The following is a 72,089-nucleotide window of genomic DNA, read 5'->3' as shown; positions in this document are numbered from 1 at the left end:
ATCAGATTCATCACAGCAGATGGTGGAACAGGGATATTGGTGGTTACACATCTGATTATGACAGTGGTAACGTCTTCGGTCTTGTTCCAATAATGGCAGCAGAAACAGGCAATACTGGGAATAAGTGGGGGTTGCTGCACAGTGTGTTCTTCCATTAGGCCCTATAACATGGTGGAGTCCTATACTGACACTCTGGATCCCTTCTTCCATTGTACAGGGTTGTGATACCCCATTGGCCTTCATATCATCATGTAGTGTAGCATGGTTCCCATCTTCACTATGGGAGACTTTCTTCTGAGATTCCTCTGCATCCACGGCACTTGTGTGCAATGGGGAGACAAGGGCAATTTTCCTTCTTCAGGAGCAGACGTCCACTACAGCTAGGTGCAGCTGGGGATTTGGTTGTGAATCCTCCTTTTCTTTAAAACTTTTCTCCATGCTGAGCTATACGTCCTTGGAGAGTTCTGCTGCGTCGGCCTACTGAAACGGGTAGAGCTGCTCTCCTACATCCTGCGTTGTCTGCCTCTCTGCTGCTACTCCCTGCAACACCAGCGGCACTCTGCTCAGCAGCCAATGGCTGGAGCTTTTGTAACTTTTACTCCACCTGGGGCTCGACTAATTCATTACTTGGAGCTGTGAACTCTATGGTGTGTGCTGAATACTACACAATAAAAGCCGCATTAATCGAAGGATTAAGGCTTATTTGAAGGACATATAATAAAAACATTAATGTAATCCAAAACTCTGGGGTATTACATTTATGTTCCTCTCTATGAAGTGATGGGGGGTGGGGAGAGATCTGGGCTGCGCGCACCATTTTTCTAGTGAGTGCTAGTAACACCCCTGCACAAGTGACGCGCCCCCTGGGCCAGTGCTGTTTGGGGATTACCCGGAGCCGGATCAGATGGGGGTTGTAGTCTCCGAGTGGCGGCGACCCGGTCCGTGCCCAGGGTGTCAAACTCAGTGTGTGGCAGTCTTGATAGATGTTATTGGTGTTCTTAATGTCGACTACGCCACCCGTTGATTTGCGGTCAAAAGGCCGCCGCTGCAGAAGGGTCCGCTGAGGCTGGTGGTATGTGTGCAGCTGTGGTAGTATAACCCCCAACGGGAGGGGTATAGCCTCAGGGGGTCAGATGTAGAGGATGGTGGTTGTGAAGGTGCAGGATGATCCAGCAAGAAGACTCAGAGTCGGGCTGTGCAGTTCAGGGGTTTTTACTTACGGGTGTTCTTATGGTCACTCTGGCCTGAAGCGACCACCCGAGCTGTGCTGCGTCCACCAGGTCCTGGACTCGGCCAACCCCCAAGCAATTCTGGAGCGTGGTCCTGAGCTCCTGTCTGACTTTCCCTCTCTTCTGGCCGTTCTCACTAGGGATCCACTTATGTCCGGCTCCCTCGGGTCTCTTGGTGGGTACACCTCTTCTGGGTTCCCTGACCCTATACTTGGTATGCCTTCCTAGTGGATTTAGTGAGGGTCGTGGCAGATCCTGCCCACGACCTCCGGTTCCTGGCTAAGGTGTGCTTTTCTCTCTGCCAGCTTGGGATCCGGTACCCTGGGTGCCAACTCTTCACCCTGCTGTTTGTATTCTGGGGTCTTGGGGTTCCTTCTTCTTCTCTCTGGGTCCTTCTGACTCCTCTCTCTCTCTCAGACTTGGCCTTGGAGCTGGGCCCAGCCGGAACCACAACTCCCTGTCAGCCCTTCTGGCTGAGCTTCTCTGCTCTGCTCCTCAGGCTAAACTCTGACAGACTGACTCACTCTACAAAAGACCCTGTCCTAAGATGGTGCCCACCTTATATACTCCCTCTATGTGTGAGCTCAGGTGACCAGCACCCAATGAGCTCCTAGCATTACCCAGACTGCTCCCCCTATCTGCCCCTACACTACTGGGATGTTCCACCCCCCTCCCACTCCAGCCAGGGACAGACACTATCGTACCTGCACATATATTGGTGGGAGTACCGTCGATCTGTCCCCCGGAAATGGGATGTATGTAGTGTATGCAGCTATCTGAGCTCAGTTCCACACTCCATCCTTACCCGGGAGTGGAATACCACACCTCTGGCTTGAGGCGTAATACCCCTGTAGCAGCCGAGTCCTCAGGGTGCTACACAAGCACTTACTGCCCATCAGTAGCATTAGACCTCATGGACAGTGTTATCCTAATGTCAAGCATAGGAGCATGGCTTCATTATGAATTGTGTATCAGGGCCATAGAAAGAAGAGCTGACAATCATTTGTTCGAAGACCTCCTGTGATGTGGTAAGTACGAATATGAAACAGGCTTGTGTAATGACCCTTTTCTGCCCCTGTGTTAGATTATTCCTGTTACGGATCCGGGTGGTGGAACCTCTGTGCTGCGGTGCAAGGAGGGACCAGAGGGGCGTAACTAGGTATCAACTCGGACCGACCAAGGTCGTACAGCGGCTCAATCGACTCCGTGACCAGGGAGGGACCGAGCAGAGGGACCAGGTGCTACTCTGGGACCGACTTTGTAAGAGAGCAGGTGACTCCCACGGGTCAGAAGGCATGAACTGACCGGTACAGCAGATGAGCACAGCAGGCAGGCTGACGGGAGATCCGTGCAGACGGACTGGCAGACACGGCAGGTAACAAGCAGGAGCCTCCAGGTAGGCTGGCTGGTAGGCACGGCGGGTAACAGGCAGGTGCTTTTAGGTAAGCGGGCTGGCAGGCACGGCAAGTAACGGACAGGAGCCTCAAGGTAGGCTGGCTGGTAGGCATGGCAAGTAACAGGCAGGTGCTTCTGGATAAGCGGGCTGACAGGCATGGCGGGTAACGGGCAGCTGCTTCCAGGTAAGCAGGCGTGCAGAGCCCACAGACAGACTGGCGGACTGGACTGTAGACAGACTGTCGGGCTGGAGAGTAGACAAGCTGGTGGACAGGACTGGTAGTCAGGCTGGCGGATTGGACTAGTAGTCAGGCTGGCGGACTGAACTGGTAGTCAGGCTGGCGGACTGGACTTGTAGTCAGGCTGGCGGGCTGGACTTGTAGTCAGGCTGGCGGGCTGGACTGGTAGTCAGGCTGGTGGGCTGGACTAGTAGTCAGGCTGGCGGACTGAACTGGTAGTCAGGCTGGCGGACTGGACTTGTAGTCAGGCTGGCGGGCTGGACTTGTAGTCAGGCTGGCGGGCTGGACTGGTAGTCAGGCTGGCGGGCTGGACTGGTAGTCAGGCTAGCAGCGGGACCTGAGGGCTGAAGCAGAGTTATAACACACAAAGCTACAACCTTGCACGGGCACCTATATTTTGGAGGAGGTGCCTTTTAAATGAGAAGTCCTCCGGCCATTGGCCGGGGACTCCTTAGGACGGTGCATGCGGCCCCTTTAAGAGGGAGGGAGCGCGCGCGCACCCTAAGCACTGTGCCCAGGGATCTGCACGTGCCGGCAGCAACAGAGGCAGGAGCGCCGGAGGACGCCGGGCAGGGAGCGCAGCGGTGAGTGGGATGGCGTCTCTGCCTGTCAGGGAGCAGAGATGCTGATACTACAATTCCTGACTTCAAAGAGCCTCATGGTCAATGTTCCAGGCTTTGCAGAGCCTCATTACTAGATAGAATATTGGCTTTTTAGTGACAGGTGTAGGCTCTATAGACATGAGATATATTTTTAGCATTGTGGCGCAGTGCCGATCCCAATGCATTCACTTGCATTGCTGTGAGGCCTGCCTATTAAGCCAGAATTAATATCGGGCAGATGGATAAAGTTGTATATGCCATGTCTCATATATATATAGAAAGCTATAATTGTGATAGGAAATATAGTGTTAATATCTTCCACCTGGGACCTCCAGGGGGCAGATATCCTAAAGGTCAGGGATCTCATATTTTTTGGTACATGAGCCTGCACTTCATTTACCGGCCCCCATCTGAGGTCACCAGGGGAGGAAGGTGGGAGCGGCTGGTACCTGATAAAAGAAGGTTCTGACATAGAACCCTTGTCCACTGCTGGGAGATACAGCTTGCTGTAAGGACTGCATCATTTTGCTAAACAGAGCACTCCCCTTCGTAAGATCTGCACCATTCCTATGACAACAGGTTTAGTAACTTTCTTTTGTTCAACACTTTGTTATGTAACTGTATATAATGTATTGTCTTGTCCCCATTGTAACATCTCTTGTATATTTTTAAAATCACGGCTTAATTGTTGGATTAAATATATAAAATGTAATAGCTTCATTCCTCTTGTTCTATAAACTGCAACCCTGAAGCCTCGTGAGGCTCAACGTTACCAGTAATGGGCATCCAGTTAGCCTTTAATAATTGATTGATGGCAGCTAGTTTTTCTCTGGTTAGAGAGCTTGGTGGTGACCAGTACCGGACTATATATATTATTATTATTTATTTATATAGCGACATTGATTCCATGGTGCTGTACATAGGAAGGGGTTACATATCAAATACAGATATCACTTACAGTAAGCAAACTAACAATGATAGGCAGGTAGTGATGGGCGAGCACTAAAATACTCGGGCGCTCGATGCTCGGGTCGAGCAAATTGGAATACTCGGGAGCTCGACCCGAGCAATAAGCCCAATGTAAGTCTATGGGAAACTTGAGCATTTTTCGGGCGGCTCCCCCCGGCGGTCTGCAGAGGCCTAAAAATTGCCCAAATCGATGGGAACAGTGCTCAAATGACATGGGAACAGCATGGGGAAGACCCCTGGAAGCATTTCTGACTCCCAGGTCACTGCTGTCAACAACGTTGTCAGAGTATTACGCCACTTTTACGGACTCACAATAAAACATACAAAAACGAGACCAAAATTGATTTTCCTGGGAAATATGTTAAGGAACATCCTTTCCAGGGTAATGACTTGTATATAAGGCAAAATAAATACCCAAAAACAAAAATACTCCTCCACATCTTGGGCTATGTTCACACGTAGCGTTTTTGATGCGTTTTTGCATTGCTTTCAACCGTGACAAATGCATTCACTGGTAAATGTCATTTTAACATTTTACTGTTAGAACCCTCCTGTTTGTTTTTTCCATCTTGTGTTTTGCGGTCACATGACCATCTGCCTTTATATTCCAGCTCCGCCCTTTTGGCAGTGCTGGACTTCAGTGTTTGACTGTTTCTCTAGCCAGGTGCTTCTGTGCCTTTCTCTGTTAGTTCGTTTGGTCCTTCTGGGACCTCTAGTACTTTTTTGTCTGTTTGTCTTTTTGTGTTCTGCAACAACTTCTCTGTTTAGGAGGTGTCCCATTTTTGTCCCAGTCCTTAGTTCTTTTAGGGACCCCTCCCCTTATGCTATAGGTCTTCGTTCAGACTAGCCGAGGACTAAGGCGGGTCTGTTCGCTAGGAACAGGCAGCCCGCTACATCGTAGGGATTCAGCTTAGTTTTACTGTAGGGACAGTTTTCCCTCATATTTCCTTAGTACTTGTTGCAGATCATAACAGTAAGTCCAGCCTAAAAAACTAAAAGGAAAGAAATTCGGGGATCAGTATGGTTTCCGTCCAGGATTTGGCTCAACGCCTGCAGGGATTGTCTCTGGAGGTGGCCGAGCTCCAGCAACACGTGAGTAGCTGTTCTGGAGCGCATTTTGTGGAACCCAAGGTAAGATTGCCTGATGTTCTTTATGGTAAACAGCAAGATTTTTTTTCCTTTAAAAATGCTTGTTTGTTATATTTTCGTTTGAGACCAAGATCCTCTGGGATTGAATCACAGCGCATTGGTTTTATTATGTCAAGCTTTTGATACGGTTCCACACAAAAGGTTGATACATAAAATGAGAACAATGGGGATAGGGGAAAATATATGTAAGTGGGTTAAGAACTGGCTCAGTGATAGGAAACAAAGGGTGGTTATTAATGGAACACACTCAGACTGGGTCACAGTTAACAGTGGGGTATCACAGGGCTCAGTATTGGGCCCCCTTATTTTTAACAAATTTATTAATGACCTTGTAGGGGGCATACAGAGTAATATTTCAATATTTGCAGATAACACTAAACTCTGCAGGGTAATCAATACAGAGGAGGACAATTTTATATTACAGGAGGATCTATGTAAAACTAGAAGCTTGGGCTGATAAATGGCAAATGAGCTTTAATGGGGATAAATGTAAGGTAATGCACTTGGGCAGAGGAAATAAAATGTATAATTATATGCTTAATTGTAAAACACTGGGCAAAACTGTCACTGAAAAAGACCTGGGTGTATTGGTGGACGACAAGCTCACGTTTAGTGGCCAGTGTCAGGCAGCTGCTGCAAAGGCAAATAAAATAATGGGATGCATTAAAAGAGGCATAGATGCTCATGGGAGAACATAATTTTACCTCTATACAAGTCACTAGTGCGACCACACTTAGAATACTGTGTACAGTTCTGGTCTCCAGTGTATAAGAAAGACATAGCTGAACTAGAGCGGGTGTAGAGAAGAGAGACCAAGGTTATTAGAGGACTGGGGGGGTCTGCAATACCAAGACAGGTTATTACACTTGGGGTTATTTACTGGGGAAAAAAGAAGGCTTAGGGGTGATCTTATTACTATGTACAAGTATATGAGGGGACAGTACAAAGACCTGTCTACTGATCTTTTTACTCTGAGGCCAGAGACAGGGACAAGGGGGCATCTTCTACGTCTGGAGGAAAGAAGGTTTAATCATAATCACAGACGCGGATTCTTTACTGTAAGAGCAGTGAGACTATGGAGCTCTCTGCCGCATGATGTTGTAATGAGGGATTCACTACTAACATTTAAGAAGGGCCTGGATGCCTTTCTGGAAAGTATAATATTACAGGTTATAAATAATAGATTCCTTGATAGGGCGTTGATCCAGGGAACTAGTCTGATTGTCGTATGGAGTCGGGAAGGAATTTTTTTCCCCAATGTGGAGCTTAGTGTTTGCCACGTGTTTTTTTTTTGCCTTCCTCTGGATCAACAAGTTAGGCTATGGGTTGAACTAGATGGACTTAGTCTTCCTTCAACCTTAAAAACTATGTTACTATGTTACTTTTGCGCAAAGAACCACAGGGATGGGCCTTTTCTCTTCAACCTAATGATCCATGTTTAAGGTCTGTAGAAGAATTTTTTTCTGCTATGGGGCTATTATATGACGATCCTGATCGAATCTCATCTGCTGAGGCAGAACCCAGACGTTTGAATCAGGGGTCAGGTGATGTTGAAATTTATTGCACAGACTTCAGGAGATGGGCTTCAGAAGTCTTATGGAATGATCCTGCGCTGAAATGTTTATTTCTTGCTGGTCTGAGTGAAAGGGTTAAGGATTTGCTAATTGCATTCCCCGCACATGAGACTCTGCAGGATGCCATGCAATTAGCTGTTCATGTGGATAGGAGACTGAGATTTAGACAGAATGAGGTAAAGACTCCTGTAATGTCAGGTTCCTAGTCCCCATAAAATCTTCTCTGACGGCGGAGAACCGATGGAGGTTGGGGCGATGTCGCTCCCCTCTCAGGAAAGAGACCGGAGGTTCGCCGAGGGATTGTGTCTTTATTGTGGTAAAGCTGACCATTTGATTAAGTATTGTGAGCTTCATTTAAGTAAAGAAAAAAAAACAGGTCAGTTACGCCCGTATAGCTTGTTTACGCTCTGCAGGAGTATTTCTTTCTGGGAGTACTACTTTGCAGGAAAATTTGATTTAATTTCATGTATTTGTGGATTGTGGTTCAACGCTTAATGTAATTGATAAAGGGTTTTTGGAAAACCTTAAATTGAAATTCAAACCTTTGTCATCACCTATTTCTGTGATTGCAATTGATAACACTCCCTTGAAATGTATTACTCACAAGACTGCTGCATTTCCCCTCACTATCATTGGAGTTCACCAAGAAATTTTGGACTTGGTTGTATTAGATAATTTACCTTCTCCAGTAGTTTTAGGTTTGCCTTGGTTAAAACTACACAATCCTTTACTGGACTGGTCTACTAATGTGATTAAGTCTTGGAGTCCGAAGTGCTATGATAAATGTTGTAATGGTCGCATTGCAGCTGTGGAAAAAAGGTAATTACCTGTACCTATTCAGGATTTTTGGAGGGTTTTTTCAGAGGAGGAGTCGCAAGTTTTACCTCCTCATAGGGATTATGATTGCGCCATTGAGTTTGTCCCTGGAGCGACTCTTCCCAAAAGTCGCTTGTTTAATCTGACTATCCCTGAAACAAAGGCCTTGGAGGAGTACATACAGACTAGCTTGGCCGCCGGTCACATTAGACCTTCTAAGTCGCCTGTGGCCGTTGGATTTTTCTTTGTTAAAAAAAAAGGACGGGGGTTTACGTCCATGTCTGGATTTTCGTGAAATTAATAAGATTACCGTACGCAATTCCTACTCATTGCCGTTAATTCCTGACTTGTTTAACCAGTTAGTGGGGGCCAAGTGGTTCTCTAAAATTGATCTCCGGGGGGCATACAATTTGTTACGTGTGAAGGAGGGTGATGAATGGAAAACTGCTTTTAACACTCCGGTAGGTCATTTTGAGAATCTGGTGATGCCTTTTGGTCTTACCAATGCACCTGCATTTTCTCAGAACCTTATTAATGACATTCTGAGACCTCTGGTTGGTAAGAATGTGGCTGTGTATTTGGATGACACTCTGATTTATTCACCAGATCTGGAGTCTCATTGGCAGAGTGTATGTGAAGTTTTGCAGTTATTGAGTGATAATTCACTCTTTGCTAAGCTGGAGAAATGTGAGTTCGCTGTGCAGAGAATTAGTTTTTTGGGCTACATTATCTCCAGCGAGGGCTTTGAGATGGACCCGGTGAAGGTTCAGGCTGTGCAGGAATGGCCTAGGCCTATTGGTTTGAAATCTATACAGAGATCTTTGGGTTTTTGCCAATTATTACAGGAAATTCATTACGAATTTTTCTATAATTGTTAAGCCTCTAACCAATCTCACCAGGAAAGGTGCGAATACGGAACAGTGGACTACTGAGGCCATTGAAGCATTTGAGTATCTCAAGGAGAGGTTCAGTTCTGCCCCCATCCTTATGCAGCCTGATGAGACCAAGCCTTTTTTGGTCGAGGTTGATGCTTCATCGGTGGGGGTCGGAGCAGTTTTGTCTCAGGAGAACAAGGGTGGAGTACATCCTTGTGCCTTCTTTTCTAAAAAAATTTCGGAAACTGAACTGAATTATGATGTTGGAAATCGGGAGTTGCTGGCTATTAAACTCGCGTCATTGGTGCATAGACGTCATTTTTTGGAAGGCGCTAGATTTCCTATTCAGGTTTTCACAGATCATAAGAATTTGATCTATCTGGATGCTGCCAAGTGCTTGAATGCCCGTCAAGCTAGGTGGGCACTTTTTTTTTCTCGGTTTCATTTTTCTGTTACCTATATCCCTGGTACTAAGAATGTTAAAGCTGATGCTTTATCTCGCAGCTTTTCTCCCATGGTTGGTACCAAAGAGGAGGAGAGCATTTTACAGAAAGGAGTTGTGGTGGCGGCTTTGGACTCCGTTTTGGAAGATGGGATTCTGAAAACCCAGGAGGATGCCTCATCTAACACTCCCCATGGGAGGTTGTTCGTGCCTAGAGCCTTTAGGAGAGATTTGTTTGTGGAGTGTCATGAGTCTCGGTTGGCAGGTCATCCAGGAGTTTCAGAGACTAAGACTTATCAGTCGCAGTTTTTGGTGGCCTGGATGGCAGAAGGAAGTCATCAACTGGGTGCATCAGTGTACTGTGTGAGCTAGGTCAAAGGCTTCACATACTCCTGCTGCGGGGTTGCTTTGCCCTCTGGAGGTTCCTAGTGCACCTTGGACGCATCTCACAATGGATTTTATTACTGATCTTCCTGTGTCCGAGGGTTTACTGCCATCTGGGTGGTCGTGGACCGTTTTAGTAAGATGTGTCATTTGGTTCCATTCATTAAGTTGCCCTGCGCCAAGACACTCGCTATGGCGTTTGTAAAGGAGATTGTCAAGCTCCATGGCGTTCCCACGGATATTGTTTCTGATAGGGGACCTCAGTTTGTGGCTCACTTTTGGCGTGCTTTTTGTGACAGGTTGGGAGTTCATTTGTCATTTTCGTCTGGTTATCATCCTGAGTCTAATGGACAGACTGAAAGAAAGAACCAGGATGTTGAGCAGTTTTTGCGTTGTTTTGTGGCGGACAATCAAGAGGGGTGGTCTGAGTTTCTGCCTCTCGCAGAATTTGCTCTTAACAATCATACATCCTCCTCTGCTTGGTGTTCTCCTTTTTTTTTGTTGTACTGGGAGACATCCGTCTTTTGGTTTGTTCTCGAAATTGGGGTCAGCGGTGCCAGAGGCGGAGAATTTTTCCGGTGATTTGGAGAGAGTTTGGACTAATGTACGTTGTAACCTTCAAGAGGCCAACAAGAAGTCCAAGAAGTATTTTGACAGGAAACGTAAGGAGGTTTTGTTTACTGTGGGTGACATGGTTTGATTGTCCTCGAAGAACCTGCGGTTGAGGATTCCCTCTAAAAAACTGGGTCCTAAGTTTGTGGGTCCATTTAAAGTGCTTCAGGTTGTTAACCCATCTGCTGTTAGGTTGGAGGTCCCCTCCTCCTGGAAGATTAATCCTGTGTTTCATGTTTCCTTGTTGAAAAAGGCTGATGTATCGGATAGGGACGCCACTGTCACAGTTCCTCCTGTGGTGGAAGACGGCGAATATGAAATTTCGCGTATCTTGAATTCAAGATGGCATAGAGGGAGATTACAGTATCTTGTCTCCTGGAAGGGTTTCGGTCCCGAAAACAACTCCTGGGTAAGGACAGATGATGTCTCTGCTCCTAGGCTTGTTAAAGCTTTCCACAGGAGGTTTCCGGATAGGCCTGGGCCTGGAGGATCCGGAGGATCCTCATAAAAGAGGGGGTACTGTTGGAACCCTCCTGTTTGTTTTTTCCATCTTGTGTTTTGCAGTCACGTGACCATCTCTGCCTTTATATTCCACCTCCGCCCTTCTGGCTGTTCTGGACTTCAGTGTTTGACTGTTTCTCTAGCCAGGTGCTTCAGTGCCTTTCTCTGTCAGTTCGCTTGGTCCTTCTGGGACCTCTTGTACCTTTTAGTCTGTTTGTGTTCTGCAACTACATCTCTGTTTAGGTGGTGTCCCATTTTTGTCCCAGTCCTTAGTTCTTTTAGGGACCCCTCCCTTAATGCTATAGGTCTTCGTTCAGACTAGCCGAGGACTAAGGCGGGTCTGTTAGCTAGGAACAGGCAGCCCGCTACATCGTAGGGATTCAGCTTAGTCTTACTGTAGGGACAGCTTTCCCCTATCTTTCCTTAGTTCATGTTGCAGATCATAACAAGCGGTGGGATATTGTATGGTCAGCGTGGTGGCTCTGTGGTTTACACTGCAGCCTTGCAGCACTGCGGTCCTCGGTTCAAATCCCACCAAGGACAACACCTGCAAGGAGTTTGCATGTTCTGCCTGTGTTTGCGTGGGTTTCCTCCGGGTTCTCCGGTTTCCTCCCACACTCCAAAGACTGATAGGGAAAGTAGATTGTGAGCCCCAGTGGGGACAGGACCAATAATGTCTGTAAATTGTCTAAATTATAAAGCGCTGTGGAATATGTTGGTGCCATATAAATAAAAGATTATTATTATGGTCCTGCCGGTGTCGTTCTTGATAATCCCCATACATTTGTATTTCATGTAAAAACAAAAACAAAGTACACATATTTGGTATTGCTGCGTCCAGAACGACCCGACCTATAAAACTGTCCCACCAGTTAACCACTTCAGTGAACACCGTAAAAAAAAAAACTTGTGGCAAAAAACAACGCTTTTTCATCATACCACCAAACAAAAAGTGGAATAAAACACAAAGTGTCAAATAAATAAAAGTGGTACAGCTGAAAAACATCATCTTGTCCCGCAAAAAACGAGCTGCCATACAATTCCATCAGCTGAGAAATAAAAAAAGCTCTCAGAATCAAGTAATGCAAAAATAATTATTTTTTTTATAACAGTTTTTACTGTGTAAAAGCGACAAAACATAAAAAAAATATAAATGAAGTATCGCTGTAATCGATACATGGAGTAATTATAGCTCTCAAATATGGCGATGAAAAAAGTTTATTTTTGTATGAAAAGCATCTTTTAGTGTGTGACAAACATCAAAACCCGATATAAATCTGGTATCACTGTAATCGCACAGACCAGGAGAATAAAGTCGCCTAATCCCTTATACCGGCGTAAAAAATAAATAAAACCAATTCTTCACCTGCTGTTGATTTGTTCATTCTGCCTCCCAAAGATCGCAGTAAGGCTCGGCTCACATTTACCCTGCGTTCTGTGCTTACACCGGGGTTTCCGTGTAAATCTCTGAAATACGTAATTCAGACTGAAGCCCAAGTGGAAGATTGCCTATAATGAGGCAGATGGACGCCGTCTGACCTGCGATCCGGCAGGGTCCGTCTTTTTTAGGCGTGGATAAAAGCACAGTCAGCCACAGGTTTGTGCATCTCTGAAAAGAAGGACACCGCTGAACAGAAGCCAGACGGAGTCCAGAATATTTCAAATTGGAGACTTTAGAAGTATACTGGCACCAATCCCACAACCTCAAGTGATAGTCTCAATCCCAGCAGCTACTTGTGATCATTTACGGTGGTGCATAAACTATAGTTCAAGAGACAAACATCGATAAAGCAGCACTCACCAGATCTTTCTTGGCTTATAAGTCCTTTATTCCATATATAGACAATCTAGGAAAACAGGAGGCGAGCAGGTAAAAACAGGGAGTAGATGCCGGGGAGGGAGAGAGGACGGCTTCTTCACGTCCGGCTGACGCTTCTATGGGTCCTATACTAAATGGTGATCAGCTCCACGATAATCATGCAAATGTTTCATTGATTTGAGTGAGCCTTTGTCAGTTAACATTGAGTGGGAATGTTCTCTGAATCTTATAAACAGGGGTCTCTTTGTTTTACCTATGTAAAAGAATTGGCAAGGGCAGATAATGAGGTTTCGTTCGGCATGTCATTAATCCCTTTACTGTGGGCAGAGCTGAGAATATGCGAATGTCTTTTCCTCCCGGATGTTGGTCGCAGAATGAGCCGCTGTTACATTTATACTTCTCTATTGGTTTCTTCTTATCTAACCCTGTAGATTTTTCCCCCGCTGAGAACCTATTCTGTACTAAAATGTCTCCTAAATAGTTTCTTCTATATGCAAAAAAAATGGTTTATTGATTGCCATTTTTTGCAAATCTTTGTCACTTTCGATCTAGTGACAATTTTTCCTTATTGAGGTTTGAATAAGATGCGTCATAGAAGTGGAGAATAAATCTCTGCGGTCGCTCATCTGTCCGGTTCTTAGGTTTTACTTTATATTTTTTAACCAATTCCGTCTGTGATTTAGTTTCGGCTTTTGATTGAGCTTCTTTTAATAGCGGTATAGGAGAACCTCTTTTTATTAATCTTTTCGTTAATTCCTCGGCTTGTGTTTTTCATCTTTATTGGTTATTTTCCTCCGTCTATGATGCTGGCTGGAGGGGAAGCTTTTTTTGGGGTGTTGCGGGTGAGCACTATTATAGTGTAGAAGCAGATTAGTTGCCTTCCTCAATTATTAATTTTAACATTAAGAAATTCCAAGGTTTCCATATACTGAGGTCAATTTCATATTCATTTAACTTAAAGAGGCAACAAACCCATGGAGGTCTTTTCCAGCGCCTGCCCATAGAACGACTAGATCATTGGCATACCGGGGGTGTGCGTGGATAGATTTGATGTATGGGTTCTGCGTGCTGTATACAAATCCATTTTCCAATATTGCAAAAAATATATTGGCTAAAGTTGATGTGACGGGAGAAGCCATTGCAGCGCCGGTTATTAGGATAAACCTCCTGATCAAACAAAAGCATTGTGCGTTAAGATGAATTGTACGATCACCATACAGCCAATCAAAAAATGAAAAAACGTGATCAAAAAGACAAATGTAAATAAAAATGCTACCGTTGAAAACGCCATCTTGTCCCACAAAAAACAAGCCGCCATACAGCTCCATCATCCGAAAAATAAAAAAGTTATAGCTCTCAGAATAAAGCAAAAAATTGTGTAAAAGCGACAAAACATAAAAAAGGATATCAAATGTGGTACCACTGTAAACGTACTGACCCGAAGAATAAAGAAGCCTTATCAATTTTTCCACATGCGGAACAGCATTTAAAAAAACAAACAAAAATTCCTGAATTGTTGGTTTTTGTTTATTCTGCCTCCCAAAAATCGGAATAGAAAGCGATCAAAAAGTGTCACGTCCCCGTCCCACAAAAAACAAGCCCTTACATGACTGTCAGCCAAAATATGGAAAAATGATTGCAAAAACTAGTCTCTGCAAAAAAAAAAAAGTATCTTTTAGTGTGACAGCTGCCAAACATAAAAACCCAATATGGATCTGGTATCGCACCGACCCGAAGAATAAAGTCGTCTAATCACTTATACCGCACGAGGAACGGCGTAAAAAATAACCTCTAGGGTTAGGGTTGTGTTTGGGATTTTTCAAAAGTAAAGATAATATAAAAAAAAAAAAAAAAAAAAAAAAAGATGACGATATGGCGACCAGTGTTTAGCCCAAGTGCTCGATACTTGAGTTTGCATTGGGTGCTCGGGTATTCACTGAGTATCGTGGGTGCTCGAGTCTCTTCCCCATATGTTTCGCAATTGTTATACAGCCAAAGAAACCTCGCGGGGATTGCCTGCCATACATGAACAAACCAACCGCCAATCCCCCCCCCCCCCGTTTTTTTTTTTGTGTGTCCATCTCTCGGCATCACAGACTTGGCCCTGTTTTGGATCTCCTTATACCTAACAAACCGGACATTCAGTGTCTCCCACTCACACACCACCTCCTCATCTTGCCCCCTATCTGCCGGTGTCCCCCAAGGTTCAGTTCTAGGACCCCTGCTCTTCTCCATCTACACCTTCGGCCTGGGACAGCTCATAGAGTCTCATGGCTTTCAGTATCACCTCTATGCTGATGACACAGATCTACCTCTCTGGACCCGACATCTCCTCCATACTAACCAGAATCCCATAATGTCAGTCCGCTATTTCATCCTTCTTCTCTGCCAGATTTCTAAATCTTAACATGGATAAAACTGAACTTATCTTTCCACCGTCTCACTCAGCCCCCCATCTGACCTATCTATCAATGTCAATGGCTGCCCACTCTCCCCAGTCCCGCAAGCTCGCTGCCTTGGGGTAACCCTGGACTCTAATCTCGCCGTCAAACCACATATCCAAGCCCTTTCCACTTCCTGCCGACTCCAACTCAAAAATATCTCCCGGATCTGCACATTCCTCAACCACGAATATGCAAAAACAATAGTGCACGCCCTCATCATCTCCCGCCTTGACTACTGCAACCTCCTGCTCTGTGACCTCCCTTCTAACACTCTCGCACCCCTCCAATCCATCCTAAACTCTGCTGCCCGACTAATCCACCTGTCCCCCCGCTATTCCCCGGCCTCTCCTCTCTGTCAATCTCTTCACTGGCTCCCCATTACCCAGAGACTCCAGTTCAAAACCCTAACCATGACATACAAAGCCATCCACAACCTGTCCCCTCCATATATCTGTGACCTAGTCTCCCGTTACATACCCGCAAGCAACCTCCGATCCTCACAAGATCTCCTGCTCTACTCCCCTCTTATCTCCTCCTCCCACAATCGCATACAAGATTTCTCCCGTGCTTCCCCCCTACTCTGGAACTCTCTACCCCAACACATCAGACTGTCGCCTACCATGGAAACCTTCAGAAGGAACCTGAAGACCCACCTCTTCCGACAAGCCTACAACCTGCAGTAACCACCGCTCCACCATACCGCTGCACGACCAGCTCTACCCTAATCTACTGTATCCTCACCCATCCCCTGTAGATTGTGAGCCCTCACGGGCAGGGTCCTCACTCCACCATACCGCTGAACGACCAGCTCTACCCTCACCTACTGTATCCTCACCCATCCCCTGTAGACTGTGAGCCCTCGTGGGCAGGGTCCTCGCTCCACCATACCGCTCCACGACCAGCTCTACCCTCACCTACTGTATCCTCACCCATCCCCTGTAGACTGAGCCCTCGTGGGCAGGGTCCTCGCTCCACCATACCGCTCCACGACCAGCTCTACCCTCACCTACTGTATCCTCACCCATCCCCTGTAGACTGTGAGCCCTCGTGGGCAGGGTCCTCGCTCCACCATACCGCTGAACGACCAGCTCTACCCTCACCTACTGTATCCTCACCCATCCCCTGTAGACTGTGAGCCCTCGTGGGCAGGGTCCTCGCTCCACCATACCGCTCCACGACCAGCTCTACCCTCACCTACTGTATCCTCACCCATCCCCTGTAGACTGAGCCCTCGTGGGCAGGGTCCTCGCTCCACCATACCGCTCCACGACCAGCTCTACCCTCACCTACTGTATCCTCACCCATCTCCTGTAGATTGTGAGCCCTCGTGGGCAGGGTCCTCGCTCCACCATACCGCTGAACGACCAGTTCTACCCTCACCTACTGTATCCTCACCCATCCCCTGTAGACTGTGAGCCCTCGTGGGCAGGGTCCTCGCTCCACCATACCGCTCCACGACCAGCTCTACCCTCACCTACTGTATCCTCACCCATCCCTTGTAGACTGTGAGCCCTCGCGGGCAGGGTCCTCGCTCCTCCTGTACCAGTCGCTGACTCGTTTTGATCATATTGTAATTGTTCTTGCATGTATACCCCTTTACATTGTAAAGCGCCATGGAACAAATGGCGCTATAATAATAATCAGGGGCTCTCCAAACGCAACATGGCGTCCGCTAATTATTCAATCAAATTTTACATTCAAAAAGTCAAATGATGCTTCTTCCCTTTTGAGCCCTGCCGTACGCCCAAACAGTGTTTTCCCCCACATATGGAGTATCTGCGTGTTCGGGAGAAATTGCACTACAAATTTTGGGGTCCATTTTTTCCTGTGACCCTTGTGAAAATAAAAAAAATTTGGGTCTAAAGTAAAATTTGTGTGAAAAAAAGTTAAATGTTCATTGTTTTCTTCCACATTCCAAAAATTCCTGTGACTCACCTGAAGGGTTAATAAAGTTCTTGAATGTGGTTTTGAGCACCTTGAGGGGTGCAGTTTTTAGAATGGTGTCACTTTTGGTTATATTCGGTCATATAGACCCCTTAAAGTCACTTCAAAAGTGATGTGGTCCCTAAAAAGAACGGGTTTGTAAGATTTGTTGCAAAAATTAGAAAATCGCCGGTCAACGTTTAACCCTTATAATTTCCTAACAAAAAAAAATATTTGATTCTAAAATTGTGCAGATGTAAAGTAGACGTGTGGGAAATGTGATTTATTAACTATTTTGTGTGACATAAAGGGTCTTAAATTGTTGTTGAGGTAAATAAACTGTGAATCCCCCAATACTTTACCTCCTGCTGTGGATCTACAGCAGGAGGAGAAATGAGAAGAGAATCAGAAGGACTTCAGGATAGCGGACATTTCATTCTTTATTACATGGACGTAGAAATGTTTCTTTATAAAAACATTATAAATATAAATCTCTATATACACCCCCATCCACTCCAAAAATACACAAGGCTTAAAAATGTAATAAAATGCTGATGATAGAAACACAGATTGCCTCCCGGTCTATCCCGCTGGTACAGAGACGTCGTCCATCTCTAGATCTCGCTGCGGGGTTTCTCCATACTCTGGGGTCTTCCTTATTCTCCCACATATTTTCTGGATCGTGATGAGAAGACTTTTCTTCTCTCCAGGACAATCTGTAAGGAAATATTCAGTTATAAGAGGCCTCTGTGTAATAAAGCTCCACAGGCAGGAAGGGTTAATGTCGAAGGGATGACAAGACCCCCAGGAAGAACTGGACAGGACGGAGACAACCAGGAGGGAGGACATATAAGAGCTTCTCACTAAATTAGAATATCATCAAAAAGTGAATTTATTTCAGTTCAATACAAAAAGTGAAACTTATATTATATAGAGTCATTACAGAGCGATCTATTTCATGTGTTTATTTATGTCACCCCCCTGGGCAATATCAGACCACTACTATGGCCATACAGGTGATAGAAAAGTAAATCTATACTTACCCATATGGCCAATAGCAGTGGTCTGATACCAGAGAAATTTTCTTTTATAAAGTCTCTTCTCCAGGGAAAGCCAAGCAAACCCCTCCTATTTGCTTATTATGCAGCTAAATACCTGCCTCTGGGCTAAAATATCACCCCTCCACCCCCCCCCCCCCGGGCCCTGTGACTACCCTGCGATGTGCCCAGCTGTCTCCCCTGACGCGCGTGCGGACAGCGCTGCTCCCAATACAAAGGCTGTGGTGCAGTGCGGGCTGGGGAGAAACAAAGCACACTCCATAGTAGCGGCGCTTTGCGCATGCGCGTTAGGGGAGACAGCAGGGCACGTCACAGGGCCCGGGGGTTATTAGGTTCCTCAGGTGGCACCATACAGCTGACAGTCTCCCATGTCGCGCTGTGTTTACCAGGCAGGGGCTCACCACTCTCCCAAGTATTTCAAGAGCACTTAACGGGACCCCTCTCTGTATGTTCCTTTCTTAGCCGACTTCCCGCGCTGGGTCTCTCCCTCCTGCCCTGAGCCTCGCCACACAAAGTCCCGATCGGGTACCTTGAGATCCCTCTGGGCAACTTGGAGTTCGCGGACCTTACTTGGTGACCTTTTCGGCGGCTTAGGTGCGAATGTGGCATCTGCACCCTGAAAGTGTAGAAGCCTTCGGTTTTCCAGCCGAGACTTGAAGTAACTCGGCTAGTCCAGGGACCGGTTCCCTTCTTGCGGCCTGATCCCTCTACCGCCTGGCAGATTCGGGCGTACGGGTGCCGTCCTGCACTCACATTACCCCCTGGGATCCCTTCGGTTACTGGAGCCTTCCTCCCTAACTCCCACTCCTCTCTCCATCTTGGGCATGACAGGCTGTGCCTGGTCCTGAAGAGCCCCTTCTCCTCTCACTTACTACTCAACTCAACTCCCTGACCAAGATGGTTCCCCCTTTTTATACACCTCCTATTCAAGTGCTCTGCTGGTCTGCGTCCTCCACCCACACCCACTACTGGTTCCCCCCACTCCAGCCAGGGACGGGGCAGCAAAAGAAGTGCATAATGCCATTCCAGCCGGCCTGGAGTAGTTAGTCTTGAGTACTGGTGTTGGGGTCCCGGGCAACACTCCCTCCTTACCTGAGAGAAGGAGATGCCACACCTCTAGGTGAGATGCAGTACCTCTGTGGCGACTGAACCCGCAGGGGCGCCACATAAGATGTTATAAAGTATTCCAATTTACTGAGATAATGACTTTTGTGTTTCCATTGGCTGTAAGCCACAATCATCAACATTAACAGAAATAACAACGTGAAATAGATCCCTCTGCGTGTAATGACTCCATATAATAGATCCCTCTGCGTGTAATGACTCCATATAATAGATCCCTCTGCGTGTAATGACTCCATAATAGATCCCTCTGCGTGTAATGACTCCATAATAGATCCCTCTGCGTGTAATGACTCTATATAATAGATCCCTCTGTGTGTAATCACTTTATATAATAGATCCCTCTGCGTGTAATGACTATATAATAGATCCCTCTGCGTGTAATGACTCTATATAATAGATCACTCTGCGTGTAATGACTCTATATAATAGATCACTCTGCGTGTAATGACTCTATATAATAGATCCCTCTGCGTGTAATGACTCTATATAATAGATCCCTCTGCGTGTAATGACTCTATATAATAGATCCCTCTGCGTGTAATGACTCTATATAATAGATCACTCTGCGTGTAATGACTCTATATAATAGATCCCTCTGCGTGTAATGACTCTATATAATAGATCACTCTGCGTGTAATGACTATATAATAGATCACTCTGTGTAATGACTATATAATAGATCACTCTGTGTGTAATGACTATATAATAGATCACTCTGTGTGTAATGACTCTATATAATAGATCACTCTGTGTGTAATGACTCTATATAATAGAACCCTCTGTGTGTAATGACTCTATATAATAGATCCCTCTGTGTGTAATGACTATATAATAGATCACTCTGTGTGTAATGACTCTATATAATAGATCACTCTGCGTGTAATGACTCTATATAATAGATCCCTCTGCGTGTAATGACTCTATATAATAGATCCCTCTGCGTGTAATGACTCTATAATATAGGACTTTCACTTTTTGATGATATTCTAATTTAGTGAGATGACGTCTGTAGGTGGGAGAGGGTTGTTTTATGGCTCAGAAGATCAGGGACGGTGCCTGATGCAGCCGCACAGACTACAGACATCACATTCAGCGGGAGAATAGTGTATGAGAATATATCACTAGGGGGCGCTCTGTATGGTCACGTTCTGATGGGCTCATTCTCACACAACAAAGCTCCCTCTATCAGGAGAGACCACCGGACGTAATCACATTCGTCCTCCCTACAATCACTATACACAGATGTGATCAGTGCTCGTCTGTGAGGAGCTGATCCGTCCTCTCTACAATCACTATACACAGATGTGATCAGTGCTCGTCTGTGAGGAGCTGATCCGTCCTCTCTACAATCACTATACACAGATGTGATCAGTGCTCGTCTGTGAGGAGCTGATCCGTCCTCTCTACAATCACTATACACAGATGTGATCAGTGCTCGTCTGTGAGGAGCTGATCCGTCCTCTCTACAATCACTATACACAGATGTGATCAGTGCTCGTCTGTGAGGAGCTGATCCGTCCTCTCTACAATCACTATACACAGATGTGATCAGTGCTCGTCTGTGAGGAGCTGATCCGTCCTCCCTACAATCACTATACACAGATGTGATCAGAGCTCGCTCGTCTGTGAGGAGCTGATCCGTCCTCCCTACAATCACTATACACAGATGTGATCAGCGCTCGTCTGTGAGGAGCTGATCCGTCCTCTCTACAATCACTATACACAGATGTGATCAGTGCTCGTCTGTGAGGAGCTGATCCGTCCTCCCTACAATCACTATACACAGATGTGATCAGTGCTCGTCTGTGAGGAGCTGATCCGTCCTCCCTACAATCACTATACACAGATGTGATCAGAGCTCGCTCGTCTGTGAGGAGCTGATCCGTCCTCTCTACAATCACTATACACAGATGTGATCAGTGCTCGTCTGTGAGGAGCTGATCCGTCCTCTCTACAATCACTATACACAGATGTGATCAGTGCTCGTCTGTGAGGAGCTGATCCGTCCTCCCTACAATCACTATACACAGATGTGATCAGAGCTCGTCTGTGAGGAGCTGATCCGTCCTCTCTACAATCACTATACACAGATGTGATCAGTGCTCGTCTGTGAGGAGCTGATCCGTCCTCTCTACAATCACTATACACAGGTGTGATCAGTGCTCGTCTGTGAGGAGCTGATCCGTCCTCTCTACAATCACTATACACAGATGTGATCAGAGCTCGTCTGTGAGGAGCTGATCCGTCCTCTCTACAATCACTATACACAGATGTGATCAGAGCTCGTCTGTGAGGAGCTGATCCGTCCTCTCTACAATCACTATACACAGATGTGATCAGAGCTCGTCTGTGAGGAGCTGATCCGTCCTCTCTACAATCACTATACACAGATGTGATCAGAGCTCGTCTGTGAGGAGCTGATCCGTCCTCTCTACAATCACTATACACAGATGTGATCAGAGCTCGTCTGTGAGGAGCTGATCCATCCTCTCTACAATCACTATACACAGATGTGATCAGTGCTCGTCTGTGAGGAGCTGATCCGTCCTCTCTACAATCACTATACACAGGTGTGATCAGTGCTCGTCTGTGAGGAGCTGATCCGTCCTCTCTACAATCACTATACACAGATGTGATCAGAGCTCGTCTGTGAGGAGCTGATCCGTCCTCTCTACAATCACTATACACAGATGTGATCAGTGCTCGTCTGTGAGGAGCTGATCCGTCCTCTCTACAATCACTATACACAGATGTGATCAGAGCTCGTCTGTGAGGAGCTGATCCGTCCTCTCTACAATCACTATACACAGATGTGATCAGTGCTCGTCTGTGAGGAGCTGATCCGTCCTCCCTACAATCACTATACACAGATGTGATCAGTGCTCGTCTGTGAGGAGCTGATCCGTCCTCCCTACAATCACTATACACAGATGTGATCAGCGCTCGTCTGTGAGGAGCTGATCCGTCCTCTCTACAATCACTATACACAGATGTGATCAGTGCTCGTCTGTGAGGAGCTGATCCGTCCTCCCTACAATCACTATACACAGATGTGATCAGTGCTCGTCTGTGAGGAGCTGATCCGTCCTCTCTACAATCACTATACACAGATGTGATCAGAGCTCGTCTGTGAGGAGCTGATCCGTCCTCTCTACAATCACTATACACAGATGTGATCAGCGCTCGTCTGTGAGGAGCTGATCCGTCCTCTCTACAATCACTATACACAGATGTGATCAGAGCTCGCTCGTCTGTGAGGAGCTGATCCGTCCTCTCTACAATCACTATACACAGATGTGATCAGAGCTCGTCTGTGAGGAGCTGATCCGTCCTCTCTACAATCACTATACACAGATGTGATCAGCGCTCGTCTGAGGAGCTGATCCGTCCTCCCTACAATCACTATACACAGATGTGATCAGTGCTCGTCTGTGAGGAGCTGATCCGTCCTCTCTACAATCACTATACACAGATGTGATCAGTGCTCGTCTGTGAGGAGCTGATCCGTCCTCTCTACAATCACTATACACAGATGTGATCAGTGCTCGTCTGTGAGGAGCTGATCCGTCCTCTCTACAATCACTATACACAGATGTGATCAGTGCTAGTCTGTGAGGAGCTGATCCGTCCTCTCTACAATCACTATACACAGATGTGATCAGCGCTCGTCTGAGGAGCTGATCCGTCCTCCCTACAATCACTATACACAGATGTGATCAGTGCTAGTCTGTGAGGAGCTGATCCGTCCTCTCTACAATCACTATACACAGATGTGATCAGTGCTCGTCTGTGAGGAGCTGATCCGTCCTCTCTACAATCACTATACACAGATGTGATCAGTGCTCGTCTGTGAGGAGCTGATCCGTCCTCTCTACAATCACTATACACAGATGTGATCAGTGCTCGTCTGTGAGGAGCTGATCCGTCCTCTCTACAATCACTATACACAGATGTGATCAGTGCTCGTCTGTGAGGAGCTGATCCGTCCTCTCTACAATCACTATACACAGATGTGATCAGAGCTCGTCTGTGAGGAGCTGATCCGTCCTCTCTACAATCACTATACACAGATGTGATCAGTGCTCGTCTGTGAGGAGCTGATCCGTCCTCTCTACAATCACTATACACAGATGTGATCAGAGCTCGTCTGTGAGGAGCTGATCCGTCCTCTCTACAATCACTATACACAGATGTGATCAGTGCTCGTCTGTGAGGAGCTGATCCGTCCTCTCTACAATCACTATACACAGATGTGATCAGTGCTCGTCTGTGAGGAGCTGATCCGTCCTCTCTACAATCACTATACACAGATGTGATCAGTGCTCGTCTGTGAGGAGCTGATCCGTCCTCTCTACAATCACTATACACAGATGTGATCAGTGCTCGTCTGTGAGGAGCTGATCCGTCCTCCCTACAATCACTATACACAGATGTGATCAGAGCTCGCTCGTCTGTGAGGAGCTGATCCGTCCTCCCTACAATCACTATACACAGATGTGATCAGCGCTCGTCTGTGAGGAGCTGATCCGTCCTCTCTACAATCACTATACACAGATGTGATCAGTGCTCGTCTGTGAGGAGCTGATCCGTCCTCCCTACAATCACTATACACAGATGTGATCAGTGCTCGTCTGTGAGGAGCTGATCCGTCCTCTCTACAATCACTATACACAGATGTGATCAGTGCTCGTCTGTGAGGAGCTGATCCGTCCTCCCTACAATCACTATACACAGATGTGATCAGAGCTCGTCTGTGAGGAGCTGATCCGTCCTCTCTACAATCACTATACACAGATGTGATCAGTGCTCGTCTGTGAGGAGCTGATCCGTCCTCTCTACAATCACTATACACAGATGTGATCAGTGCTCGTCTGTGAGGAGCTGATCCGTCCTCCCTACAATCACTATAGACAGATGTGATCAGTGCTCGTCTGTGAGGAGCTGATCCGTCCTCCCTACAATCACTATACACAGATGTGATCAGAGCTCGTCTGTGAGGAGCTGATCCGTCCTCTCTACAATCACTATACACAGATGTGATCAGTGCTCGTCTGTGAGGAGCTGATCCGTCCTCTCTACAATCACTATACACAGATGTGATCAGCGCTCGTCTGTGAGGAGCTGATCCGTCCTCCCTACAATCACTATAGACAGATGTGATCAGTGCTCGTCTGTGAGGAGCTGATCCGTCCTCTCTACAATCACTATACACAGATGTGATCAGCGCTCGTCTGTGAGGAGCTGATCCGTCCTCTCTACAATCACTATACACAGATGTGATCAGCGCTCGTCTGTGAGGAGCTGATCCGTCCTCTCTACAATCACTATACACAGATGTGATCAGTGCTCGTCTGTGAGGAGCTGATCCGTCCTCTCTACAATCACTATACACAGATGTGATCAGTGCTCGTCTGTGAGGAGCTGATCCGTCCTCTCTACAATCACTATACACAGATGTGATCAGCGCTCGTCTGTGAGGAGCTGATCCGTCCTCTCTACAATCACTATACACAGATGTGATCAGCGCTCGTCTGTGAGGAGCTGATCCGTCCTCTCTACAATCACTATACACAGATGTGATCAGCGCTCGTCTGTGAGGAGCTGATCCGTCCTCTCTACAATCACTATACACAGATGTGATCAGAGCTCGTCTGTGAGGAGCTGATCCGTCCTCTCTACAATCACTATACACAGATGTGATCAGAGCTCGTCTGTGAGGAGCTGATCCGTCCTCTCTACAATCACTATACACAGATGTGATCAGCGCTCGTCTGTGAGGAGCTGATCCGTCCTCTCTACAATCACTATACACAGATGTGATCAGAGCTCGCTCGTCTGTGAGGAGCTGATCCGTCCTCTCTACAATCACTATACACAGATGTGATCAGCGCTCGTCTGTGAGGAGCTGATCCGTCCTCTCTACAATCACTATACACAGATGTGATCAGAGCTCGCTCGTCTGTGAGGAGCTGATCCGTCCTCTCTACAATCACTATACACAGATGTGATCAGCGCTCGTCTGTGAGGAGCTGATCCGTCCTCTCTACAATCACTATACACAGATGTGATCAGCGCTCGTCTGTGAGGAGCTGATCCGTCCTCTCTACAATCACTATACACAGATGTGATCAGCGCTCGTCTGTGAGGAGCTGATCCGTCCTCTCTACAATCACTATACACAGATGTGATCAGTGCTCGTCTGTGAGGAGCTGATCCGTCCTCTCTACAATCACTATACACAGATGTGATCAGTGCTCGTCTGTGAGGAGCTGATCCATCCTCTCTACAATCACTATACACAGATGTGATCAGTGCTCGTCTGTGAGGAGCTGATCCGTCCTCCCTACAATCACTATACACAGATGTGATCAGTACCCGTTTGTGAGGAGGTTGTCCTTCTTCCGCTTTCTTCTGTGCGTCTCTCCACATCTTCGGTCTCCATCTTCTTACAAGCCGGACACTATAAGACAAGACAGGTCACATTGGTCACCTCCACTTCTCTAGTTCTGTCATTAGTTATCACCTCCCACTATCCTGTACCGGCATCCATGTTTTCGCACTGACCCTATATACAGATTCACTGAGATCCAGATAGTTATGGAAACAATCAGCAATCATTGCTGACCCTCTCCCAGTTATTAAAGAAGTTGTCCACTACTTTCACATTGATGCCCTATCGGTAGGTCACACACGCGGCACCTCCACAATCAGCGACCACAGATAACAGCTGATCGGTGGGGGTGCCGCGTGCAGGACCCCAGCCGATCATACATTGATGCCCTATCTGTAGGATAGGGCATCAATATGAAAGTAGTGGAAAACCCCTTTAAACAACTTTATTCACAATCTGCAAAATTACAAGAAATGAATGTAATGAAGGGGTCCAGGGTCGGTGAGGACTCGGTGACCGCGGATTTCATCCTTTTATTGAGGGAGCTGTATGGAGGTCGAGTTTTTCTTTAATGTTTCGCAGCATTTTGTGTTGATAAAACTGAGTAAAGTATAAGTGTCAGTAATTGTGTCATTCATTCAAGTTCACACTTTCCTTTTCATGGTACTGATATTGTGAGGGTCGTGATGACATTCCACTCATCCTTCAGTCACTCCAAATTCAAACTATGAGCATGGGTCAACCATTCAAAGAATGAGTCAGACAACAAGCTGGTTCAAACTCAGAGCATGCTCAAAAGACTACTACAGACAACGTCCTCAGCAATGTTCTGAGTTTATTTTTTACATGCATAAACCTAAATACACTACAAAATGGGGAGGGGATAGGGGTTGTCCGGAGCGGGGTAAGCCATGAAAGTCCAGTGTCTGGCCACTCCTGATTGGTCCACATCTCCTTATCTCAGTCTCTGGGCAGATATTGCAGCCGTCAGCTTATAATCTTGTTTCGTTTCTCTGAAATAAGTCTTGGCAACACTGGAACTGTCTTAGTTTAAGTTTCGATTTGAGTAATACGTAGCAAGGAAAGCTTATTGTTATAAGACACAAAATGGTGGTTAATACATTAGCAAAAAAGCATATAAAAGTTACAAGAATATAAAAGTGGAAATAAATATATTCTCTTTTACCCTGACATTCCCCCCTAAACACTAAGCTTTCCCTTGCTTCGGGGCCTTTGAGACTGTCCATGTGTGGGGAGAGGGGAGGTGGATTTCTTCACCCAATCATTTTAGAAGCTGCCCCCTTATGGGACGCCCCCAAACAATTGAGCCCTACCCTAAATGACACATGGAGTTCTCTCAACTGACCCTAAACTAAATCTTTCAGTTGGACTCTGTCATGGGGGTCTGGTCAGGCTTGTTCAAAGGAGTGTATTTCTCCATATCTTCCTTACGGGTATCATCATGTAACAGAGATGTGGTTTCTTGATTCAGAAAGGTCCCGGAGGTTGGGACAGCATTGGTTATAGCTTTCCTGTATAAGGGGACTATGCAGCATAGGACCACCAGGCCCAATACCAGTAGACCTCCCATTACTAGACAAACTTGTTGGAGGAATCCCTTGAGCCCTCCCAACCAACCTGAGAAGGAGGTGGTATCTACCCCTGTGTGGTAGCTGTCCACCCTGGGACAGACAGTAAGCATATGGAAAGGATATAGAAGAAGGTAGTCATCTTTTATAGACTCGTTCTGTCTCTCTTGCAGTGGGAGGCGTGAATCCAGGTGCTCTTGCCCTCAAGCTTCAGAGCCGTCGGGGTGGTGAGAAGCACGGTGTACGGTCCCTCGAACCGCGGCTGGAGGCTGTCTTTCCGGACAAACTTCTTCACATACACTAGATCGCCTGGGATGAAATCATGTACTGCATCACCTGTAGATTCTGGGAGAGAAGCAGATACTGTAGAGCGGGTGTTAGTCAATTCTCTAGACAAGGCAATCACAAATTTTACCACTCTATCATTTGTTTCGGACAATTCTTGGGGCCTAATCTCTCCTATCTTGGGCGGGGCCCCAAACAGAATTTCGTAGGGAGTTAGCCCATGTTTAGCTTGTGGGGTGTGTCTGATATGATACAATACTATAGGGAGTAGGTCGGGCCAGGGGAGGGGATGATCTTGGGTCATTTTCAAGAGCTGGGTCTTGAGTGTGGAGTTCATCCTTTCCACTTTGCCTGAACTGGCAGGATGGTATGGAGTGTGGAGGCCCAAATCTGTTCCCAACATGTTCCAGAGTTCTTTGTAGATATTTGCTGTGAAAGCTGGTCCTTGGTCCGATTCTATGACTTGGGGAACTCCAAATCTGCAGGCAATTTCGGTGATCAGTTTCTTGGCTGTGACTTTAGCAGTCATGTTGACAACCGGGTAGGCCTCGGGCCAGGCTGAGAACATATCCACGGCTACCAAAACGTACTCGTATTTTCCTGCTTTAGGCATTTGGATATGGTCGACTTGTATTCTCTGCCAAGGGTAGTCTGGTTTAGCCAGGTGTTGGAGAGGGACCCGTGCCGTACACGTTGGGTTGCAGGTAGCGCAGACAGAGCAGGATTTTGAGTACGCAGTCACAGTGGAAGAGATTCCGGGTGCAAAGTACAGTTTCTTGATACATGCCAAGGCTTGATTCTTTCCTCTGTGTGTAGGCCCGTGAGCCCATGCTGCCACAGCTGAGTACATGCGTCTAGGCAAGCAAGGCTTCCCATCCACTTGGTAAAGAGTCGAGTTGACCTTTGAATCTTTGCGACTTGCCAGCACGGCTCCTGCCGCTTTCCATTGCTTAACTTCTTCAGTGGGGGGTCTTCCTTTGTTCCTCACACAATTTTTCCTCAGGCATCCTGACCCCCCTGGATTCCACTCATGTCTCCGCTGGACTTGTATGGTCTTCCGCCGGCTGTTCTTTGGCTCTTGCTCTAGTGAGCGCCACAGCTACGGTTTGCAGGGTCTCCCCCATCTCTTCTTCCTTTTCCTGCCACTTTGATGACACATTCTCCACTGCTGCAGTCTTGGCTGCTTGGTCAGCTAGGTGGTTGCCCCTGGCTTCTCTGGATTCTAGTCTTCCATGAGCCTTGACCTTGATAACAGCAACCTGAATGGGTAGTTCCAGGGCCTTCATTAGGGCCTTAATCCATGAGACATGTTTCACTGGTGTACCTGCAGCTGTGATGAATCCTCTAGACTTCCACAAGAGTCCAGAATCATTGCAAATTCCATGTCCATACCTGGAATCGGTATATATATATTCGCCTTTGTTCCTGCTGCCAGGTGGCAGGCCTCTGTGAGAGCCACAAGTTCAGCTTCTTGTGCAGACATGTATGGTGGTAGAGCTTCAGCCTTGAGGACTGTTAGGTCCGTTGTGACAGCATATCCCGTGTGGAACTTCCCTTGAGGGTCTGCGAGCGGATGTGCCACCATATTCTCTGGAGCAGAAGTCTCTTCCTGCAAAATTTTTATACAATATGAGGTTCCACCAATGGACCTTCACCCTCTTCACCTTCCCCCCTAGAAGGTGGAAGCAAAGTGGCAGGATTGATAGTCAGACATCTGGTAAATGTTATATTGGAGGGCAACAATAGGGAACACTGCAGCCGCAGGTGTCTTTGGTTGGTTAGATGTTTCGGAGATGTTTGTTGCAGAACAGCTGAGAGATCATGGCCGGCCTGTATAACTAGATCATGTCCAAGGACGATATCAGCTGACTTGTCAAGGAGGATGTGAGCAGCGTGGACCGCCTTAAGGCACGTGGGGGCAGTTCGGGCGACAGGGTCCAGGCGGGCTGAGTAGTAGCCCAAAGGCCGATACTTATGATCATAGCGTTGTGCTAGAACTCCAGAGGCATGACCTTCCGATTCCGAGACAAAAAGGTGAAATGACTGAGTATAGTCTGGTAAGCCCAAGGCCGGGGCAGAGACAACAGCCTGTTTAAGGCGGTCAAAACATAGTCTGTGTTGATGAGAAACACGTGGATCTTCAGCATGAAGCCAAACTGAGCCTTCATCCTTGAGACAGTCGTACAGAGGTTGCATGAGCTTTGAGGCATCAGGGATCCATTGCCTGCAGTAAGTGATGAGGCCAAGGAAAGTCTGAATAGCGGAATAGGTGGTTGGGAAGGTGATATCCATGATGGCTTGTTTTCTTTCTTCAGTCAGATGTCTAGCACCTTGTGATATACAATGTCCGAGGAAAATGACCTTGGGCAGACACCATTGGACTTTGCCTTTCGAGACTTTACAGTTAGCTGAGTGAAGAAACCAGAGAAGGGATACGGACATCTCTGGCAAATTTTCTTCAGTGCCACAGAGTAAAAGATCATCCACATACTGTAGAAGGGTGACCTGAGGGTTCTCTTGAACCCATGGCTCCAGAATAGACTTCATAGAATGAGTGAATTGGTTAGGAGAGTTCTGGGCTCTTTGCGGAGTCCTGGTCCATGTAAGCTGTGCTCCTTGAAAGGTGAAGGCAGAAAGAAACCACGAATCTTCATGTAAGGGTATACTGAAGAAGGCGTTGGCCAGATCTAACACCGTAAACAAGGTGGCCGTTGGAGGCAGCTGAGACAAGAGGGTGTTTGGGTTAGGTACCACTGGAGTTTCTAAAATGGTAGCTGCATTGACGGCTCTGAGATCCTGAACCAACTGGTATCTTGGAGACTCTCCCGGAACGGTTTTCTTTTTTACAGGAAAGAGGGGTGTATTGCATGGAGATACACATCTGACAAGGACTCCTGATTCCAGGAGGGAAGCGATTTGGGTACCCAAGCTTTGTTCTTGTGCAGCCTTGAGGGGGTATTGTGGCAACCGTGGGTACCTGTGTCCAGGCTTGAGGTGTGCTCGGACCGGGGGAACCTGCAGGAGGCCGACGTCCTCTGGCCCACTGGACCACAGAGAGTGAGGGAACTGTGAGATATCAAGAAGAGTGTGAGGTTGTATGGTCATCATCATGAGAGGGAAGGCTTTAAGAACACAGCGGTCTTCAGTCCCTTGTTCGGAATGAGGGTCCCGCAAAAGAAGCTCCATACCATGGTTTCCGAAGGTAATTGTTGCCTTCATCCGCTCTAAGAGATCGGCTCCCAACAGATTGACAGAGCAAGTTTCAGAGACCAAGAATCTTGTGAGTACTCCGGTGAACGGTCCTGCAGACACAGGGACTGTGAGTGGAGAGTAAATATGTTGGGCTTCCACCCCAACACAGGTGAGGGTATCCGGTGATAGGGATACAGAAGGAGGGAGCTGTGCAGAGGAAATGACAGATGTGGCCGCCCCAGTGTCCACCAGGAACTCCAGTGGTTGATGGTTCACCTGTAAAGTGACAGTCCCACAGGCGGCCGTGAGATGCGTAGCCGGGAAAGTGGACACTGGTTGACCGAGCAGTCATTGGCGTGGATGAGATGGTTCACGGGAAGGTCCATGGTTGTGTGGACCGTCACGGAACGACCGGTCATGGTACTGTCTGCGGGTTGGACAGTCTCTGAGGATGTGGTCAAGGCTACCACACTCCCAACACAACATTCGTCCTTCAGAATCACGAGATTGTCTTCTGTTTCTAGATGGTCCCTTGTCATCTCTTCTGTCTTGTTTTCTATATGTGGGAGGAGTATCATCACCTGTGCCTTTAACCATTACCCACTTGATTCCATGTTGGTTGCCAAGGGGTGGGTAGCTTTCTTGAGCTTGATATACCATGGCAGGAGCGGTTTTCTTCTTTGGCTTAGTATCCTTTTCCATTTTTAGCATTGATTTTTGGAAAGCTTTAACGATGTCCACCGCGTCGTTGAAAGAAGAAGAACGAATCTCGGGCCGTACTCTCAGGACTTCATCTCCGAGAGCGTCTTGTAGGCCATCTACTAGGGCCTGAACCAACAGGGCGGCCTGCGTCTTGACGTGAGGACTGTATCCGAGATCCTCAAAATGCATGCTGAGTCTTGCAGCATATCTTTCCACAGATTCATCAGGGTCTTGTTGAACATCTTGTACAGACCCAGCTTGATCTGACAAGCGATCCTGAGCCCAGGCCTTTAACTGTTTCATGTATTCTAGGCCGGATTCATACGTACTAAGAGATCCTGCTTTTGTGGAATCCATGGCCTTTTCGATAGTAGGCAAGAAATATTCCTTGGCCTTCACAGATGTGATACCTGCCAAATCAGCCCAGGTTGCTCCATAAATGGCTCTGGTTGTGTCCAAGCGTCTAGCATACTGCATGGGAGATTTATCGGGATCAGGAAGCTTTGAGACCAGAGTGTCTACTTGTACTGGGGTAAAGGGTTGATATTTAATCATCCCTAAAGGTCCAGGAACTTGTTGAGGACCGGGCAGCGTCGCTTGTTCCTTGGTGGTGTTTGGGGTGGCCGCTAGGGAGGATTCTTCAGGCAACAGAACCGCATTGGGAATCGGTGTCGGGGAGGAGGTTGCCACTAGTAGCTCAAGGGCCAAAGGCATAGCAACATGAACTGCTGGACTACGGACACAGACAATGCGTATCGAGTCCAATCCATGAGGGAGGGTCTCTATGCCTTCCTTGAGGGCCAGTACGTGTTCCTCCATGCACGGCCCGAGTGGGTAGCCGAAAATTCCAGAACATATGAGTGGTATCGCTAAAGTGCGTCTGGGCATATCCTGATGACTCAATTTTCCTGCATGAAGGAGTACTGAACGGATGGTAGATGCGAGAGTGGAACGTGACTCTTCAGGGTTCCGGGAGTCATAAACAGGACCCACTGCATGTATGATGACATCAGCGGGCAGTTTACCTGCACGGGTGACTAAGGTCTGGCCTTGTGAAAGCTCTCCGTTTTCGGCTAAGTGAGCCTGGCATTCTGCAGCCAGAGTAGAACCAGCAGCAAGGGAAATTTTGCGAGCCAATCCTCCAACATGGCTCATACAGGTGTTTGCAGGGTTGACTATGGCCCCCACCCGATGTGTAAGGATGTCACCATAGCCTATTGACAGAGTGACAGGGCGTCCTGATGGGTCTACTAGATTACGGGAGCGGCAGGGGTCCCAAACTTCTGAGAGGCTGGGGGGTGGTGTTCTTTCAGCAGTTGCTTGGAGCAAGGGCCGGAGTACGGGTAATGGATGTGGGGTGAAGGATGCCATAGGAGACGTATGGGGTAAAGGAGGGGGGGGGGGGGGGCTGGAGTATCTTGAGCCCATCCCTCATCTGGCTCCGTATCGTCTTGAGTAACAGTATGTTGGCGGAGGGAGAGCAGTCTGGCCTGAAATTCTGGGGAGTTGAGGAGGATATCCCCAGGGTTGTGGGTGACTCCCATAGGAAACAGGGGAAGCGTTGTCACATTAGTTTCAGATGGGTGCTCTGGGACTGCGGGCTTTTCCACCTGTGCTGGTGGCTGGTAATATGCACCGGACGGATCTAGTAGTGGATATAGGCCGGATTGGGGCTTTTCACAACAAGTAAGAGGTGTAGCAAGATGGCCGTGGGAGGGAGGAGTTAGAGTGGAAGTGGGATTGTTCTTGGAGGCAGGAAAAGGTGTAGTAAGATGGCCGTTGGAGGGAGGAGGTGGAGTGGAAGTGGGATTGTTCTTGGAGGCAGGCTGGGCATCGTGCCATGGGCGGCCCGCCCCACAGACACAGCAGAACTCCGCCCAGTGTGGGTTTTGCTCTCCACACACCCGACACGTCCACCCCTCCGGTGATTTGTTGTTGGTACCATTATAGGGCGGTGGCTGAGGGCTCGGTGTAGTGACAGGCATCAAAGGTGCAACGGCCATTTTGGGGGCACATAACAAATCACAGTCTGCAGCTTTCATGTATCCGAACAAAGGCTCGGCATTCTCTGTCCCCCCCACACCATCTACTTCTTTCCAGCCTTCAGACTTCAAATCACTCGCTACTCTAAGATGTGCTTGAGCCTGGTGCAGAAGTCCTCACCCAGCTTTCCCAATTTCTGTGTAACACATTCTTTCTACACTGAAAACTAAAGCCTGCCTGTACTGGATAAGCTTATCATGTTATACAAATTCCTAACATTCTTCTTGCCTTCTTGCCTTCCCGTAACTCCACTAATTGGCTTAACTCCCACAGGAGCATTCCGCAACTTACGAGATCTTTCAAATTTGAATATACGCAACATTTTCTTACAGAATGCAATGATCTGTCGCGACTCAGATCACTGGTGCAGTCCACAGGTCGCCACTCCTCAGTGTAGAGCACACCTCAATACACTGATGAGATAGAGAGACACCTCAATCTATCTCCTTTCTTACCACGGCACCACCCGACAGTGTAGAGACACCTCAATACACTGATGAGATAGAGAGACACCTCAATCTATCTCCTTTCCTGCCACGGCACCACCCGACAGTGTAGAGACACCTCAATACACTGATGAGATAGAGAGACACCTCAATCTATCTCCTTTCCTACCACGGCACCACCCGACAGTGTAGAGACACCTCAATACACTGATGAGATAGAGAGACACCTCAATCTATCTCCTTTCCTACCACGGCACCACCCGACAGTGTAGAGACACCTCAATACACTGTTTCCTAACCTTGACTTTACAGCAGTCTCTGTGTTAGACGAAGAGCACTCCTCAATTCGTCACAGATTCTGACAGCACAACACCTCCTTATGAGGTTTCTCTGTATAAGACGAAGAGTACACCTCAATTCGTCACAGATTCTTTCTCCCTTACACTACAATTCAGGAATGCTTTGAAACCTCGACTATCAGTTACGGGAGGCAGCTATCTAAAGAGAGTTCAGTGACAGGAGGAGGAGGAGATGGTGTTCACACGAGCACGCGCAGGCATGCGACGTCACTCGTTTTAACACTTGCTGGTTCAGGACGTGGTGCGGGACGCCTGAGGTCTCACCACTCGACCGATCACCCACCCAGATCCAACCTGACAACCCAACAGGAACCGCTGCGGCTGACACACAGGCAAGTGAGACATATAAAATACATCTCAACTTACCGTGTTCGATGGAGGTTGATCAGGCCTCAAATTCAGCCACCGCGGTCACCACCAGGGAAATCAGCGATATGGGTCCGGGAGGGCGGCGTACCGCTAGCCACGCCGCACGTTGAGCGCCATTTGTGGGGGTCGTGATGACATTCCACTTGTCCTCCAGTCACTCCAAATTCAAACTATGAGCATGGGTCAACCATTCAAAGAATGAGTCAGGCAACAAGCTGGTTCAAACTCAGAGCACGCTCAAAAGACTACTACAGACAACGTTCCCAGCAATGTTCTGAGTTTATTTTTTACATGCATAAACCTAAATACACTACATAATGGGGAGGGGATAGGGGTTGTCCGGAGCGGGGTAAGCCACGAAAGTCAAGTGTCTGGCCACTCCTGATTGGTCCACATCTCCTTATCTCAGTCTCTGGGCAGATATTGCAGCCGTCAGCTTATAATCTTGTTTCGTTTCTCTGAAATAAGTCTTGGCAACACTGGAACTGTCTTAGTTTAAGTTTCGATTTGAGTAATACGTAGCAAGGAAAGCTTATTGTTATAAGACACAAAATGGTGGTTAGTACATTAGCAAAAAAGCGTATAAAAGTTACAAGAATATAAGGCTGAGTTCACACGATGCGTTTTTCATGCGTTTCCGCGGCGTTTTTGCAGTTGCGTAAACGCCGCGGAAACGCATGAAAAACGCATGGTAGAAGGGCAGCAATATTCCCCAATGGAAATCCGCATGTGCTGTGCCCATGATGCGTAAACGCTGCGGTCAAAAATTCGCAGCATGTCAATTAATTTTGCGGAAACGCTGCTCTTTTGCCGCCATTGACTTGCATTAGACCGCATGGAATCCGCATCACTGTATATGTTGATGCGCTTTTCATGCGGTCTAATGTGCGGATGGTACCCGGGTGTGGAGGAGAGGACTCTCATCCAGACCCAGGTACCATTAAAAAAAAAAGAATAAAATAAAAAATATATATATTCTCACCTTCTGACGGGCCGCGCTGCGTCCTGCCGGCTTCCCGCGCACTTCGCGGTTGAATGAAGGACCTTCGCTGACGTCAGAGTCATGTGACGGGTCACGTGACGCTGACGTCGGAAGGTCCTACAGTCTTCACTGCCGGCAGCCGGGACCGATGAAGCAGGACACCGGGGGCCATCAGATGGTAACGTATAGATTTATTTTTTATTTTTTGACATCACACACTATATAAATCCATGCCGGTTGCATGGATTTATATAGTGTAAAGTTGACAAGCACTTTCCAAGTGATGCTAAAATCGCTTGGGAAGTGCTTGTCAACCCGCATGCGGAAATGAAAGTGAAGACCGCTTCATTTCCGCATGTCCCTGGCAGGAAACCGCATGTACAATCCGCATGCGTTTTTTCCTGCCAGAGAGATGCAGAAACGCTCAGGAAAAAATCCTGAGCATTTCTGCATCGTGTGCACATACCCTAAAAGTGGAAATAAATATATTCTCTTTTACCCTGACAATATTTTTTATAGGACGGGTTGTGGGTGACATTATCTGGAGATTTTGTTTTCTTGGAAGACATTTATAATAAACTGGTCTCACCCTTGAGCTGGATGAGTATAAAGGACAATACCGGAGCGGATACTTCACCGGGCGAGAAATCTGTTCCCTGAAATACAAGTGTGTGATCTGCTGTGTGCATCATAGATCCTGAGCCCCAGAGATCACAACTACCAGAGCAGCCACTGGCCTGTACAGGACCGGGCGGTGCGGCAGAGACGGGAGGTCAGGGCCGGGCGGTGCGGCAGAGACGGGAGGTCAGGGCCGGGCGGTGCGGCAGAGACGGGGAGGTCAGGGCCGGGCGGTGCGGCAGAGACGGGGAGGTCAGGGCCGGGCGGTGCGGCAGAGACGGGGAGGTCAGGGCCGGGCGGTGCGGCAGAGACGGGGAGGTCAGGGCCGGGCGGTGCGGCAGAGACGGGGAGGTCAGGGCCGGGCGGTGCGGCAGAGACGGGGAGGTCAGGGCCGGGTGGTGCGGCAGTGATGGGAGGTCAGGGCCGGGCGGTGTGGCAGTGACGGGGAGGTCAGGGCCGGGTGATGGGACTAATAGATACAGAGACTCACCTTTACTAAAAGAGCGATGACAACCATCACCACGACTATAAACACTGTTCCAATAGTAACATATAAACCAGGAAAAGATACAGAGAACTCAGGATCTGAGGAGAGAAACACATTTCCATTAGTCTAAGTCTGTAATAAAAAATGAAATGTCCAGAAACTCAGGGACAGATTTACTACTCCGGTCTGATAGAGACGACTGCAGGAACTAGACAGAGGCAGCCGGTGCAGTAAATATATCAGGGGCTCATTAATTGGTTCCTTTAAAAGTGATCCCGCCCGCTTCCCTAGACCCCAAAACCATTGAATCCTCTACCTTCTAATAGACCCTTGTCTTGGCTTATTGATCACCACAAAATCAATTTAATAATTTTGCTTGTAATAAACTAATTAGTGGGAGACTTATCGTAGGGGCGTTCATTTCCCCAAACTGATCATGTTACACCCCTGTGGGCGAGAGGGACACGATGTGAAAGAGCGATGTCACCGCTGGCTATTTGTATATATCTTGCCCCCATGTTCTGCCGCAAGCACGCACGCACACAGCCAGCCAGCCAGCCCAGGGGCGGGCAGGCGGGCGCACGCACGCACACAGCCAGCCAGCCAGCCCAGGGGCGGGCGCGCACACGCACGCACACAGCCAGCCAGCCGGCCCAGGGGCGGGCGGGCGCAAGCACGCACGCACACAGCCAGCCAGCCCAGGGGCGGGCGCGCGCACGCACGCACACAGCCAGCCAGCCAGCCCAGGGGCGGGCGCGCGCACGCACGCACACAGCCAGCCAGCCAGCCCAGGGGCGGGCGCGCGCACGCACGCACACAGCCAGCCCAGGGGCGGGCGCGCGCACGCACGCACACAGCCAGCCCAGGGGCGGGCGCGCACACGCACGCACACAGCCAGCCAGCCAGCCAGCCCAGGGGCGGGCGCGCACACGCACGCACACAGCCAGCCAGCCCAGGGGCGGGCGGGCGCACCTACGCACACAGCCAGCCAGCCCAGGGGCGGGGGCGGGCGGGAGCGCGCACGCACACAGCCAGCCAGCCCAGGGGCGGGCGCGCGCACGCACGCACGCACGCACACAGCCAGCCAGCCCAGGGGCGGGCGCGCGCACGCACACAGCCAGCCAGCCCAGGGGCGGGCGCGCACACGCACGCACACAGCCAGCAAGCCAGCCCAGGGGCGGGCGGGCGCACGCATGCACACAGCCAGCCAGCCCAGGGGTGGGCGCGCGCACGCACGCACACAGCCAGCCAGCCAGCCCAGGGGCGGGCGGGCGCACGCACGCACGCACGCACACAGCCAGCCAGCCAGCCCAGGGGTGGGCGCGCGCGCGCACGCACACAGCCAGCCAGCCCAGGGGCGGGCGGGCGCACGCACGCACGCACACAGCCAGCCAGCCAGCCAGCCCAGGGGCGAGCGGGCGCACGCACGCACACAGCCAGCCCAGGGGCGGGCGGGAGCACGCACGCAAACAGCCAGCCCAGGGGGGGTCGGGCGGGCGCAAGAACACAGCCGAGGGGCGCGCGCACACACACAGCCAAACTGCATAAGCCTAAGGAGGCAGAAAGATCTTTTACAAAGTGTGCCACTCATACCCACAGGGGCTTAACATGATTAGTGGCAGGATAAGTCCGGGATAATAAACACCCCCCACAAATAAATATATATAATCGTCTTATCCCGTCTGTCTGTCTGTCTGTCCAGGAAATCCCGCGTCGCTCATTGGTCCGCCAGCGGCCAATCAGCGCCGCGGGATTTCGGAAAAAAGATGGCGGCCGTTAGCAGCTCATTTGTGGGACGGAGCTCAGCGGCGATGCAGCCGGGAGATGACCGGCGCGAGGCGCTCATCTCCCGGCCGGCAACAGCAGAAGGAACCCGACCGCCGGACCCATCTGCGGGACTGAGATGCAACCGGGAGATGAGCGGCACGAGGCGCTCATCTCCCGGCCGGTAGCAGCGGAAGGACCGCCGGCGCCGCTGACCTCCATGCGGAAGGGAGGACCGGGGAGCGGCGCTGCGGGTCGGGATACTTCTGCTGCCAGCGCCCGCTATGTACCGGGTTCTCGCAGCGTAAGTACCCGCACAGGCAACGCCGCTCCCCGGTCCTCACCAAGACGATTCGATGATTGGTAGCGGTCTTCGGACCCGACCAATCATTGATCTTGGCGCAAAACTTAAACACCGCTGTGCTGATTGGTCGCCGACGCTGCCCGCGACCAATCACCGATTTGGGCGCCAAATTTAAATATCGGCCGCGACCAATTACCGATCTTGGCTCCACATTTAAACACCGCTGTGCTGATTGGTCGCGGACGCTTTTTAAATTTGGCGCCAAAATCGGTGATTGATCAGCGATTTTTAACACAAATGTCCGGACCTTTGTAACACCATGCGGATACTGTGGGGACATCAGTGGCTAGGGTGTGAAGGGAGGTCCGGGGAGCGGCGCTGGATACTTCTGCTGCGAGCGCCCGCTCATGTCCCGGGTTCTCTGAGCGGAAGTATCCGCACAGGCAGCGCCGCTGACATCCATGCGGCTAGGGTGTGAAGGGAGGACCGGGGAGCGGCGCTGACATCCAATTGGTCGCGGCCGCTATTTAAATCTGCCGCACAAATCGGTGATTGGTCGCTGTCTTGGCCCGCGACCAATCACTGATTTTGGCGCCAAAGTTAAACACTATTGTGCTGATTGGTCGCGGACGCTGACCGCGACCAATCACCGATTTGGACGCCAAATTTAAATATCGGCCGCGACCAATCAGCACAATAGTGTTTAACTTTGGCGCCAAAATCAGTGATTGGTCGCGGGCCAAGACAGCGACCAATCACCGATTTGTGCGGAAGATTTAAATAGCGGCCGCGACCAATTGGATGTCAGCGCCGCTCCCCGGTCCTCCCTTCACACCCTAGCCGCATGGATGTCAGCGGCGCTGCCTGTGCGGATACTTCCGCTCAGAGAACCCGGGACATGAGCGGGCGCTCGCAGCAGAAGTATCCCGCCCCGCAGCGCCGCTCCCCGGACCTCCCTTCACACCCTAGCCACTGATGTCCCCACAGTATCCGCATGGTGTTACAAAGGTCCGGACATTTGTGTTAAAAATCGCTGCCCGCGACCAATCACCGATTTTGGCGCCAAATTTAAAAAGCGTCCGCGACCAATCAGCACAGCGGTGTTTAAATATGGAGCCAAGATCGGTAATTGGTCGCGGCCGATATTTAAATTTGGCGCCCAAATCGGTGATTGGTCGCGGGCAGCGTCGGCGACCAATCAGCGATTTTTAACACAAATGTCCGGACCTTTGTAACACCATGCGGATACTGTGGGGACATCAGCGGCTAGGGTGTGAAGGGAGGTCCGGGGAGCGGCGCTGCGGGTCGGGATACTTCTGCTGCGAGCGCCCGCTCATGTCCCAGGTTCTCGGAGCGGAAGTATCCGCACAGGCAGCGGCGCTGACATCCATGCGGCTAGGGTGTGAAGGGAGGACCGGGGAGTGGCGCTGACATCCAATTGGTCGTGGCCGCTATTTAAATGTGCCGCACAAATCGGTGATTGGTCGCTGTCTTGGCCCGAGACCAATCACGGATCTTGCCGCAAAAGTTAAACACTACGGTGATGATTGGTCGCGGACGCTGCCCGCGACCAATCACCGATTTGGGCGCCACATTCAAATGTCGGCCGCGACCAATCACCGATCTGGGCTCCACATTTAAACACCGCTGTGCGGATTGGTCGCGGACGCTATTTAAATTTGGCGCCAAAATCGGTGATTGGTCGCGCCTAGCGTCGGCGACCAATCAGCACAGCGGTGTTTAAATGTGGAGCCAAGATCGGTGATTGGTCGCGGCCGATATTTAAATTTGGCGTCCAAATTGGTGATTGGTCGCGGGCAGCGCCAGCGACCAATCACCGATTTTTAACACAAATGTCCGGACCTTTGTAACACCATGCGGATACTGCAGGGACATCAGCGGCTAGGGTGTGAAGGGAGGACCGGGGAGCGGCGCTGCGGGTCGGGATACTTCTGCTGCGAGCGCCCGCTCATGTCCCGGGTTTTCGCAGCGGAAGTATCCGCACAGGCAGCTGCGCTCCCCGGTCCTCACTAATACGATTCCCTGATTGGTCGCGTGCGGAGAGCGCGACCAATCAGTGATCTTGGCGCTAAAGTTAAACACCGCTCTGCTGATTGGTCGCGGCCGCTGCCCGCGACCAATCACCGATCTTGCCGCCACATTTAAACACTGCTGTGCTAATTGGTCGCGGACGCCAGCCATGACCAATCAGCGAGCTTGGCGCCAAATTTAAACAACGCTCTGCTGATTGGACGCGTCTGTCGTCCGCGACCAATCAGCAGAGCGTTGTTTAAATTTGGCGCCAAGCTCGCTGATTGGACGCGTCTGGAGTCCGTGACCAATCAGCGAGATTGGCGCCAAATTTAAACAACGCTCTGCTGATTGGTCGAGGCCGGCGACCGCGACCAATCAGCAGAGCGGGGTTTAAATTTGGCCCCAAAGTCGCTGATTAGTCGTGTCTGACGGCCGCGACCAATCAGCAGAGCGTTGTTTAAATTTTGCGCCAAAATCGCTGATTGGTCGCGGCCGGCGGCCTCGACCAATCAGCGATTTTTGCGCCAAATTTAAACACCGCTCTGTATCGCTCTGCTGATTGGTCGCTGCCGCCGACCGCGACCAATCAGCAGTATTAGCGCCAAATTTAAACACCGCTCTGCTGATTGGTCGCGACTAATCAGCGATTTTGGTGCCAAATTTAAACACGCTTTCCAGTCCTCACTAACACGGTTCGCATATTGGTCGCGGTCGCTGCCCGTGACAAATCACCGATATTGCCGCCAAATTTAAACACCGCTTTGCTGATTGGTCGCAGTTGCCGAACGCGACCAATCAGCGATTTGGGCGCCAAATTTAAACGCCGCTCTGCTAATTGCGCCCGGTCGGCCGCATACCTATTCTAGAATACCCGATGCGTTCGAATCGGGCCACCATCTAGTTACATATAATACCCCAGTAATAACCTCTTACCTGTAATCTCCAGTACATGGGGTATAGAAGGTGTGGGGTACATATAATACCCCAGTAATACCCTCTTACCTGTGATCTCCAGTACATGGGGTATAGAAGGTGCGGGGTACATATAATACCCCAGTAATACCCTCTTACCTGTAATCTCCAGTACATGGGGTATAGAAGGTGCGGGGTACATATAATACCCCAGTAATACCCCTCTTACCTGTGATCTCCAGTACATGGGGTATAGAAGGTGCGGGGTACATATAATACCCCAGTAATACCCTCTTACCTGTGATCTCCAGTACATGGGGTATAGAAGGTGCGGGGTACATATAATACCCCAGTACATGAGGTATAGAAGGTGCGGGGTACATATAATACCCCAGTAATACCCTCTTACCTGTGATCTCCAGTACATGGGGTATAGAAGGTGTGGGGTACATATAATACCCCAGTAATACCCTCTTACCTGTGATCTCCAGTACATGGGGTATAGAAGGTGCGGGGTACATATAATACCCCAGTAATACCCTCTTACCTGTAATCTCCAGTACATGGGGTATAGAAGGTGCGGGGTACATATAATACCCCAGTAATACCCCTCTTACCTGTAATCTCCAGTACATGGGGTATAGAAGGTGCGGGGTACATATAATACCCCAGTAATACCCTCTTACCTGTGATCTCCAGTACATGGGGTATAGAAGGTGCGGGGTACATATAATACCCCAGTACATGAGGTATAGAAGGTGCGGGGTACATATAATACCCCAGTAATACCCTCTTACCTGTGATCTCCAGTACATGGGGTATAGAAGGTGCGGGGTACATATAATACCCCAGTAATACCCTCTTACCTGTAATCTCCAGTACATGGGGTATAGAAGGTGCGGGGTACATATAATACCCCAGTAATACCCTCTTACCTGTGATCTCCAGTACATGGGGTATAGAAGGTGCGGGGTACATATAATACCCCAGTACATGAGGTATAGAAGGTGCGGGGTACATATAATACCCCAGTAATACCCTCTTACCTGTGATCTCCAGTACATGGGGTATAGAAGGTGCGGGGTACATATAATACCCCAGTAATACCCTCTTACCTGTAATCTCCAGTACATGGGGTATAGAAGGTGCGGGGTACATATAATACCCCAGTAATACCCTCTTACCTGTAATCTCCAGTACATGGGGTATAGAAGGTGCGGGGTACATATAATACCCCAGTAATACCCTCTTACCTGTAATCTCCAGTACATGGGGTATAGAAGGTGTGGGGTACATATAATACCCCAGTAATACCCCTCTTACCTGTAATCTCCAGTACATGGGGTATAGAAGGTGCGGGGTACATATAATACCCCAGTAATACCCTCTTACCTGTGATCTCCAGTACATGGGGTATAGAAGGTGCGGGGTACATATAATACCCCAGTAATACCCTCTTACCTGTAATCTCCAGTACATGGGGTATAGAAGGTGTGGGGTACATATAATACCCCAGTAATACCCCTCTTACCTGTAATCTCCAGTACATGGGGTATAGAAGGTGCGGGGTACATATAATACCCCAGTAATACCCTCTTACCTGTGATCTCCAGTACATGGGGTATAGAAGGTGCGGGGTACATATAATACCCCAGTACATGAGGTATAGAAGGTGCGGGGTACATATAATACCCCAGTAATACCCTCTTACCTGTGATCTCCAGTACATGGGGTATAGAAGGTGCGGGGTACATATAATACCCCTCTTACCTGTAATCTCCAGTACAGGTGATCTAGAAGGTGTGGGGTACATATAATACGCCAGTAATACCCTCTTACCTGTAATCTCCAGTACAGGGGATATAGAAGGTGCGGGGTACATATAATACCCTCTTACCTGTAATCTCCAGCTGGTATTCCCGGGTCTCCTCACTGACTGGGTTTGTGATTCGGACCCAGAGTCTCCTCCCGGCGTCGTCTCTCTGGGCTCTCGGGATAATCACCGTCCTGTTATCATTTATCAGCCGGTATCGCTCAGGGAGAAGCCCCCCGTCCACCTCCCAGGTCACAGCCGTTTCCTCTCCAGAGAACTGGACGCTCACAGCGACGTCCTCACCCATCCGGCTGCTGTTACTGGTGATGGTGGAGAGGAGAACTGGATCTGAAAGTATCAGAAGGTTGGTTACCACTAGTTTAGAGATGAAACCAAGTAAGGTTACTTTTTTTGATTGGCCATGGTTTTGGTGAACCAGATTTAACTTAATTGATTACTTGTTACTGCCCTAGTGCAGTACAATGACGGACACGATTGTTACAGATGAGGAATCTCTTACAAACCGCTCCTATAACTATTAGGATTCCCTTTACTATAAATGCCCTGAGTCCAACATTCAAGCACACACCTTTGAGTCGGCCGAGGCTCAGTGTGAAGCTCTGGATGCAGACACATCTCTAGAGGCTTACACAAGCCCAAAACACATCAATTCTCAGTTCTCTGGTCTCCTTTTGTGTGGTTGGAAACAAGGCCTAATTAATGATATCTACATCATCCGGCGGCCCGTAAGTTCCTGGTAGCAGAAATCCCAAACTCCAACCACCACCTGGCCAGTGATGAGGACAATGTCTGCTTATTGGGTCTTCTGGAGAGAACTAGATAAACCTCATTAGCGGCTGCCCATGCAGAGATTGGCAATATCGCTGCGGGAGGTGAAGAGAGCGGTAGTCCCTACTACAGTCCCTACTGCCCTCCATTTCCCACCCATCCTCCGCATTCTGGATTTCACAGCGTGCAGATACACATGAACAAAACCTTGTGTTATTCTCCTAGACCCGGTCCAAAAATATTTCCCTCAACTGCACTTGTTACAAACATTTTCACCTTCAATCACAGGTCCATGGCCTCAGCCCAAAAGGCCGAACCCCTTAGTGACCGAGACAATTTTAACCTTCATGACCAGGCAAAATTTTTGGAAAATGACCAGTGTCCCTTTATGAGGCAATAACTCTGGAGCTTCAACGGATCCCCCCCGATTCTGAGATTATGTCACAAAAAAAACATTGTCCTATATGATAGTGGTAAAATGTGTAGGCTGTGACTAGCGTTTACTTGTAAAAATATTGAAAATTGTGAAATTTTTGCAATTTTCAAACTTTTAATTCTTATGCCCTTAAACCACAGAGGGGGGTTACACAAAATAGTTAACCCCTTTCTGACATGCTACGTAATACGTCCCTGTGCCCTATGGACCAGGTACGTATTATTACAGGAAAGTGATTGCGCCCACACAGAAGCTGCGATCGCCGCCGGGTGTCAGCTGATTCTGACAGCTGGCACTCAGTGCCAGGAGCGGTGCCGCACCGCTCCCTGCAATTTAACCCCCTAAGTGCTGCGATCGCAGCATTTAGCGAGCGAGCAGAGGGACAGAAGCCCCTCTGCTCTCAGATCGGAGACCCCGCGACGTCATCGCGGGGTCCCGATCATTGCCATGGTGACCCGATGTAGTCATGATGAAATCCAGTTCACCAGGCACTAGAAAGTTAGTTTGACCATGCGCAGTGCATGGTCAAACTAACTTGTGTCTGCAGCACTGACAGGTTACAAGGTATAACAGTAATCCTGCACTGCTATACATTATAACTGCGTCAGACTGCAGAAAAAGTGAAAGTTCCATAAGAAAAAAAAAACGTAAACGCTGCGCTCAAAAATCCGCAGCATGTCAATTAATTTTGCAGAAACGCGGCGTTTTCGCCGCCATTGACTTGCATTAGAACGCGCCAATTCCGCAAGACTGTATCTGTACTTGCGTTATTGGCGCGTTCTAATGTGCGGATGGTACCCGGGTGTAGAGGAGAGAATCTCATCCACACCCAGGTACCATTAAAAAATCTGTAAAAAAAAGAATAAAATAAAAATAAATGTATACTTACCTTTTGTCGGCCCGTGCACCACTCCTGCTTGGTTCCCGGCACTTTGCAGTGAGTTGTAGGACCTGCGCTGACGTCAAGAGTCATGTGACGGGTCACGTGACGCTGACGTCAGCAGGTCTTTCAATTCAAAGTTGCCGGCGAGGGAGAACGGAGCAGCACAGCGCGGGCCATCGGAGGGTAAAGTATACATGTATTTTTTATTTTTACCACTCTCTCGGGTCACACTACATAAATCCATGCCAGTTGCATGGATTTATATAGTGTGACCTAGTTGTCACAAGCACTTTCCAGGTGATGCTAAAATCGCCTGGAAAGCGCTTGTCAATCCACATGTGGAAATGCATGTGGAAACGCATGTATTCCGCAGGAAAAACGCATGCACAATCTGCATGCGTTTTTTTCTGCCAGGGAGATGCAGAAATGATGCAGAAATACCCTTATACCGCACGAGGAACAGCATAAAAAATAAATAAAACAAATTCTTCACCTGCAGTTGATTTGTTCATTCTGCCTCCCAAAGATCACAGTAAGGTTTGGCTCACATTTATCCTGCGCTCTACGCTGAGCACTTACAGCGGGGTTTCCATGTTTCTTAAATACATGATTTAGACAGATCTCCCCCGGAGGAATATTCTCTGTAATGAGGTAGATTGGGACACTGGACGCCGTCTAGCCTGTGATCCCACGGTGTCCGTCTTTTTATTAGGCGTGCATAAAAGTGCTGTCGGCCACAGTTTTGTGGACCTCTGGAAAAAAAGGACACCGCTAAACAGAGGCTAGACGGAGTCCAGAGTAAGGCTGTTTCACACCAGTACCGGAGATATGCATGTCCGTGTGCACCTGTGTGGCAACAGTGTACCGCATCAGGAGCACACGTACCGGCGCCTGGAAATCAGCGGTACAGTAAGGCTATGTGCCCACGATGCAGAAATGCTCCGGATTTTTTCCTGAGTGTTTCTGCATCTCCCTGGCAGAAAAAATGCATGCGGATTGTACATGCGTTTTTCCTGCCAGGGACAAGCGGATGTGAAGCGTTCTTCACATGTATTTCGCATGCAGGTTGACAAGAGATTTTAGCATCACCTGGAAAGTGCTTGACAACTTGGTCACACTATATAAATCCATGCAAACAGCATGGATTTATATAGTGTGACCAAGTTAATAGTTGAAAAAAAGATTAAAAATGCTCTTTTGTACGGCTCGCGGTGGTGTGAAAGGACCTTCCATGACGTCATTTGGTCATGTGACAGGTCATGTGACCGCCGACATCAGCTGTCGCGTAAGCCGTCACCTGACTAAATGACGTCATGGAAGGTCCTTTCACACAACCGCGAGCCGTACAAGAGACCGGACGGAGCGGAGAAAAGACCGGGGGACATCGGTAGGTGAGTATAATGTATTTTTTTTTTTTTTTTCACCGGTACTATGGTATCCGGGTCTGGATGAGAGAGTCTCCTCTTCTCCAGACCCGGGCACCATCCACACATTGAATCGCTTAATATCTGCATGTGCACATGTAGTCATGTGGATATTAAGCGATTTAATGCAAGTCAATGGCAGCGAAAACGCCGTGATTACGCAAAATTGGTAGTGCTGAGGATTTTTCCGCAATGATAATCTGCAGAAGAAATTTCCGCAGCATGTGCACAGCACAGCGGATTATCATTGGGGGAACATGGCAGGCCTTCTACCAAGCGTTTCTTCAGCGGAATTGCCGTTGCGGAAATGCTTAAAAAACGCTTAGTGGGCACACAGCCTTAGTGCTATTCCCAAGCACCGGGTGCTGAACGCTGCCCTCATCATTGCGCCCTGTTGAAGCCGCAATCAGCGCGAGCAAGAGACAATCATGAGATAAGAATAAAATACTTATTAATAATCACCTGTCCGAAGATGTCCCCCACTGTAACCCATCTGAATGCTCACACAGAGGAGTGACTCCAGCAAGTGAGCCCCGGAGCTGCGCTGAACTCAAAGAGTGACGCTGAACTCAAAGAGTGACGCTGAACTCAAAGAGTGACGCTGAACTCAAAGAGTGACGCTGAACTCAAAGAGTGACGCTGAACTCAAAGAGTGACGCTGAACTCAAAGAGTGACGGGACATCGCTAGCGGAGCGCAGCTCCTGGGCCCGCTCGCTGGAGCAAGTCATTCTCCAGAGCAGTCAGGTGGGTTTCAGCGGGTGACCTCTTCGATGTGTGAAAGAAGCCCAACTCTGCTGCCTCATTATAGTGAATGGATCCCTCGGGGGTTCATTTGAATTACGCAGGAGCTGTGTATATGGAGTCTGCATACTACTGCAGGAAAATCTGCGCTCCAGGAGGCAGATAGCGCTCCGTCCCTCCCGAGTCTCGCCGTGTGGGTCAGCAGTACTGTGCAGCCACATATGGGGGACTTTTACATTCAGCACAACTTGTGTGACAAATTTTGGTGTCATTTTTACCCATTTCCCACTGTGAAAATGTAAAATCTGGGGCCAATACAAAACTTTGGTGGTAAAAATGTAATTATATACTTTCTTTACTGCCCAATGGTGTAAAATTCTGTGAGGCACATGTGTTGTCAACATACTCACTGCACCCCTACAGCATACTCACTGCACCCCTAGACGAATTCATTGAGAGATGAATTTCTGCACACAAAATTCTCATACCCTAAGGCGGTGTGCCCACGATCCGGAGCCGCTGCGGGTTTGACGCCGAGTGCTTATGCAGCCTCAAACCCGGAGCGGCCAGATGTTACAGCACAGTGGATGGCATTTGTAAAAATCCCATGTCCACTACGCATCTGCGGCACACCCGCCGAAACTGACATGCTGCGTTCTGGAAAGATGTGCCGCATGTCAATCTCTCCGGCGGGTCCACGTGCGGGCTTTCTCCATAGACCCAACCTCTATGAGGAAAGTCCACATGTGAAAAAATAAATAAATTGCGCAGTGTCTGGGCCGCAGGTCTGGATGCATCGCGGGCACATACCCTGGAAAATAGTGCAAAATTTGTAGCAAAACCCAATTGCCAAAATGATTTTTAGTCCAAAATTCATGCATTTATTTAATTAAAAAAAATATATATATTGCCCCAAAAAGGTGGACAACCAAAAAAACGGCCAATTCCTCAGGATGAAGGACACTGACTGGGATCAATTGGTGTTACAGGTTTATGTTACTTATATGGCGCCATTAATTCCACAGCGCTTTACAGACATCATCACTGTCCCCATTGGAGCTCACAATCTAGATTCCCTATCAGTCTGTATCTGGAGTGCGGGAAGAAACCGGAGAACCCGGAGGAAACCCAGGAAACAAGGGGAGAACATACAAACTCCTGGCAGATGTTGTCCTTGGTTGTATTGGAGCCCAGAATTCCAGGACGACAAAGCCACTGAGCCGCCCTACACACCGTACAATGCCAACCACCGAGCCACCCTATACACCATACAGTGCCAACCACCGAGCCACCCTATACACCATACAGTGCCAACCACCGAGCCACCCTATACACCGTACAGTGCCAACCGCCCTGCCACCCTATACACCATACAGTGCCAACCACCGAGCCACCCTATACACCATACAGTGCCAACCACCAAGCCACCCTATACACCGTACAGTGCCAACCACCGAGCCACCCTATACACCGCACAGTGCCAACCACCGAGCGACCCTATACACCGTACAGTGCCAACCACCGAGCGACCCTATACACCGTACAGTGCCAACCACCGAGCCACCCTATACACCGTACAGTGCCAACCACGAGCCACCCTATACACCGTACAGTGCCAACCACCGAGCCACCCTATACACCGTACAGTGTTAACCCCCGAGCCGGCCATATAGTGATAGAGATGTAAAGCTCCCGCTTTCCTGTATGGGTCAGACTGCTGAATATATTCCTATAAGTAACACGCACAGAGGACAATCACCACCGCTACGCGGCCACATCCACGGCTGGGAAGGACACTAATGACTGAAGGGCGCTCATATTCCTGGGGGGCTCACATCCACGGCTGGGAAGGACACTAATAACTGAAGGGCGCTCATATTCCTGGGGGGCTCACATCCACAGCTGGGAAGGATACTAATGACTGAAGGGCGTTCATATTCTTGGGGGGCTCAGGCATTTAACAACTACGAGCTGAAGATTACTGATTTATAACGTTTCTAAAGTCAGATAACGTAGACAATGTACGGCCAGAGACCACCAGGAAAGCAAGAAACCCCCAAAAGTTCTTTACATACAAAAGCCACAAAAGTCTGCGGACGTATTGGGGAGCTGGAGACCGAGGACCCCGAGAAAGTAGAATATACCAGAGAGGAGAGCGACAGATGGAGCTGACCCCAATGGGCTTAATATGAGGTCTAATATTCAGATGGTGAAACAGAAATGGTCCAAGCGAAGCTCCATGAATCCAATGAAGACCCCCCGACCGGCTGCACCCCCCGATTCTGAAGGAACGCGGCTCAGATATTGCGGAGCCCCTGTATATAATCTATAGGGTCTAGTGACCTGTGCGGGACCCTGGCACAGAGATCACGGGGGGGTCCCATTATCAGAAAGGGGTCCAGGTCTTTCCTGGGTAATTAATATCCGGGGGCTTCTAAAGGACAAAACACAGGAGTATGTGATAAAAAATATAAGTGATGGCCGGTGCGGTTATACCAGGGACAGGAGCCGTCAGATCACCTAGATACGATCTATGAAGAGGGGAGTAACAAAATCATGAGGGTCCACAGGAAGCAAAACCCCATGAGGCACGTGCTAATCTCCCACCTTACAGAAAAAAACTCCTTCCCGACTCCACATCCAGCAATTCCCGCAGTAGAGTGCGAGCTCTGCGGTCAGCAGCGGCTCTTACCTAGTACAGTGATGGATAGAGTTTTCAGGGATCTGGTTGTTGTGTTGTCATACACCACATTATACACACAGGAGTCGTTCTTCCCGGCGTCTGTCAGGCTCCAGCACCCGCTGCTCGTGTTATAGAGGAGTCTGGGCTCATAGCGATTCTTGAGCCGCATATCCTCACACCACAGCTCCAGTAATGGCGTCTCTTCTCCTCCACATATTCTGTACAGCTGCAGGACGCAGACTGTACAAGGACTGTTCATGCTGCAGTCGGTGATGTCTGATCCTCTCCGCACATAGACTTCTCCTGATGAGAGTTGTAGTGCGGTCAGGATAACGAGACCTGTGTAGACACAAGAGGATGATCGGTTTGAGAGAGTTGTATCTGTAGACACGTTGGTAGCAGATCTCCTTTCTTCTGGCCCAGATCAGATCTTTCATCTTTTCTCACTTTCACCAATATACAGGGAGATCTGAGCGGCCGATCAGGAGATAAATGGCGGCTACAATGGGCGATGCAGACAGGGGTTTTCTGTGATCGGCAAAAATCACAAGCGAAAAGGTAATAAGTGGTAAAAGAAGAAACCGCGTTACTGACCCGACAGCTCCTCCTGCGCTGCCGCTCTGCGTCATTGCTCTGCAGAGGTTGTGTGTCGCTCACCCATACGAGCGCTCAGCGGAGTCACCTGCAGGGGGCGCCGGAGACACAGGGCCCGCAGAGGGGGGGGGGGGGGGGGGAGCCAGCGCCGGAGACACAGGGCCCGCAGAGGGGGGGAGCCAGCGCCGGAGACACAGGGCCCGCAGAGGGGGGAGCCAGCGCCGGAGACACAGGGCCCGCAGAGGGGGGGAGCCAGCGCCGGAGACACAGGGCCCGCAGAGGGGGGGAGCCAGCGCCGGAGACACAGGGCCCGCAGATGGGGGGAGCCAGCGCCGGAGACACAGGGCCCGCAGAGGGGGGGAGCCAGCGCCGGAGACACAGGGCCCGCAGAGGGGGGGAGCCAGCGCCGGAGACACAGGGCCCGCAGAGGGGGGGAGCCAGCGCCGGAGACACAGGGCCCGCAGAGGGGGGAGGAGCCAGCGCCGGAGACACAGGGCCCGCAGAGGGGGGGGGAGCCAGCGCCGGAGACACAGGGCCCGCAGAGGGGGGGGGAGCCAGCGCCGGAGACACAGGGCCCGCAGAGGGGGGGGGAGCCAGCGCCGGAGACACAGGGCCCGCAGAGGGGGGGGGGAGCCAGCGCCGGAGACACAGGGCCCGCAGAGGGGGGGAGCCAGCGCCGGAGACACAGGGCCCGCAGAGGGGGGGAGCCAGCGCCGGAGACACAGGGCCCGCAGAGGGGGGGAGCCAGCGCCGGAGACACAGGGCCCGCAGATGGGGGGAGCCAGCGCCGGAGACACAGGGCCCGCAGAGGGGGGGGGGGGGGGGAGCCAGCGCCGGAGACACAGGGCCCGCAGAGGGGGGGGGGGGGGGGGGAGCCAGCGCCGGAGACACAGGGCCCGCAGAGGGGGGGAGCCAGCGCCGGAGACACAGGGCCCGCAGAGGGGGGGAGCCAGCGCCGGAGACACAGGGCCCGCAGAGGGGGGGAGCCAGCGCCGGAGACACAGGGCCCGCAGAGGGGGGGAGCCAGCGCCGGAGACACAGGGCCCGCAGAGGGGGGGAGCCAGCGCCGGAGACACAGGGCCCGCAGAGGGGGGGAGCCAGCGCCGGAGACACAGGGCCCGCAGAGGGGGGGAGCCAGCGCCGGAGACACAGGGCCCGCAGAGGGGGGGAGCCAGCGCCGGAGACACAGGGCCCGCAGAGGGGGGGAGCCAGCGCCGGAGACACAGGGCCCGCAGAGGGGGGGAGCCAGCGCCGGAGACACAGGGCCCGCAGAGGGGGGGAGCCAGCGCCGGAGACACAGGGCCCGCAGAGGGGGGAGCCAGCGCCGGAGACACAGGGCCCGCAGAGGGGGGAGCCAGCACCGGAGGCACAGGGACCGCAGAGGGGGGAGCCAGCGCCGGAGGCACAGGGCCCGCAGAGGGGGGAGCCAGCACCGGAGGCACAGGGACCGCAGAGGGGGGAGCCAGCGCCGGAGGCACAGGGCCTATCAGGCAAGTAATGGGTCTTTGGTAATTTTCCTCTTTTGCCATTTACTCTGTCATACATTCATGTCATTCATTCTTCCACTCTGGCTGACAATTGAGATTTATCTTGCTCACTATATGGTAAAACTGACCTGTGATTATGATTCCCCAGTTCAGTATGATTACACAGATAAAAAATAAACTATACTTTTTTGGTAAGTGGTGAAAAAAAAAAATCAAATTTGTATGAAAAAAAAAAAAAAAAAATTGCTTTTGTTGCCATTTTCCGAGACCCAACGTCACCATTTTTCGGGATCTGGGGCCGGGTGAGGGCTTATTTATTGCGTTCTGAGCTGACATTTTTAGGGGTAGATCAGATGTTTTGATCTCCCGTTATTGCATTTTATTGCAATGCTGCAGCGACCAAAAGAAAACGTAATTCTGGTGTTTAAAATTTTTCTCGTTACGCCGTTTACCGGTCGGATTCTTTTTTTATATTGATAGATCGGGCGATTCTGAACGCGGCGATACCAAATATGTGTATGTGGGGTTTTTTTTTTTTATTTTGAATGGGGCAAAAGGGGCGTGATATAAAGATTTTTTTTTACACTTTCTGCTTGCTTCAATAGTCTCCATAGCAGACTAGAAGCAGCAGTTGTCAGATTACCACTGCTACATAGAGGCGATGAGCAGATCACTTGTATGCAGATTTCCTCACTTGCTATGAGAGCCAACCACTGGGTGGCGCTCATAGCAATTGAGACATGACAACCACAGGGGTCGGCTGCAGACCCCGGGTTGTCATGCCCACCCATCAGTGACCCGTGATCATGTGACGGGGTCACCGATGGGCGGGGCTAATGCCACACTTCCGGTGCGGCGATGTTAAATGCCGTTGTCAGAGATAGACAGCGGCATTTAACTAGTTAACAGCCACGGGTGGATCGCGATTCCACCCGAGGCTGTTGTGGGCATGTGACGCTCCCGGGTGGAAGGAGATGAGGTCCAGGGGAGACGCCTCTCCTTCCCCCTCTCGCTAGCCCACCCTGAGAGATGGGGGTACTCGGATCCGGGCCTTCTGTGGAAGGTGGATGCAGTCGTGGCCTAGGCCTGGTCCGTGCCCAGGGTTGTCACATCAAAATAAGGGCTAGGAGGGACGGTGGTATTCGAGTGGATTTTAATGACTACGCCACCTGTGGTGTCCGGTGATTCGCCACCAGCACTGCAGCAGTCCTCCGAGGCGGGTGGTTATGGTAGCAGAAGATGGTACTACTCTCCACAGGCGAAGCAGGGCCTCAGGGCAGAGGAAAATAGGAGGATGGGAGTAGTAGTAGATGTGGTGCGGTGTGGTTCAATAAGGAACCGGAGGAAAGGGATGCACGTTGTTAACCATCAGCTGCAAGGCTTCTCCTTGCTCCTCACGGTGCGCTGCGGCCACCAGGAAAGGGGTGTTCGGCACACTCCGGGTAGTTCGGATGCAACAATCAGGAACCCCAGCACCAGAGTGTTCCTAGAAACTCCCGCTAGGTCCTCTCCTGTCCATGTGTGTGGTAAGTGTGGTAAGGCCGGGTCTCCCTATGCACAGAACAAGGGTACGGGTGGCGACTCTGCTCCGTCCGTTACCCGGTGGGATCCACTGAGCCTCCGGGCTTTCCTGACTAGGACGTGAAGTGACAAAGTCAGGTGTCGGGGGCCGGTACCCCTATTGCAGCAGGAGTCCCTCTGACTAGGCCAGAATAAAGAGTACAGGTGGCGTTTGCCGCTCCGTCCGCATCCCCCTGGGATCCTTTTGCCTGTGGAGATTTACTCCTCCGCTCCCCTCCAGGCCTTCTTAGGTAGGGACCTTGACCGGGTAGAGAAAGCCGTTAACTAAAACCCGCTCCTCGCCTCAAGGCCAGAGCACGAGGACCGTGTATCTTCAACAGCTGCAGGTTCACACAGAAAGCCACGTTCAGTGATGAAGATCACAATCAAAGACCATGAACCTAAGATGGCCGTTTATTAAATATCTATTAGCAAGTGTAACCTCTAGGTGTGTCCTCCACCCTCCCCCACTACTAGGTTCCCCCTATCTTTGGTCCCCCCCCCCCCCCCATCTCCTCTTATCACAGCCGGGGCAGCACCCTGGTGCATATAAGCCCCCCACAGGTGGGAGAGGTGTAGTGTTGAATGCAGAGGTGGGGTCCTGTCAGCTGCACCATCCTTACCTCGGAGAGGAGATACCTCACCTCATTAAAGAGATGCAGTACCGCTGTGGCGACCGAACCCTCAGGGGCGCCACAGGCACATGTCAGCTGTATAAATCAGCCGGCATATGCCCAGTTCAGTGCGGGCTCAGGGCCAGAGCCTTCACTGAACCGGCCTTTCAGACCTGTTGTGTACTATTACTGACCAGGTCGCAAAGGGGCTAAAGGCAAATGATTGATTAAATCAGCCGTCATGTGGACTTCACCAGAGCCCGAAACTTACCCGACGCATCGACAGCAGGGACATCCATATACATTATGTCAAGAAGGGGTTAAAAGGACAAACACGCTGAAAAAGGCTGTGGATGCCAAGAGCTTACAAGTTCTAATCTTAAAGTTTTAGGCTTTAATTTAACTGGCACAGCGATAAAGCCCTGGCATGTGAAGGGCAACGGCCCACTTGTCTTGTGGTGAATGTGTAATGTCTTTGTGCACCTGGATGTTGCAAGTGAGGTGAGTGTTGGGCTGCTTGCCCACGATGCAGATTTAATGCGTTTTCGGGGCGGCATTTCCCTCGTGGAAAAGCATTAAAATCTCTTGTTAAGAGGTCTGCCATGTTTCCCAATGATAATCCGCATGTGCTGAGCTGCGTATTATTGCAGAAAAATCCGCAGCACAACCAATTGACTTGCATTGAACCGTTTAACATCCGCATGCACACAGGCAGATATTATGCAGTTCAATGAACGGATGGTACGCGGGTCTGGAGAAGAGGAGACTCATCCGACCCGTGTACCATCGTTCCTGCAAGCTAAAAAAGAATTATAAAGTAAAAAAATATATATTCATACCTCTCCGGTGGCGATCCTCTCTCCTCGGTGGCCCGCGGTGTACTGGCAGGACCTGCGGTCACGTCATTTAGTCAGCTGATAGTCAAGAAACCATCACCTGACCGCTCAAGTCAGTGGTCACGTGACCATCAGCTGACTAAATGACATCACCGCAGGTCCTGCCAGTACACCGCGGGCCACTGAGGAGAGAGGATCGCCGCCGGGAGGAGACCGGGGGCCGCCGGAGAGGTGAGTATAAGTTGTTTTTTTCTTTTTATTTATACTAGATGAACAATTTGAAGCAGAAATCTCCTCATAAGTTGGTCGCACAACATAAACCCGTGCCAGTTGCATGGATTTATATTGTGCGACCAACTTGTCAAGCCCTTTTCCAAGTGATGCTCAACATCGCTTGAAAAAAAAAATGCATGTAAAATCCGCATGTACAATCCGCACGCACAATCCGCACGCACAATCCGCATGCGTTTTTTCTGCCAAGGAGATGCAGAAACGCTCAAGAAATTTCTGCATCGTGGGCACATGCCCTAACCCGACTATACAGCATATAGTTACAGCGGTGATCAGTCTTACGGCTCAGTCCTAGTTATTGCTCTTAGTTGCAGGACAAAGAAGTGGCAGCTGCAGAGTCTGGTAAAGAATGAAGGACGCTGAATGTTTTTTTTTTTATAAATTGCTGAACCAGGGAAATTGTAGGGGAGTGTTTTTTCAAAAAGCATCTTTGTGTGTATTTTTAATTTTGATTAGTGGGTTGGCAATGGGGGTGTCTGACACCTCTCTCCATTACTAACACCAGGCCTTGATGTCAGCGGTGATTTTTGACAATTCACAGCTGACATCAACCACAATTATCCTGATTGCCGACAGCACCGGGACAATCGGGAACAGTGAAGGCAAAGAGCCAGCGTTGGAGCACCCGATGTGAGGCGCCACTGCTTGGGCGGCTTCGGACTGGTATTTTTTAGCCTAGGAAGGGCTCAATGACCAGAGATCTTCCCAGCCTAATAATATAAGCCCTTAGCTGCCTGCTTTACCTTTGTTGGTTATCAAAAATAAGGGGGACCCCACTTTTTTTATTTATTAGGATAAAAATTCCTATTGGGAGCGCCATTACACTGCTAGGGGGTGCCGCGTTTCACTGCTAGGGGGTGCCGCGTTTCACTGCTAGGGGGTGCCGCGTTTCACTGCTAGGGGGTGCCCATGGGGGAGGGGGCGCCCATCACACTGCTAGGGGTGCCCATGGGGGAGGGGGCGCCCATCACACTGCTAGGGGTGCCCATGGGGGAGGGGGCGCCCATCACACTGCTAGGGGTGCCCATGGGGGAGGGGGCGCCCATCACACTGCCAGGGGTGCCCATGGGGGGGGGCATTACACTGCCAGGGGTGCCCATGGGGGGGGGCGCATTACACTGCTAGGGATCAGGGCTGTGGAGTTGGAGTCGTGGAGTTTGTGTCCATTTTGGTGGAGTCGGTATTAAATGAACCAACTCCTAAAATATATAATACATTGGGTGCAGGAGTTCAATGCAGTGTGTGGGGAATATTTTTTCATAAGAATTGGGGAAAGTTCTGAAATGTCCTATAAATGTCTGTCCTATTCCTGATCTAAGGGTCTGGACTTTTAGCTGAGCTCAATCTGTGCTAGGCTATGTGCCCACGATGCAGAAATGCTCCGGATTTTTCCTGAGCGTTTCTGAATCTCCCTGGCAGAAAAAATGCATGTGACTCGCCCCCTGGGCCGTGGGGCACTCGGATCCGGGCAATAGGGGGAAACGATGGGAGTAGTAGTGGCAACCCGGTTCCGTGGCTCAGGGTGGTCAGGCCAGTGGTAGTCCGTTATGTGTTAATGATTATGTCCGACTACGCCACCCGTGGATTTGCGGTTATTAGGAACCGCCGCTGCAAGGCAGACCGCTGGGGCTGATGAGATGTGCAGCTGGGATGGTGTGACTCCCCACGGGAAGAGTGCGGCCCCAGGGCAGTATAGTGGATGGTGGGAGTGATGGTGGTGAGAGTCCCAGTACCGGTAGTGCTGGAGGAGCAAGGAGCACACAGACAACAGGTTGCAGTCCAGGGTCTTTACTTGAACAGGTAAACTGACCCACAAACAGTCCCAGCTAGGAGGGGACCTGGATGTCTGAGAGCAACGGGGAAATTGGCCCTGGTCAGGGTGAGGGTGTAGGCCTACCGTGCTTTCTACGCTCCTTCTGGCTATCTCCTCCTGATAGGGTAACAGCCCACGTTTCCGAGCTTTCTCGCCTGTATGGCCTGCGACGTGGGTTCCTTTCTGCTCCCAGCCTTGTACGGCTTTACTGGTCCCTTCGGTTGTGGCAGGGCCTCCAGACTTCTTAGGCCAAGGAATGTATAGTCCCTTGCGGACTGGTTCTCTGCTGGGGGATGTGGAATCCTTCCAGCCTCAGACACCAAAGTCTGGTAAAGTTAAGTCTTTTCTCTGCCAAGACAGGCTCTCTTCGCCTCTTGTCTCTGGCTTGTGGCTCTCCTCCTGCCACAATTCCTCTTAGGTGCAATCAACTTTCTGTCCCTGCTCCACTCTGGGACACGTCTCAAAGCTGAGACAGGCAATCCAGTTCTCTCTAACCCTGTCCTCAGTACCAGCTTTTTATAGGGGCAGCCTGCTCCCCCTACTGGCCAGAGAACCTCCCCCTTGCTCTCAGACACAGCTTTATTACACTTGTGGCATCCAGGTAGGGTGACACACATGCGGATGGCACATGCGTTTTTCCTGCCAGGGACATGCGGATGTGAAGCGTTCTTCACTTGCATTTCTGCATGCGGGTTGACAAGAGATTTTAGCATCACTTGGAAAGTGCTTGACAACTTGGTCACACTATATAAATCCATGCAACCGGCAACCAGCATGGATTTATATCGTGTGACCGAAAGAACGGTAAAAAATAAATATATACTTACCATCTGATAGCCTGCCGACGCCAGCGGTCGTGTGACCCGTCACATGACTAAATGACGTCACGGCAGGTCCTTTTAGTCCATCGCGAGCTGCCGGCAAGCCAGGATGGATCGGATAAGGACACCGGGAGCAATCAGAAGGTAAGTATAATATTTATTTTTAATTTTATTCTTTTTTTCACAGGTTGTATGGTACCCGGGTCCGGAGGAGAGTCTCCTGTCCTCCACACCCGGGTACCATCCGCACATTGAAACGCTTGGATTCCGCATCTACAGATCCAGTGATGCGGATTCCATGTGTTCCAATGTAAGTCAATGGTGGCGAAAACGCTGCGATTCCACAAAATAATTGGTAGTGCTGTGGATTTTTCCGCAATGATAATCCGCAGCGGAAATTTCCGCAGCATGTGCACAGCACAAGAGGATTATCATTGGGGGGACATGGCAGACCTTCTACCAAGCGTTTTTAAGCGTTTCTGCAACGGAATTGCCGCTGCGGAAACACTTAAAAAACGCACAGTGGGCACACAGCCTTAGAGTAAATTTATCACTTACACATGAGCCGTGTATGAGGGAGTCGGAGGCGTGGAAATTGAGGAGTTGGAGGTTTGGCTTATCGACTCCACAGCCCTGATAGGGATGTCTATGGGGGCACATTATACTTTATAGGATGATTATGGGGGCGCATTATACTTTATAGGATGATTATGGGGGTGCATTATACTTTATAGGATGATTATGGGGGTGCATTACACTACTAGGGATGACAGACCCTGCGGGCGCGCACCCCTCTCTTCTCCACCAGTCCTGGGCTCAGGTTGCCATGGCGCCTATCACTTTGGCGGGTAAATCAGCAGCTCCCATCCTGCACCAAGGAGTCTCCAACCACCGGCTGCTGCGGGGGATCGGGCGGAGAGGAGCGGGGTGTCCGATCTGTCCTGCAGCCTCCTGTTGGTGCAGGAGCCTCCGAGCTCAGACGCTGCCCGGACACGTAGCGCAGAACACCGGGAAGGGGAGCAGGTACCTGAGAGCAGCCGGGTCCGAAGCGCAGCGGCCATCACTGCGGAGAGACGGGGATCAGTCAGCGGCCTGTGGTGTCGTCACCCAGGAGGAGGAGTGACAGGGAGAAGCCCCGCCCACCACCTCACACCGCCATGTTCCCCTCCACTCCTGTCTGTGCAGATCGCGGGAATTCTCCTTCAGCTATTGGACACCAGGCTCCTCCCTTATCCCCGCCCTGAAGGAGGGGCTTGGGCTGCAGCATCCGGGGGGATGGGAACCGAGCAAACCGAAACAAACTGGCCGGTGACATCGTCTTCCGCTGAGGAGACTGCACAGTGACGGCCGATCAGTGTTTGGAAGAAGACGGAAGTGACGTCTGGGGAGACAGGAAGTACGTAACATACTGAGGGCGGAGACTGTTACCATGGTGACTGAGCGCGTTATGCAGAGGAGGAGGTTCCTGGGCCCACACTGGGGAGAGGAGGTGGTCTCTCCAGCAGCTCCCGTCTCCTCAGCATTGCGCCCTCTAGTGGATCCTCCAGGCATCACCTGATCTAGACGGCTCATTACTAGTGTTGAGCGATACCTTCCGATATCAGGAAATATCGGATCGGATTGGATCGGACCGATACCGAAAAAAGTATCGGATATCGCCGATACCGGAAACCAATGCAAGTCAATGGGATACAAATATCGGAATGAAAATAAACCCTTTCTTTCCTTGTAGGTTATTTCTACATGAAGGAAAACAACTAAGAATAATGTAGAATGTATTGGGGGAGGTGGGGGAGACAATAAAGGCATAGAGGTTTAGCCCAATCAAATGGAATAACAGGAATTAATTTTTTTTTTAAGACGTTCTGAGTTACGGAAATATTGACTATGTTAAGTATTTTTATATTTTGTCAGATATTTATGTTTCACTACTTCCATGCTCTTCACCTTCTTTTTTACTTCTCCCACACTTTCTCCTTCATCATCTTCAGCATCTTTTTCATCCACTTCTTCTTCACCTTCTTCATCTTCTTCTTCTTCACCTTCTTCGTATTATTCTTTTTTTTACATTCTTCATATTCTACTTCTTCATCTTCTTCATAGTCTTCTTCTTCATCATATTCTTATTTGTGACAGGCATTCCTGTAGTTGTTATCTATAAAAGGTTGGACATTACACCTTTCGTTCTGCCCGTCACAAAAGATTTACAACAGGATTTGTCCACGTTCAGTTTGGCCTGCAGCAGCAGGTCTTTTCCAGGGGCACCACGAGGAGGAACGGACTCACCCCCATACACTGCTTAGTCATCTTCTGCTTATAATTTAGATATTATCTTTTGCTCTGATTTTTAGTCTTATGCTTAATGTTCTTCCGCTTTTTGTTCTGCAGCTTCTTGTATTTCTGCTTCTTGGTTTTCTGTCTCTTGTTCTTCTGTATCTTGGTGCTTGTCTTCTCTTCTTTGTCCTCTTGGTCAACTTCTTCAGGGTCATCTTCTTGGTCTTCTTTGGGGTGGTCTTCAGGGTCGTCGTCTTCGGGGGTCCTCGTCTTCGGGGTCCTCGTCTTCTTCGGGTTGGTCTTCTGGGTCCTCGTCTTCTTCGGGGTGGTCTTCAGGGTCCTCGTCTTCTTCGGGGTGGTCTTCAGGGTCCTCGTATTCAGGGTCGTCGTCTTCGGGGTCCTCGTCTTCTTAGGGTTGGTCTTCAGGGTCCTCGTCTTCAGGGTCCTCGTCAGGGAGATCTAGAGTGATTACCAAGAACCATTTCAAAAAGCTTGAACTTGGAAATGTAGCAGAAGGTACAAGAAAGCTGAGGAACTACCGAGGACCAGCTGACGGTACTGGAACCCGGATGGGTAGCAGAAGGTACAAGAGCCAATGGAACTGCCGAAGACCAGCTGACGGTACTGGAACTCGGTTACTAAGCAGGAGGTACCTGTGCCAGAAAGCACTACCAAGGACCAGCAGACGTTGGTGGAACTTGGATACCGAGAAGGAGGCACCTAATCCAAAGGCACTGCCGAGAACCAGCTGACGGTACTGGAACCCGGATGGGTAGCAGAAGGTACCCATGTAAAAAAAAGTTCAAGGCCGCGAGCCGGCCGCAGTTACCAAAACCCACAGTCCTACAGGGGGTGCTTGTCCTATTGGCACTATGGAACCAGCCTTCATTGCCAGATCCCGCAGCCCACATAGGAGTCACCTAAACTGCAGGCACCATAGAGTCGGCTAACCCGACCGCAACACGACAGGACAACGCATTGGAGGCAAAGTGACGTTGACACTACCCAGAAACAGCTGGCGTGCTGGAACCAGGCTGGGCAGGAGGGAGTACCCGTGCCAAAGTCACTGCCGAGGACCAGCTGACGGTACTAGAACCCGGATGGGTAGCAGAAGGTACAAGAGCCAATGGAACTGCCGAAGACCAGCTGACGGTACTGGAACTCGGTTACTAAGCAGGAGGTACCTGTGCCAGAAAGCACTACCAAGGACCAGCAGACGTTGGTGGAACTTGGATACCGAGAAGGAGGCACCTAATCCAAAGGCACTGCCGAGAACCAGCTGACGGTACTGGAACCCGGATGGGTAGCAGAAGGTACCCATGTAAAAAAAAGTTCAAGGCCGCGAGCCGGCCGCAGTTACCAAAACCCACAGTCCTACAGGGGGTGCTTGTCCTATTGGCACTATGGAACCAGCCTTCATTGCCAGATCCCGCAGCCCACATAGGAGTCACCTAAACTGCAGGCACCATAGAGTCGGCTAACCCGACCGCAACACGACAGGACAACGCATTGGAGGCAAAGTGACGTTGACACTACCCGGAAACAGCTGGCGTGCTGGAACCAGGCTGGGCAGGAGGGAGTACCCGTGCCAAAGTCACTGCCGAGGACCAGCTGACGGTACTGGAACCCGGATGGGTAGCAGAAGGTACAAGAGCCAATGGAACTGCCGAAGACCAGCTGACGGTACTGGAACTCGGTTACTAAGCAGGAGGTACCTGTGCCAGAAAGCACTACCAAGGACCAGCAGACGTTGGTGGAACTTGGATACCGAGAAGGAGGCACCTAATCCAAAGGCACTGGCGAGAACCAGCTGACGGTACTGGAACCCGGATGGGTAGCAGAAGGTACCCATGTAAAAAAAAGTTCAAGGCCGCGAGCCGGCCGCAGTTACCAAAACCCACAGTCCTACAGGGGGTGCTTGTCCTATTGGCACTATGGAACCAGCCTTCATTGCCAGATCCCGCAGCCCACATAGGAGTCACCTAAACTGCAGGCACCATAGAGTCGGCTAACCCGACCGCAACACGACAGGACAACGCATTGGAGGCAAAGTGACGATGACACTACCCGGAAACAGCTGGCGTGCTGGAACCAGGCTGGGCAGGAGGGAGTACCCGTGCCAAAGTCACTGCCGAGGACCAGCTGACGGTACTGGAACCCGGATGGGTAGCAGAAGGTACAAGAGCCAATGGAACTGCCGAAGACCAGCTGACGGTACTGGAACTCGGTTACTAAGCAGGAGGTACCTGTGCCAGAAAGCACTACCAAGGACCAGCAGACGTTGGTGGAACTTGGATACCGAGAAGGAGGCACCTAATCCAAAGGCACTGCCGAGAACCAGCTGACGGTACTGGAACCCGGATGGGTAGCAGAAGGTACCCATGTAAAAAAAAGTTCAAGGCCGCGAGCCGGCCGCAGTTACCAAAACCCACAGTCCTACAGGGGGTGCTTGTCCTATTGGCACTATGGAACCAGCCTTCATTGCCAGATCCCGCAGCCCACATAGGAGTCACCTAAACTGCAGGCACCATAGAGTCGGCTAACCCGACCGCAACACGACAGGACAACGCATTGGAGGCAAAGTGACGTTGACACTACCCGGAAACAGCTGGCGTGCTGGAACCCGGCTGGGCAGGAGGGAGTACCCGTGCCAAAGACACTGCTGAGAAACAGCTGGCGGTGTTGGAGCCCAGGGTAAATACTGAAAACAGAGAGGAGCCAGAGGCCTAATTGGAGCAAGTTTTAAATCTGTAGTAGTGAGAATGTGGACAGAGCAGGAGAAATTGCCGTAAACACAGCAGGGGAACAGCTGACGTTACTGAACCCCCAATAACACCGCAGCAAGTGTTGACTGTGCAGACAGCACTTCTGAGCACCAACTGGCGGTGTTGGAGCCCAGGGATAAGAATGAAAACAGAGGATCCAGGGAAGTAATGGAGCAACTTTAAAATATGTGGTAGACTCATAGTGAGAATGTGGACAGAGCAGGAGAATTTGCCGGACACACAGCTGGGGATCAGCTGACGTTACTGAACCCCAATAACACCGCAGCAAGTGTTGACTGTGCAGACGGCACTTCTGAGCACCAACTGGCGGTGTTGGAGCGCAGGGATATTAATGAAAACAGAGAGGAGCCAGAGGTGTAATTGGAGCAAGTTTTAAATAAGTAGCAGAGTGAATGTGGACTGAGCAGGAGAAATTGCCGTAAACACAGCAGGGGAACAGCTGACGTTACTGAACCCCAATAACACCTCAGCAAGTGTTGACTGTGCAGACGGCACTTCTGAGCGCCAACTGGCGGTGTTGGAGCCCAGGGATATTAATGAAAACAGGAGCCAGACACCTAATTGGAGCAAGTTTTAAATCTGTAGTAGTGAGAATGTGAACAGAGCAGGAGAAATTGCCGTAAACACAGCAGGGGAACAGCTGACGTTACTGAACCCGAATAACACCGCAGCAAGTGTTGACTGTGCAGACAGCACTTCTGAGCACCAACTGGCGGTGTTGGAGCCCAGGGATAAGAATGAAAACAGAGGATCCAGGGAAGTAATGGAGCAACTTTAAAATATGTGGTAGACTCATAGTGAGAATGTGGACAGAGCAGGAGAATTTGCCGGACACACAGCTGGGGATCAGCTGACGTTACTGAACCCCAATAACACCGCAGCAAGTGTTGACTGTGCAGACGGCACTTCTGAGCACCAACTGGCGGTGTTGGAGCGCAGGGATATTAATGAAAACAGAGAGGAGCCAGAGGTGTAATTGGAGCAAGTTTTAAATAAGTAGCACAGTGAATGTGGACAGAGCAGGAGAAATTGCCGTAAACACAGCAGGGGAACAGCTGACGTTACTGAACACCAATAACACGGCAGCAAGTGTTGACTGTGCAGCACTTCTGAGCGCCAACTGGTGGTGTTGGAGCTCAGGGATTACAGTTCAGGTGGTAGAAACATGAAAACAACAGGAGACATGGATACTGTTGCCAACCAATTATTTATTCTGGAAGAGGACTAGCAAATTCACGCGAGATCCAGGCCTTGGTTCATTTTCAGAAAAGTAAGCCGGTCAACGTTATCGAAGGATAGGCGCATGCGACGGTCTGTTAGTACACCACCTGCGGCACTAAAGACGCGTTCCGATAATAGCAGCAGGGCAAGCCAGCACCTCCAATGCATACTGGCTAAGCTCTGGCCATGTATCCAGCTTAGAGACCCAAAACTTGAAGGGGGAAGAGCCATCTGGGAGTACACTGAGAGGGCAAGACATGTAGTCTGTCACCATCTGACTTGCCTCCTGCTGACTGGAGCCGTCTGTGATGGTGTAGACATTTGCAGCGGCGGGGACACAAAAGTTTGCCACATTTGGGCCATACTGGTCGTGCCTTGTGCTGAGGTGCTGCTTCTGCTCCCTCTTTGTGCAGAGCTTCCTCCACTGCCTCGATGCACTGAGCTGCTTTGTAAAGCACTAGTAGCACTGCTCTCGGTTGGAATGGAGAACATGATGGAATGCAACAGTGCGTCTTGGTACTCCCGCATTTTACGGTCCCGGTTCAACGGTGTTATGAGGCTTTGTAAGTTGTCCCGGTAGCGAGGATCTAGGAGGGTGGACACCCAATAATCAGCCGTGTTGAGAATGTGGGCGATGCGGCGGTCGTTTCTCAGACACTCCAGCATGAAATCAACCATGTGCTGCAGACTGCCAACTGGCCAAGAAACGCTGTCCCCTGCTTGAGGCGTGATCTCTGCCTGCTCAGCATCACCCCACCCTCGCTCTAGATACTGACTACTAGAGCATTGTGTACCTCCCTCCTCTGGACAGATGTCTTCCTCCTCCATTGACTCCTCCTCATCCTCCTCACAAAGTGTCCCCTGCCTAGGCCTTTGTGAGGAACCACGTTGCGCAGACTGTACAGAAGCAGATGGCATTTGTGACTCCTCATCCTCCACCTCTTCCAAAACCTCCTCCCTTAGTGCTTGCAGTGTTTTTTCAAGCAGGCAGATAAGGGGGATAGTCATGCTGACTAGTGCATCATCTGCACTCGCCATCCGAGTGGAATAATCGAAGGCACGCAAAATGTGGCAAATGTCCTTCATAGAGGCCCACTCAGTGGGGGTGAAGTGTGAACGGCGCGCACTGCGACTTGTTTGCGCCTGCTGCAGCTGGTACTCCATTACTGCTGCCTGCTGCTCACACAACCTCTCCAACATATGTAACGTTGAATTCCACCTGGTGGGTAGGTCACATATGATGCGATGTTCCGGAAGACGTAATCGGCGCTGCAGAGCTGCAATGCGCGATCTTGCGTTGCTGGAACGCCGCAAGTGAGCGCACTCTATGCGGACCTTGTGAAGCAGTGCATCATGTTCTGGCTAGTCCCTCAAAAAACTCTGCACGACCAAGTTGAGCACATGTGCCAGACATGGGATGTGAGTGAGGTTGCCTAGGCCCAGAGCTGCCACCAGATTTTGGCCATTGTCACACACTACCATGCTTGGCTGGAGATTCGCTGGCAAATACCACACGTCGCTCTGCTGCTTGATGGCATTCCAGAGTTCCTGCGCTGTGTGGCTTCGATTCCCCAAAGAAATTAATTTTAATACGGCCTGTTGACGTTTGGCCACGGCTGTGCTCATATCGGTCATCATAACAGGTAACCGTTCACGGGTTGATGTGGAGGTAGACCGTGACGGCTCCTGCAGCGCTGATTCAGAGGAACTGGAGTATGAGGAGGAGTCAATGTGAACAGACTGGATTCCTGCAATCCTTGGAGTTGGCAGAACACGTACAGCGCCACTGTCAAGATCTGTACCCGACTCCACAACATTTACCCAATGGGCAGTGAGGGAAAGGTATCGTCCCTGTCCATGCTTACTGGTCCACGCATCGGTGGTCAGGTGGACCTTGCTGCTGACGGCGTTTTGTAGCGCATGTTTAATTTTTCCCTCCACATGATGTTGCAGGGCAGGGACGGCTTGCCTGCTGAAATAAAAGCGGCTGGGCACGTTGTATTGTGGGACTGCCAATGCCATAAAGTTACGGAAGGTGTCAGTCTCCACCAGCCTGAATGATAGCATTTCAAGGGCCAGTAGTTTTGCAATGCCAGCATTCAGAGCCTGTTCTCGGGGGTGGTTTGCCGAGTATGGGCGCCTTTTCTCCCATGCCTGTGCTAACGATGGCTGTAGACTGGCCTGGGAGTGTGAGGATGACAGGGAAAGTGGTGCTGTGGGTGGAATTACACTGTGTCTCTGTACAACAGTGCCAGAGGTTTTTCCATGGTGATCCTGTGAGGAAGCCGAACCAGCTGTGTGTGAGCTGGAGGAAGAGGCTACAACACGAGCTGAAGAGGTGGTAGGTGGCGCTGTAGGTTGGCCTAGGTCTTCAGTGTGTTTTTGTAACTCCACCACGTGCTTGGACCGCACATGTTTCCACATATTTGTGGTATTGAGGTTGCTGACACTTTTCCCTCTTTTCACCTTCTGATTACACAGCTTGCATTTGACAAAGCAAATGTCATCTGCAACTGTGTCAAAAAAGGACCAGGCACTGCAAGTCTTGGGAGCGCCCGCTTTGGATTTTGGAAGTGCCATGCTATTGGGTGCCGAAGTGGAGGCTACAGGCAACCAAGTCTGCCCCCTCCCTCTCCCTCCTTTTTGGGCCGTTCGGGGAATCTCTTCCTCAGAGCTGCTCCCATCACCTTCCTGTCCCTCACGCCATGATGGGTCAAGGACCTCATCATCTACACCACCCTCTTCAAACAACTGCTTCTCCTGGGTAGTCTCGACAGCACAGTACGCACCAGAAAGTGGCACCTGAGTCTCATCATCAGATGCGTACTGAGGTGTGCTGCTGACCATGGGCACTGGCCCACCCGCCTCTTCAGATTCAGAGAGACAAAACGGTTGCGCATCACTCTTCTTCAATGTCTCGAATTCTGCTTGGCTGGCCCCCTCTTTCCAAGCCAAGAGATTCAGAGAACAGAAGTAGAGATGGCTCCTGTCCAGGGCTCTCTGACTGCCTGGGCAATTTGGCAGGTGGTGAAGAGGCAGATGGGTGCTCTTCAGTGCTCAGGACCTGAGAGGATCTGGAACTAATTGAAGTCGATGCGTTAGCTACCATCCATCCGACAACGGCTTCAATTTGGTCCTCCCGCAGCAGTGGGGTAGAGCGACCTCCTACAAAGCTGCGCATAAAGGACTGTTGCCTGGTAAAACTGGGGGATCCTGAGTCACTGGTGCCCGCAGCAGGCACAGAATCCCCACGTCCTCTCCCTGCAGAAACTCCACGCCCACGCCCACGAGCCTTACTCCCTGCCTTCTTCATCTTGGTAGACTGAAAAAGATAGGCAGAAAAGTACTAAGGGCTTAGTGTGCTTATTCCTGAACAGCTGTTAACAGGTATAAGAAACACTAATTTTATAAAGTGTGGACTAGACTTTAATATGAGTTAATGTGGCCTACACAACTGTAAAGTGGAGTGTTTGGTGAACTTTATTTTGGTTTTTTTTGGTCACAAAAAGACACTGGATGTGCCCAAAGATGTAATACGGATAGTATGACAAACTTTTGGTAGCTATTACAATGCAGGAAGGTAACCTATAATGCAGTAGATGAGGCTACAAAAAAATAGGCTAATACTAATCTGTCTGGGGCTGCAGGGCCCAAGGCTGCAGAAAGGCTCCTCTATCTACTCCTATATAGTGTGTTTGGAACCAATGTAGCTGGATATGAATGGAACCACCACACTAATAGGAGAAATCAGGAAAAATTATCAATTAGCAAAAAAGGACAATGTATGAGGCAGTGACGCACGCTGAATGCACTACAACAAGACGTGGTTGAAGCACATACTACAGGGTGAGCTGCACTCACACACCAGACCTTGCAGACAGCCGTGAACAGTACAGATGCAGAGCACTGTGCACTAGTGCTGCAAGACCAAAAAAATTTCTCTATCTACTCCTATATAGTGTGTTTGGAACCAATTTAGCTGAATACGGATGGAACCACCACACTAATAGGAGAAATCAGGAAAAATTATCAATTAGCAAAAAAGGACAATGTATGAGGCAGTGACTCACACTGAGTGCACTACAACCAGACGTGGCTGAAGCACACACTACAGGGCAACTCTGGGCACGGACCGGGTCCAGGCCACGACTGCATCCACCTTATACAGTGGCCCGGCTCTGAGTACCCCATCTCTCAGGGTGGGCTAGTGAGCGAGGGGAGAGCGTCACAAATGCACTCGCCATGGTCCTCCATACAGTATAATGCACTCGCCATGGTCCTCCATACTGTATAATGCACTCGCCATGATCCTCCATACAGTATAATGCACTCGCCATAGTACTCCATACAGTATAATGCACTCGCCATAGTACTCCATACAGTATAATGCACTCGCCATGATCCTCCACACAGTATAATGCACTCACCATGGTCCTCCATGCAGTATAAGGCACTCGCTATGGTCCTCCACTCAGTATAATGCACTCGCCATGGTCCTCCACACAATATAAGACACTCGCCATGGTCCTCCACTCAGTATAATGAACTCGCCATGATCCTCTATACCAGGGGTCTCAAACATGCGGGCCGCATGCGGCCCCTTCGGCTGCTTCATGCGGCCCGCAGGCACAGACCCCATCACCATCGCGGCTCTCTGCAGCAGCCGCCGACATCAGCGCTATAGTGCAGCGTAAATACCAGTGTCATCCGCCGGCCTATCAGAGGCCAGCAGCTGACGTCTGCGTCCCAGCGCAGCGGCGTATGACGTCACTGCCATGCGCAGACGTCAGCTGCTGGCCTCTGATAGGCTGGCGGCTGACACTGGTATTGCTGAGCAGAGAGCCGGTCTCTGCGCAGCAATACGCTGCACTATAGCGCTGATGTCTGCGGCTGCTGAGAGAGCCGCGATCGTTACGGGGTCTGTGCCTGCGGCCACAGGTTCAGAAAGGACGCCGAGGGAACGGAGGACAGGTGAGAATCTTTTTTTTTTTTTCCCTCAGTCATGTGAAATACAGCACATGGGACCTGTGCTCAGTATAGGTGGGGGGAATGGGGACCCCGAGCTCTGTATGGGGGGAGAACGGGGACCCCGAGCGCTGTATGGGGGGGGGACCCCGAGCGCTGTATGGGGGGGGCGGAACGGGGACCCCGAGCTCTGTATGGGGGGAGAACGGGGACCCCGAGCGCTGTATGGGGGGGGGACCCTGAGCGCTGTATAGGGGGGGGAAACAGGGACCCCGAGCGCTGTATGGGTAGGGGGACGGGGACCCCTAGCGCAGTGTGGGGGGACGGGGACCCCGAGCGCAGTATTGGGGGACGGGGACCCCGAGCGCAGTATTGGGGGGGTGGCCCTGTGCGCAGTATGGGGGGGGACAAGAATGGGGGACCATGTCTGCAGTATGGGGGACCATGTCTGCAATATGGGGGGACCATGTCTGCAATATGGGGGACCATGTCTGCAATATGGGGGATCATGTCTGCAATATGGGGGACCATGTCTGCTAGATGGGGGACCTGGAGGGGAGACCATGTCTGCAATATGGGAGACCTGGAGGGGAGACCATGTCTGCAATATGGGGGACCTGGAGGGGAGACCATGTCTGCAATATGGGGGAACCTGGAGGGGAGACCATGTCTGCAATATGGGGGACCTGGAGGGGAGACCATGTCTGCAATATGGGGGACCTGGAGGGGAGACCATGTCTGCAATATGGGGGACCTGGAGGGGAGACCATGTCTGCAAGATGAGGACCAGTTCAAAAGGTGTATAGAAAATAAAATGGTATCACTAAAAATGTCACTTTGTCATGAAAATAATGCGGCCCCACAAGTTAAATGTTTTTCCGTGTGCGGCCCATATGCCCGGCTGAGTTTGAGACCCCTGCTCTATACAGTATAATGCACTCACCATGGTCCTCCACTCAGTATAATGCACTCGCCATGGTCCTCCACACAGTATAAGACACTCGCCATGGTCCTCCACACAGTATAATGCACTCGCCATGGTCCTCCCCACAGTATAAGAAACTCGCCATGGTCCTCCACACAATATAATGAACTCCCAATGGTCCTGTATGCAGTATGATGCACTCGCCATGGTCCTCCACGCAGTATAATGCACTCGCCATAGTCCTCCACGCAGTAAAATGCTCTCCCCATGGTTCTGTATGCAGTATAATGCACTCGCCATGGTCCTCCACACAGTATAATGCACTCGCCATGGTCCTCCACGCAGTATAATGCTCTCCCCATGGTCCTGTATGCAGTATAATGCACTCGCCATGGTCCTCCACGCAGTATAATGCCCTCCCCATGGTTCTGTATGCAGTATAATGCACTCGCCATGGTCCTCCACACAGTATAATGCACTCGCCTTGGTCCTCCACACAGTATAATGCACTCGCCATGGTCCTCCAGGCAGTATAATGAACTCCCCATGGTCCTCCACGCAGTATAATGCTCTCCCCATGGTCCTGTATGCAGTATAATGCACTCGCCATGGTCCTCCACACAGTATAATGCTCTCCCCATGGTCCTGTATGCAGTATAATGCACTCCCCATGGTCCTGTATGCAGTATAATGCACTCGCCATGGTCCTCCACACAGTATAATGCACTCGCCATGGTCCTCCACACGGTATAAGACACTTGCCATGGTCCTCCACACGGTATAAGACACTCGTCATGGTCCTCCACTAAGTATAATGAACTCACCATAGTCCTCCACTCAGTATAATGCACTCACCCTGGTCCTCCACTCAGTATAATGCACTCGCCATGGTCCTCCACACAGTATAATGCACTTGCCATGGTCCTCCCCACAGTATAAGACACTCGCCATGGTCCTCCACACAGTATAAGACACTCGTCATGGTCCTCAACACACTATAAGACACTCGCCATGGTCCTCCACACAGTATAATGCACTCGCCATGGTCCTCCACACAGTATAATGCACTCGTCATGGTCCTCCACACGGTATAAGACACTCGTCATGGTCCTCCACACGGTATAAGACACTTGTCATGGTCCTCCACACGGTATAAGACACTCGTCATGGTCCTCCACACGGTATAAGACACTCGTCATGGTCCTCAACACAGTATAATGCACTCGCCTTGGTCCTCCACACAGTATAATGCACTCGCCATGGTCCTCCAGGCAGTATAATGAACTCCCCATGGTCCTCCACGCAGTATAATGCTCTCCCCATGGTCCTGTATGCAGTATAATGCACTCGCCATGGTCCTCCACGCAGTATAATGCTCTCCCCATGGTTCTGTATGCAGTATAATGCACTCGCCATGGTCCTCCACACAGTATAATGCACTCGCCTTGGTCCTCCACACAGTATAATGCACTCGCCATGGTCCTCCAGGCAGTATAATG

The 72,089-nt window shown here is 50.1% G+C and overlaps 1 protein-coding gene across 3 annotated transcripts; it reads right to left on the bottom strand.

The window, feature by feature from the left end:
- Positions 1 to 17,395: 17,395 nt before the first annotated feature.
- On the bottom strand, positions 17,396 to 59,821 carry LOC141240668 (uncharacterized). Of its 3 annotated transcripts, XR_012305798.1 has the most exons (7): positions 59,447 to 59,821; positions 50,413 to 50,742; positions 43,531 to 43,794; positions 36,623 to 36,717; positions 27,208 to 27,481; positions 25,532 to 25,616; positions 17,636 to 17,689 (listed from the first exon to the last, which is right to left on the bottom strand). XR_012305798.1 is itself a non-coding variant. In XM_073668693.1 (6 exons), exons 1-6 carry the CDS (start codon positions 59,478 to 59,480, stop codon positions 17,556 to 17,558), a joined length of 942 nt encoding a protein of 313 aa, XP_073524794.1. In that variant the 5' UTR covers positions 59,481 to 59,821; the 3' UTR covers positions 17,396 to 17,555. The 3 variants fall into 3 exon arrangements, 2 of the variants coding, with proteins under 2 accessions (XP_073524794.1, XP_073524795.1); XM_073668693.1 differs by lacking the exon at positions 27,208 to 27,481 and having other exon boundaries at positions 17,396 to 17,689; XM_073668694.1 differs by lacking the exons at positions 27,208 to 27,481; positions 50,413 to 50,742 and having other exon boundaries at positions 17,396 to 17,689; positions 59,447 to 59,820.
- Positions 59,822 to 72,089: the final 12,268 nt, after the last annotated feature.

The sequence above is a fragment of the Phyllobates terribilis genome, unplaced genomic scaffold (assembly GCF_046119375.1).
Source record: "Phyllobates terribilis strain yellow unplaced genomic scaffold, ASM4611937v1 Scaffold_2__4_contigs__length_985480577, whole genome shotgun sequence".
In the NCBI taxonomy this organism is placed as follows: Eukaryota; Metazoa; Chordata; class Amphibia; order Anura; family Dendrobatidae; genus Phyllobates; species Phyllobates terribilis.
Note: the sequence above shows the minus strand (reverse complement) of the source record. Positions and strands in the feature narration are given on the sequence as shown.

Excerpts from the sequence above, each read along its gene's own strand:
- LOC141240668 (XM_073668693.1), bottom strand. The coding sequence starts at position 59,480 with ATGGCCGCTGCGCTTCGGACCCGGCTGCTCTCAG. Across the intron at positions 36,718-43,530 it reads ATACCAGCTGGAGATTACAG|ATCCTGAGTTCTCTGTATCT; the intron begins GTAAGAGGGTAT and ends TTCTCTCCTCAG. Across the intron at positions 17,690-25,531 it reads GACAACCTCCTCACAAACGG|ATTGTCCTGGAGAGAAGAAA; the intron begins GTACTGATCACA and ends ATTTCCTTACAG.